Raw genomic sequence first — 70,474 nt, 5'->3', positions numbered from 1 at the left:
GACTTCTGGCCAATTTGGGGTCGGGAGGAGCAGACGCTGCTGAATGATGTTAGCTGGGACCTGGGTGATGAAGGGCTTGGGGCCCCAGAGGGCATCCCCCAGGAGCTGAAAACACTTTCCTCGCTTTCCCCTCAGGCTCCCCTCCCAGCAACTATGGCTTTAGTATTTCTATTTCTGCATCTTCTTTGAACATTTTTTCATTGATTTACTTTTGAATAGGTAATACCAGGCTGATACAAATCTTAGAAAACACCAGAAGATACAAATGGAAAAGGAAGCCACCCTCCAGGGCTCTAGCCCTGCTTGAGCTCGTGCCCAGACATAGCCACTGGACCATTTATTTAACTCTTTTTAGGTAGTCTATGAAAACTATGCCTTTCCTTTTACTTGTCAGGGCTTATGGCTGAACACATAGAAAAATCCAGAAAAGGAGAATAAAATTAAAACAGCTAAAAATATCACCACCCAGTAAACCACTGTCAACACATTTGGCATATTTTGTGCAAACCTTTTAGTGCTGTGATGTGTATTTCAAACATCTTTGTATCCTAACTATTTAGACCTTTTTGAATACTTTTACCAGTTAACATTAAAGAACACCTGCAATATGAAATTCCTTGTAAACCCGTGTAATGACTTTATGATACACCATTGCCCTAAACCACATTCCTGCTGTAGTTTCCTTTCTAGGTTTACTATTCTAAGGCTGCAGTGAACATTTTTGTGTCAATATGCTGCTTTTACTTTGCATTCTGATAGAGAGTCCTTGGAATAGATTCCTCAAAGTAAAACTGCTGGATTCAAAAGTATGTCATATACAGGAGTTCCTGTGGTGGCTCAGTGGTTAACGAATCTGACTAGGAACCATGAGGTTGTAGGTTCGATCCCTGTCCTTGCTCAGTGGGTTAACGATCCGGCGTTGCTGTGAGCTGTGGTGTAGGTCGCAGACATGGCTCGGATCGTGCGCTGCTGTGGCTCTGGAGTAGGCCAGCGGCTATAGCTGTGATTCGACCCCTAGCCTGGGAACCTCCATATGCTGCAGGAGCGGCCCAAGAAATGGCAAAAAGACCAAAAAAAAAAAAAAAAAAGTATGTCATATACATGTATAATGTCATATATGTATATTATATTACATTAATATATATATATTTTTTCTTTTTAGGGCCACACCCATGGCATATGGAGGTTCCCAGGCCAGGGGGTTTAATCAAAGCTGTAGCCACTGGCCTACACCACAGCCACAGCCATGGCAGATCCGAGCCGCCTCTGCAACCTACACCACAGCTCACTGCAGTGCCGAATCCTTAACCCACTGAACGAGGTCAGGGATCAAACCTACATCCTCATGGATCCTAGTCAGATTCATTTTCTGCTGAGCCAGGACAGGAACTCCAAAAGTATGTACTATTTTTTAAGGCTTTTGTTATACTTGGTCAAAATTCTTTCCAGAGAGGCAGCATCAATAATTTGCTCTCCCAATAACAGGTTTCGGGGGTATACATTTCATCACATCCTCCCCCAAATGTAGAATGGTAGTGTCTTAAATCTTTCTTAATTTGATGGGTAATTGGTTTGATTTGATTTTCTTTGGATTACAAGTGGGGTTGACAAGGCTGGTGTGACCTCCTGGTGGCTGCCTGCCCCAGAGGGGGTTGGGGGGGAGGTTAAAAGTCCCAGACCCCATGATCCAGGCCTAGCGGAAGGTGAGGGGCCCCTGGCCTGAGCAGAGGGCTGGATGGGGCAGTGGCTGGCCGGGCGGTGGCAGCCGGTGGCCAGGCAACAGAAAGGGAGTGCCAGCGGAGTAAGGAGGCAGCTGAAGAAGAAGCCTTGGTGGGGGGACCCAGGAATTATAAAAAGAAACCATCTGCTCTGGGCCGGTTACTAACCTGCTGCGGGTGTTGACGTGACAGTGCCGAGCAAGACTGTTCACAGGCAGATGGTGTATTTTTAGCTAGAATGAACTTTTTTATTTTTTTGTTTTATGAGATGTCTGGCTTGGAAGTAAACAGGACCAGGGTGTGTTGCCATGCGGGAGGCTGGCAGGACTGGTGCTCTGGGTGTGGAGGAAGGGTCCTCTCCCATTAGTTATTGAGAGGTGCCATCTAGTGGGCAAGCAGGTGTATCCTTTCTCCTCTTCTCTCTGCGCTGGGCCCACCTGCCTTCTCTGGGTCTCCAGCCAGGCCAGGATGTGGCTCCACAAGGATGCTGTTTTATGAGTTCCTCTTGGGAGGAGGTTGGGGACTTTCTGAGGTTTTAATAAGCCCTGAACAGAACAGCAGCCGTGTCTCCTGCAACCTTTTCGCATATAAGCCAGAATGCCTCTCATTCCTAAACGATCAACATATGGCAATTAAGAAATGCCAGGATTCATCTAAACCACACAGGGGGAGGGGACTGTCTGATGTGTTTTCAGTTTGTTGGGAGGAGATAAATGGCTTTATTAGCTGGAGGTGGCTTCACGGACCATTATGTTAACTGCAGGTCAGGAGGCAAAGCTTGGGCCTGGCCAGCTGCACTGCAGCCTTGAGGCAGCTACAGGTACCCCCAAAATGCTGGCATGAGGAGGGTGTTGAAATGTGTTTTTCTCCAGCTGGTGGTTATTTAATTTTTGTGGACTTTAAGGGGAGGACATTACGCTTTCTTATTTTCAGTTAAGCAAATGTGAAGATAATATCTAGGGGCTATCTGTTACATACTAATTCATTAGTATAAATAAGAACAAATGATCAAACTCAGAGCTGGCAGTCCTGTGGGAAAACAATGTATACACGTGCACACATGCAAATTCCCCAGTGGAGGCAATACGCAGTGATAAAGTCTTTGGGGGGAATGATTTGAAGAAAAAGAGCCAAAGAAACCATAACATTGTATATACTTTCCAGGCAACAAATTTCACTTCAGGGAAAATATTACAATAAAATAATTCAAATGGAAAAACAATAAAAATATTCAGAGCACGGCTGTTTGTGATAACAGGAAAAAAGGGAAACAATTCCAAATTGAAAAAGTGGCAAATAGTTAAACTGGATATGGACAATATAATGGAATACCAATAGCCAATTTTAATCAGTAGCAAATGGAGATGGATGAAAGCCGGTGACAGAGTTCCCGTCGTGGAGCAGTGGTTAACGAATCCCACTAGGAACCATGAGGTTGTGGGTCCGATCCCCGGCCTTGCTCAGTGGGTTAAGGATCCGGCATTGCCATGAGCGTGGTGTAGGTTGCAGACTCGGCTCGGATCCCGCGTGGCTGTGGCTGTGGAATAGGCTGGCGGCTACAGCTCCGATTGGACCCCTAGCCTGGGAACCTCCATATGCCATGGGAGCAGCCCTAGAAATGGCAAAAAGAACCTCCCCCCCCAAAAAAAAGAAAAGAAAAAGACAGACTGTATCCGGTGCTGACCACTCCATGGGCTTTTGATGCCCCAAGGGTATGGTTCAGGGGAAGTGGCATCTTATGCCCGAGGGGATTCTAGCGTTGTTGGTTTTTTAAAATTTTATTGTAGTTTTGTTGACTTACAATGTTATGTTAGTTTCAGGCATACAGTAAAGTGAATCAATCATATATAGATAAATATATCCATTCTTTTTTTCCCATATGGGATGATAGCATTTAAAAATGTGAATTACTGGAGTTCCTGTGGTGGCTCAGCAGGTTAAGAATCTAACTAATGTCCTTGAGGATGCAGGTTCGATTCCTGGCCTTGCTCAGTGAGTTAAGGATCCAGCATTGCCAAGAGCTAGACAGAGCTGTGTGGAAAAGACACTAGAGATAGAGTATAAGATACTTTAAAAAATTGTATTTGTCTGTCTCTCTTCACTACAGTGCGAACTCCAGGATGTGAGGGATTTTTATCAGATTTGTTTATAGCTGTGTTCCCAGTGCTGGTAGGTACTCAATCAATACTTGTTGAATGAATAAATAAAAATGTAAAAAAGACACGCAGATGGCCAAAAAACTCATAAATAGATGCTGGACATCACTAATAATCAGAGAAAGGCAAATCAAAACTATAAGGAGGTACCACCTTATACCAGCCAGAATGGCTATCATCAAAAAGTCTACAAATAATCCATGCTGGAGAAAATGTAGAGAAAAGGGAACCTTCTTACACTGTTGATGGGAATGTAAATTTGCACAACCACTATGGAAAACAGTATGGAGGTTCCTAAAAAATTAAAATAGAACTACTATGAGATCCAGCAATCCCACTCTCTATCCAGAGAAAACCATAATTTGAAAAGATACATGCACCCCAATATTCATTACAGCCCTATTTATAACAGCCAAGACATGGAAGCACCCTAAGTGTCCATCAACAAGGTAACGGATAAAGAAGATGTGGTACATATATACAATGGAATATTACTCAGCCATAAAAAAGGATGAAGTAATGTCATTGGCAGGAATATGGATGGACCTAGAACATGTCATGATAAGTAAAGTTAGACAGTGAAAGACAAACATCATGTGACAACACTGGTATGTGGAATCTTAAAAAAAAAAAAAGGATGTAAATGAACTTGTTTGCAGACTTACAGACTTTGAAAAACTTGTGATTACCAAAGGGGACAGGTAGGGGTGTGGAAGGGATGGACTAGGGTTTGGGACTGGCATATGCACACTGAGGTATATGGGACCTGCTGTATAGCACAGAGACCTCAAGCCAGTCAGTATTCTGTGATAATATATGCAGGAAAATAGTCAGGGAGAATGGATATGTGGATATGTACCACTGGGTCACTTGGTTGTACAGCAGACATTATCACAGCCTTGTAAATTAACTGAACTCTGGGTGTTCCCATCATGGCGCAGTGGTTAACAAATCCGACTAGGAACCATGAGATTGCAGGTTTGATCTCCAGCCTTGCTCAGTGGGTTAAGGATCCAGTGTTGCCATGAGCTGTGGTGTAGGTCGCAGACTCGGCTTGGATCCCGCATTGCTGTGGCTCTGACGTAGGCCAGCGGCTACAGCTCCAATTAGACCCCTAGCCTGGGAACCTCCATATGCCATGGGAGCGGCTCAAGAAAACACAAAAAGACAAAAAAAAAAAATTAACTACACTCCAATAAAACTTTTTTAAAAAGGTAAAAGCTAGCAGATAGGTCTTCTTCCATATGCATTCCGATTGCTTCTTGCAGTCCAGGCCTAGCGACCGTACAATCTCCATCTCACACACCCACTCCACCCAAGTGTGAAGGAAAAGGCTGCCCCCTGTGAGCCTGGTGAGGCCGGCTCCAATCTCTGAGGCCCATGTGCCAAGTAACCCTGCAGAATGACCACGGTGAGAAAAACAGACCCCACCAAGTACTGGTGAGAACATGGAGCCATGGAAGGAACCCGCATCTTCTGTTGCTGGGGTGCAAATTGGTTTGACTCCTGCCCAGAACGCCTAGGCACCTTATGCTAAAGCCAAGTACACATATGCTCCATGGCCCAGCAATTCCACTCCTAATTATGTGCCTATGAGAAATGAGGGCTTCTCTGCACCAACGGACATTGGTCATAGGATTGATGGGTCCTGAGTCTTTCTCATGACAACTCCAATTGGAATAATTCCAGGCAAAGGACTGGATAAACAATGGTAAAGGGTTCCCAGACTAGAACACTCTGCCACCATGAAAAACAGCCCCAAACCCTCACAATGACACAGAGGAATCTCACAGTCTCACTGCTGAGCAAAGGAATCTGAATGAAAAGACACATACAGTGTCATTCTACTTATATCGTCGACAAAAATGAATCAGTCGTTCTAAGAAAGAAATAGAAAAATTTGCTCCAACCAAAAGGAGGATGATAACCCAGGACCATTCACTCAGAAAGCTCTGAGAACCTTCCACTCATTACAGACCAAAGCATGGTTATACAAGTTTTTGAGATAGAGGGTTGCACATTAAATGACGTATTGTTGACAGTTTATACAATCCAGATCTATGAGTACAAAGCCAGTTGTGGGTCCTGGTGGCCCCTTGCAAGATTAAGAAGGAATCTTAAATCTCCTAAAGAGTTGTGACCCTTGATGAGATTAAGAAGGAATGTTATCTCCTAAGGAGGGCTGGTGAAGGCAGCTTCACAATACACACGAAAGGGAGGGGGCCCCAAAGGGCAAAGAAAAATTTTATGTTTAAATTTTTCTTGTCTTACTGTAAAATATATCTAGCTTCTTGTGGTGGAACATGATGGAGGATCATGGGAGAAAAAAATGTGCATATATATATATATATATATATATATATATATATATATAACTGGGCCACTTTGCCATACAGCAGAGATTGACAGAACATTGTAAATCAACTATAATAAAAAATGTTTACATATGAATTTTATTTCATCCATAGAAAGTTAAAAAAAAAAAAATAGGACAGAGAGTTCCCTGGTGGCCGAGCAGTTCATGATCTGACGGTTACTGCTGTGGCATGAATTCGATCCCTGGCCTGGGAACTTCCTCATGCCATGGGCATGGCAGAAAAAAAAAAAAAAAGGACAAAATTTATGGTGACGGAAAGCAGAACATAAGAGACCCTTGGAGGGAATGAGGATGTCTTCTGGGTGCTGGAGATGCTCTGTATCTTGATCTGGGTGGTGATTATACGTGTGCTTGAGAGAGTGTGCAAAGTGTCACCGAGCTGCATACTTGAGATCTGTGCTGGTTTCTGGGTGTAGGTTAGACCTTGATTAAAAAAAAGAAGAAAAGAAAACAAAAGTCCGAGGGGAGTAACCCAGGCAACCAACTGCTCCATCTCTGGATCTGACTTCGTGCTAATTTCCTCCTTGAAACGCTTGGAAGACTTGTTGATTTTCCTACCCACTGACTCCTTGACCTTTGGAGAAGAGGTCAGTGTGCAGAAATACCTTGAACCTAACCCTGCAGGACACGGGTGCTTTCATAACGTCCATCCTGGAAGAGCTTGGTCTCTGCATCAGCGCTCTCCTAACTCGAAGAGGGCTGGGCACGCTTTATTTCCCCAAATCAGATTGTCGTCTGAATTATGTTTCTTCCTCCACTCCCGTGATAATCAGCTTGCGAAACAGCAAGACTGCCTGAGTGAGATGCCGCGTGGTTTTTGACTCGAATAAAGGAAACCATCACTGCGAAAGGTCTGTTTTTACATCTCGGAGCGCTTCCTCGCTGGGCGGATCGCTCCCTCATTGAATTGAAATCTGCACAGTGTCTTTGCAACAGCCTCATTCTGTGTGCCAATCTGAGCCCCAAGACCCTCATCTGGTCCCTCTCCCTCGACTCCCTGGTCCTTTGGGCTGAGACCTCCTATCACGTGACTCAGGAGCACTCCTCTCTCTGCGCAGGTGGGGAAGTGGCTGTGGAGCCTCACAGCCCTCAGGAGCTCCCCTTACTTAGTCGCGTTGCTGTGTCTGTGCCCGTTTCTAGAGCCAGGATGTGGGGGAGTCAGCTGTACCAGAATATGTGGCTGAAGGTGAGGAAGTGGGCTTCCCCAGGGGTGTGAGAAACACACCCCATGATTCCATTTACTGTTATACCGGTAACATAATCACAGCAATCCTGACACCAGATGTACGGGGTTCCCCGCCCACCACCACCACTCCCGCCGCCACCAACACACACACCAAGCAATTCTCCCCAACATCGACGGCTAGATGTCCTGCCATTCAGTTCCCTTTTGGCACTGACCGGTGTTAGTGCAGACCCCACAGGTCAACAGCTCAGTCCCACAAGACTGCCACCAGTCCAGTCGCCAATCCCAAGCCTGAAGGAACAGCTCTAAATCAGGACTCCTGTGACTCCCTCCTTGGGTTTGACAGTTTGCTCGAACGGCTCACAGAATTCAGGGAAATGCTTATGTCATAAAAGTTATAATAAGGGATACAGATGAACAGCCAGATGAAGAGACGCTCAGGGCAAGGGGTGCTGGAAGGAGGTGCAGAACCTGGGCGCCCTCTGCAGGTGCAATACCCTCCCAGCACCTCCACGTGTTTGCCAGCCTGGAAGCCCTCCCAACCCTGTGCTTGTGGAATGTTTATGGAATTTTCATCATGGTTGATCATTAACTCAATCTCTCCTCTTTCTGGATGACAGCTTCTAATCATGGCTGAGTCTTTCTGCTGCCCACTAAGCATTGCCTCATTAGAAAACAAAACAAAACAAAACAAAAAAAACCACTGCTGTCACCCAGGAAATTCCAAAGGGTTTAGGAGTTCTGCATAAGAAATATTCCTAGTGCCCATATCACTTAGGAAATTGCAAAGGTTCTAGGAGCTCTGTGCCAGGGACCGGGAGCAGGGACAAATCTATATTTCTGGGGTTATTTCACAGTGGGGAATAGCAGCATGTGGGAGGAATATGCGCTCAGATGAGCCACAGGCCCACCACTAGCTCCAGCAGCAGGGGTAGGAAGCTGGGAGCAAAGTGGTGTTTCCAGCGGAGGACCCAGCATGAGTGCAGAATTGAAGGAGTGAGGGGGGCCGAGGCCTGTCCTGAAGGTGAAGTTCTGCACCCCTTCCCACCCCACGCTGGCCCCTCTGCGAGCCCTGCCTCCTGGGTCGCACCCTAGGTCCCCCTCCCTCTCCCTGAGCTTCTGAGCGCCCTGACTCCTGCTCCAGCTCAGATCTCGGGAAAAGAAATTGTCAGCAAGTGGCTGGCTTGGCCCGAGGCTGACAAGGTTCCTCTACTTCCTGGGTGGGTGTCGGGGTGGGGCACCCCTAGGAGGCTTGGTTGAGATGCAAAGGAAGGCATTTTAGAATGTTGAAAATTTGCAAACTGCATAGTGTGTGTGTGTTTCCAGGATCCTGGAACCCCATGTCCACAGCCTGGGACATTGCTGTGAGCAACCAGGGGACCCTCTGACTGAGAAAGAATGGGCAGAGTGGATGGCTGGCCCCAGACCCCGACCCCTGACCCCCATCCCTTCCTGCTTGGGAGTCACCATGGGGGCAGGAACTGGTCTCTGGAAAGCCCGTGCTTTGGGGTTAGAACGTCTGGCAGGAGCCCCAAACCAAAGCTCCAAGGATTGAAATTTCCCCTTGTTTTTGCCCAGAAACATCTGGCTCAGGCTGCCCCCCCCCCCCACGCTCTCCCCTCCCTGCCTGCCCGCCTGTCTTTCTAAGCTTCCACGCTGGAACATTCTGGTCAGAGCTGGGCTCTGTGGTGGGGAGGGCAGCCAGCAGGAGACAGGATCTGGAGGGGCTCAGGACAGTGCCCTGGCCACAGTTCTCATGTGGCACTGACCCTGATTCGTGGGTTCAAGGACTGGCATTCCCCCTGGGACCTATGACAAGAGTGGGAAGAGCCCTGAGGGCCTCCATGGGCCTCACTCTCCTTCCAGGTCTGACCTCCCTGTCCTCACCCCTGGTTCCTCCCTTCTAGAATCATCTAAAGCCAGGCTGAGCCTTTGAGATGGGGAGTGCCCAGTGGGGGGAGGGTAGGAGGCTGACCAAGCAGGGCTGGAATGGTGTGTGTGCACACGTGTGTGAGTGTGTGTGTGTGTGTGTACAGGGCTCACCTCCACTGGGAGAAGGACTCTGCCTTGCAAAGCCTGGCCCACACCCACCTTGGCAGCCTTGTTTGAGCTCCTCCATCCTTGGCCCTAAGGAAGCTCCCTCAGTGCCCCAGTGCACCACAGACTCTCTCAGTTCAGACCTGGGTGGCCTGAAGGGCATAGAGAGTGAGGGGCAGGCAGGAGAAGGGCCAGGAGACACCCCAGTATCTGGTCTGAAGGCCTTGGGTGCAGGTGTCAGATAAGCAGTTTAGGCAAAGCTGATGGGATCCATCCCTGTGAACCCAGCATCTGGCCAATCGCCCCTGGAAGAGTCACACGGCCACCTCCCCCTAGAAGAGAAGCACCTGTGGCATGGCCAGCGGCACAGGGCCTGGGCTGGGAGCTGTGGGGGCTGCAGATAAATGATGGCTGAGCTGCCCCAGGCCCTTGAGCATCTCAGACTTGAGGACCCATTGGGCACTTCCTGGAGGGCAGAGGTTGGGAGCTGGAGCAGGGGCTTCAGGGAATTTGGGAGCATGGAGGGGACAATCACGCTGACCTGGGGCATCCTGGGAAGGCAGCAGAGTGAAGGTGGCAGCTGCACTGGGTTCTTCAGGAGGGCCAAGTTCACGGCCAGAAGTGGAACAGGTGGGCAGAGTCAGCAAGTAGCCCAGACAAACCCAGAGCCCGGCTCTGTTGGGCTTAGTGAGGCAGAGCCTGCTTCCTAGCCTCCAGCCTCCAGCCCCCCGCCCCATGTTTTGCCCTCTGGGCACAGATCCCAAGGAGTCTGCTCAGGGCTGAGGCCAAGCACCCAACGATGGGGGCCTGGGCACAGAGGGAGGCGGGGGACAGCCGGTGAGCCCTGAGGAAGGAGGCTTCGTGCAGCCTAGAGCCTGCTGGCCAGGTGTGAAAAGCCCCAGACGGGGAGGCAGCCCCTTCCCTGCCCACAGCCCTCGGGAGGGCCACTTCCTGCACGCCAGGGGAAGAGGTGGGCCAGCGGAAGCGGCTGCCGTGCTCTGCGAGTGCAGCCTGAGAGACCCTGGGTCCTGCTGAGAACTGGGTCAGCCTCTCAGTCACTCCCACCTGCCCAGTGGCTGAGCCCAAGGGCTGCCCTGACCTCCTCTGCGGCCTCTTTCTGGCCGAGTCCCTGAGAAAAAGCTGGGGCTGGAGAAAGGTCAGGCTGGCAGAAATCCTCTGGTGCCAACTGGGATGCCATCCCCAAGGGAGCCACTGGACCCTTGCAAACAGGTCTGATGCCACCTGGAAAGCTCTGTCTGGGTGCGGGGGGGCACTTCCTGCCCTGCCTGAGAGAGCAACAACCAGTGTCTTGGGGTGGGGGAAGGGCTGGTCCCCAACCTTCTAGAAAGAGGCAAAATTCTCATCCAGCACTTTGCCTGGAGGCTCCAGGAGTAAGAGCCATTTCCTTGAGATGCCCTCTGTCCCAGTGCCCCTGTTTCCTTTTTTTTTAGGGCTGTACCCACAGCATATGGAGGTTTCCAGGCTAGGGGTTGAATCAGAGCTACAGCTGCTGGCTTACACCACAGCCACAGCAATGAGGGATCCAAGCCACATCTGTGACCTACACCACGGGTCACAGCAACGCCGGGTCCTTAACCCACTGAGCCAGGCCAGGGATCGAACCTGCATCCTTATGGATGCCATTTCTTACTTGCTTCATTTATTCAGTCAACAAATGTTTAATGCCAGGGACAGGAGGGGATGATTAACAAAAAGACCCAGATTCTCAGGCCTCATGGAGACGACTGCCCTTTCTGATTAAGTCCAGCCCTTCTCTGAGGCTCAACAAACACCATCTCCTCCAGGAAGCCCTCGCTGATCACAGCACTGTCCTGGGAGCTCTGTCTGCTGTGGCTTTGCCTATCCCCTTCAGCCTTAGGATGGCCTTGTGTGACCTGCTCTGCCTCCCTGGGACCAGGGTATAGATGGGTCTCAATCAGTGGCAGCCACAGGGCCCATGGGCACCAGTACCCCCACAGTCACGCTGACCTGGTCATCAAGAAGGGATAAGATTCCGGGAGTTCCCGTCGTGATGCAGTGGTTAACAATCCAACTAGGAACCATGTGGGTTTGGTCCCTGGCCTTGCTCAGTGGGTTAAGGATCTGGCATTGCCATGAGCTGTGGTGTAGGTTGCAGACTCGGCTTGGATCCCGCGTTGCTGTGGCTCTGGCGTAGGCTGGTGCCTACATCTCCGATTAGACTCCTAGCCTGGGAACCTCCATATGCCACTGGAGCGGCCCTAGAAAAGGCAAAAAGACACACACGCACACGCACACGCACACGCACGCACACACACACACACACAAAGAAAAGAAAAAGAAAGAAAAGAAAACTCAGCATCTAAAAACCCTAACAGGTAGGGGCCACTGGCTGACCCCCTGAGTAGGGCGCCCCTAATATCCCAGTCCTGCAGGATCCCTGCATCCCTGCCCAGGGGTGGACCCAGCTCTAAAGGGAGGCCTGCCTGTAAAATAGTCCCCAGATGCCTTGAGGTCACTGTTGGAGGGACTTTCTCCTGGGCTGATTCCAGAAAGCGTGCTTCAGGCCACCTAAGGGAGTGGTGGGCTCCAGGGCCCCTCCAGGGCCCAGGCCTGGTCCTCAGACCCTCCGCCACTGGAATCTCTAAGGAGGAGGGGCAGGGCAGGCCCCTCCCAGGGCCCAAAGCCTGTTAGCAGGCTCAGCCTCTGGCAGGGACACGCAGTCCAGGCCCGGCTGAGGGGAAAGACTCCTGGGTGATAAACAGGAGCACCTGGCTGGCAGGACAGCTGGTTCCTGTGCCCTTGCCAGGCCTCACAAGTGAAGTCCCAGGAGGGAGGGTGAGGGCCTGGGCACCGGCCCAGGAGGCCCAGCCCCGCTTCAGACCTTGAGCACCATTCTGGGGAAGAGGAGCACCCCCAAGAGCAAAGCATTCATGCAGCCTGAGAACTCCTGACCTCCCGGGTCTGGGGGCAGCGTGGTGGCCATGGGCCAGGGTCAGTTGTGTGGCCCAAACTGAGAGCAACTCCGGAGTCTTGGAAGACAGCACCTGCTGTGGGTGGGTGAGGCTGGGCAGCAGACCCTTCTGAGAACAGCCCAGAGGCGTGGGGGGTGTGAGGCGGACCTGGGCTGACCTTGATCCAAGCCAGGCCGATGACATTGCCTCCGAGGAGAAACAAACCCACAAGGAGTGAGACGGGATCTTCCAAGCAAGCAGCACCTTCTCTTCCTGGGCCCACATCCTCCCTTTAGGGAGGCCCTGACTTGTGCCCCTCTGTACTTCAGTGGCCAGGGGGGGCCTCATCACCCCTCTGCCTCATGAGCTGGCCCCAGGCAAACATTTACTTCCCTTCCCAGGGCACCATCTGCTGTCAATAGAGCGTCTCACAACACAGGGTGGGGCCAGCCTCCTGGAGAAGTTAAGGGCAGCCAAGGCTTGGAGTTCCCGTCGTGGCTCAGTGGTTAACAAATCCGACTAGGAACCATGGGGTTGCGGGTTCGATCCCTGGCCTCGCTCAGTGGGTTAAGGATCCGGCGTTGCCGTGAGCTGTGGTGTAGGTCGCAGATGCAGCTGGGATCCCGCGTTGCTGTGCCTCTGGCGTAGGCAGGTGGCTGCACCTCTGATTAGACCCCTAGCCTGGGAACCTCCATATGCCATGGGTGTGGCCCTAAAAAGATAAAAAAAAAAAAAAAAAAAAAGGGCAGCCAAGGCTTGCCTTCTGCCACCTGCTTCGGTAGGTAGATGCGGCCTTAGTCGAGGCAACAACACCCCTTTGGGACCCCAGGGGAAGCGGGAGGCTGCACAGCCACCCGCCTCAGCTACCTGTACACAGCTGCCAGGGCTAGCTCTTAAAAGGAAACAGGAGACCTGCCACCCTGCTGAAGGCTCTAGTGGCTCTAGGTGCAGCCGGGCTGGCCCTGCCACCTCTCTGGCCAAGATCCAGCCAAGCTGCTCCAGAACACATGGGCTCCTCCCCAGCTCGGGGCCTTTGCCCTTGCTGTCCCCCATCTGAAAGGCCTCCTCCCCAGCTGGCCTCACTCATTCTCACCATTTGGGGTGAGCTGACCTCTATAGAGAGCTGCCCTTCACCTGTGCCCTGATCCACACTCTGGTCATGGCCCACGCCAGGACCATGCCATCCACTCCTGTGCCTCTTGGTCTCCCCTGCTAGACTGTATGGTCCTGGAGAACTGAGGCCCTGTGCTTGTCACTAGGTGTCTCCCAGCCTGGGATGGCAGAGGGCGATGAGTGCGTCTGCAGGAATGAGAGCCTCCAAAGCTGCTGGCCACTAAAGCCCTGGGGGCCTTACAGGCCCTAATACCTCAGGGCTCAGGGAAGCCATGGCCCAGCCCTAAAGGGGCGGTGAGGGAAGCAGATCGGAGGGTGGAAGACTGAGGGCCGAGCCAGCACCTCCCCGGCCCTGGCAAAGAGGGCACAGCCCTCGTCAGCCTTTCTCACCCACTGGGGGTTCTGAACCCTGGGCCCCTATGGCAGCAGCTGTGGAGAAGGCTGGCAGTGCCTGGAATCAGCTGCGGGAAATCTCTCCTGTCCAAAGGAATGCTGCCCTGGGGCTTGAAGCTCCTGTTTACCAGGCAAGAGAGGTTCTAGAAAAGTGGGGCTGTCACCAAGGGGCCAATGACTAGAGCTGGGCACTCCCTGCCTGGGTGATGGGACAGGGTTGCCTGGCCTGGGCTTCCCAGGGTGCCTGATCTGGCTCCAGTAAGTTGCCCTGCACCCTGTAACCTGTAACCTGAGCTGCCCTGAGCCCTCTGCCCAGGCAGAACTGCATGAACCAGTTTGTGTAGCTCAGAGAGGCCAAGGGCTCATAAATTCTTGGAAGCACCTCTGACCCACCCCATCCAGTTCCGCCACCCTGCGGGTTAGGTCACAGACATGCCCTGGGCACCTCCCACCCTCCCTCACAGGGAGCAGGCTGCAGCCTTGCCACCCCCAGGGGGAGCTGGGCCCTGCCTGTTGAATCAGTTAGCACCAAGGAGAGCCTCAGGGCTCTGTCTCTAAGTGAACATTTGAATGGAATGGGGCAGAGGATACCTGTTCACCTAGAGACGGGCGGGGTGTGGGGCAGTGCTGTGTGGGCTGGGAGTGGGGAGCTTTCCAGGACCCAACATTACTCCTTGCAGTTGACAGTGACCTCCGTCTAGGCTACAGTGGGCTCTGGCCAAGGCCAGTCGAGCAAGGGCTGCACAGGCTGGTGCAGGAGACTGTCTTGAAGGACCTGCAACTCACTGGCCAGGTGCGGGCCAGGCCTCAGGAGGCTCCAGCCCCAACACACACTTGCTCTGAGCAAGGCGGGCTGCTGCACTGGGGACCTCCCCACTCGATGGCTCCATCCCCAGAGGCAGGCCTGGGCAGGAGGCCACGTGGAAGGCCCAGGCAAAGCTGGATGGGTGGCTCCCTGTTTCCTTTACTTGCTGTCCGTCCATTTAGAAAATTCACACCAAGTGAACAGGGCTGCAGGTGTCAGGCCATGGTCACAGTGCCCGGACAGACGGGGGCCCTGTCCTCTGGAACCAGCCATGATGTGGTGTGAACCCCTGACCCCACTGGAACTGCCAGCATTCCCAAGAATACCTCGCGTGATGGACAGTTGTTGACATCTGCCACCTAGCATGGTTTGAGTCCCCAGTCACAGAGCTGTGTCTGAAGCAAGAACACTCCTGGGCTTTTCAACCACATCCGTCAATAAGCTTTCTTTTTATTATTAAGTCAGTCTGGATAGGGTTTCTGTCACTTGCAATTAAGAGCCCTAATGGAAAACACTGCTTTTCTCAGCCCAGGGAGAGATAAAGACAGGACTGAAAGGCATCAGACACCTGGAGAGAGGTGACACGGGGCCAGAGGCCTCGGTAGGCCACCCTGGACCCTGGGGAGCTCAACTGCAGTCCCTGGGCCTGGCAGGTACCCACTGCATGGGGGTCTCGTGCCTCGCTCTGGGTGAGCCCACATGCCTGGCCTGACAAGGCCCAGCCAGCCCAGCAGGTGTGCATTGGCAAGGTAGGTGGGCATGCGCTGGTTTCCTCCAGGCCTCTCAGGACCCCGTCTTCCCCACAGGGTCCCGGGGCCAGGGGCTGTGGTTCCAGGCCTTAGAGAAGAGGGGACCTCACTCCAGTCCTTCCTTCTCTGTCCTTAAAGGTAGGGGGGCCGGGGGGGGGTAGGGGTCATCAGATTCAAGGGGTCATTTGGAGCTGAAGCTCATAGGGCTGAAAATGGCATCTGTTCAGAGAAAATGGTGGGGGGTGTTCAGAGAAAAGGAGCCACTTCCACTGTGCCCACCACCTGTAGAGTAAGGTCCTGCAAGGCGCTGGGCAGCTTGGGGAACTCTGCCCTCTTAGGGACCTGGGCAGTGGCACCTTCTTGCATGCTGGGGCGGGGGGTAAGCCTCGCTCCGGTCTGCAGACCTGGGGTCAGCTGTGGAAGGATGACCAGGAGACACCCCCGGCGTAGAACTCCACGCGGCTGGGCCAGTCGCCATCCCCGCCCTCCCTGTCCTCATCTGAGTCATCGTCGTCTCCACTGGATGCTCCGCAGACGGCCCCGGCCAGGTAGGCCGGCTGCCCGGGAACCCGGGGGCCCTGCTCCTCCTCCTCCTCTTCTTCCTCCTCCTCTTTCTGCTTCTGGGCGGCCAGCTCCCGGAAGCAGAGGCTGCAGACGCGCAGGGGCTTGGGCGAGAGGCGCGGCAGGAGGAAGCGCTCGCGGGAGCACTCGGCACAGACCACGAAGCCGCACTTGCGACAGTGGTGGCGCCGCGTGAGCGCCGAGAAGCGCGTCTGCGTGCAGCGCATGCAGATGTCCGTGGCCTTGTCCGGGATCCAGGGTGCCGCGTGCTCCGTGCTGGGCTGGAGCCCGGTGGCCAGCAGCTGCCGCCGCACGCACTCCTCGATGTGGCTGATCCACTCCTGGCGCTCCGTGGCCGAGGCGGCCGATACCACGAAGGACTTCTTGGCCGTCTTGATCATCCAGCGGTTCTTGGCCTGCAAGGTCTCGGGCAGCGGCTCCAGCGTCACCTCCTCCAGCGGAATGATGTGCTGGCTGCGGTACTTGCGCTTGTTGAGCACGATGCTGCCGTACACCAGGATGTCGTTGAAGAGGAAGAAGATGCGCGGTTTGGCCTTCTTTCGGCACTCCTTGGTCAGCACGCCCTCGCCCAGCAGCACCCGGCCCGGCAGGGCCAGCGGCTGCCCTGATGCCCCGAAGCAGCTCTCAACCGCTGCGATGCGCTGGCTGTTGATCTCGGTGTTTGCCAGGTAGTCAACCATCTTCGGGCACTCGGCTGTGGGAGGAGCAGCAGAGCAGGCATCAGCTTGCCCAGGCATAGCCAGAGGTCAAGGCCACCTGCCACCCCCCAGCTCATAACCCATCCACCAAACAGCCCACTTATTACCCCACTGTGACCCAGCAGGCCCAGGCGGCCACGCAACCAAGGAAACTCGCTGCCCAGAAGCTGACCCTTAGACAAGGGAGTTACTAGGAGGTAAAAAGGGATGTCCCCGTCCTGTTAGGAGCAGGTGGTGAAAGCCAGCCAGGGATGGGAAGGCAGGTGTAGATGTGTCACTGAGCTGGGGAGCATTGGAAGACAGAGTAGAACAAGCCTCAACAGCATCCACCCAAGGGGCAAGGATACTGAGCCTGGACTCTCATCAGGGGCTCCCAGGAGCACTAACTACTAGCACTTTGGGCCTGCCCCAGGGGGATGGCGAGCGCCAGGTGGCAGGGTGTCTGCCACCCCAACCTGTCATTGAGTCCCCTGTTAACCAAGACAAAGCGTTAGAGACCCTGCAACCACTCACTCAGCCCGTGGGCCCAAGGGTCACCACCACCATCACAGGTACCATTGCTGAGGGCTTCCTCCAAGCCAATGACTATCTCATTCATTCCCCAGTCCAGGAGTTCCCATCATGGCGCAGCGGAAACGAATCCGCTTAGGAACCATGAGGTTGCGGGTTCGATCTCTGGCCTTGCTCAGTGGGTTAAGGATCCAGTGTTGCTGTGAGCTGTGATGTAGATTGCAGACGAGGCTCAGATCTGGCATTGCTGTGGCTGTGGTGTAGGCCAGTAGCTACAGCGCCAATTCGACCCCTAGTCTGGGAACTTCCATATGCCGCAAGTGTGGCCCTAAAAAAAAAAAAAAAAAAAAAAAGACATTCCCCAATCCAACCCTAAGAGATAGAACCCCTTTCCCCTCCATGACAGGAGGGAAACTGAGGCTTTTTTAGTAAATGAGCAGCCCAGGGCTTGCACCCCTGGAGACCATGCTGCACAGTGCCTTCCCCCAAGGAGCATGAGGCCGCTTTCCTCCTCTGCCAAGTGCTCAGGGTGGCAGCCCCAGTTCTCACCTGGGCCTGCTGTGCTCTGTCCACACCCACTCCCTGTGACTCACCCGACTCATAGTTTTGAAGATCACCCAAACACTGCCAGCTCCCCAGGTCACGCCTGCAGTCCCAGCTTCTCCACTGAGCTGCCCCTGTGATTGCTCACCTGTTGATCCAGGAGGGTCCTCAAACTCCACATACCCCACACAAATGTGGATTTTCCCTCCAGCGCCTCTTCTTTTCCAGAAAGGAAGCCCCATGCACCTAGTTGTTGAAGCCCCAAATCTAGGACTCACCCTTGAACCTCTTCCCTGTACCCCCAACATTCAACCCTGGAGCAAGCGCCATCATTTGTACTGCTCACACGTAGCCCCAGTCTTCCCACTTCCAATCACACCGCTCCACCCATGAACTGACAGCAAGGCGCCACCACATTTTGCCTGTAACAGCATCTTCCATTCAGAATGGGTCTCTCTGGATCAACAAGGACCTGCTGTATATCACAGGGAACTCTACTCAATATTCTGTAATCACCTATATGAGAAAAGAACCTGAGAAGGAATGGCTATATATGTATAACCGAATCACTTTGCTGTACACCTGAAATTAACACAACACTGCCAATCGACCTAGTTCAATATAAAATAAAATTAAAAAAAAAAAAAAAAGAAAGAGGCTGTCTGCCAACCCCAGCTCAGGCAGCTTTCCCCCAACCCAGGACAGGGCTGCTGGCAAATCACGGCCTGAGGGTCAAATCTGGCTCACAGCCTGGTTTTATGAACAAAATTTTATTGGAATGTAGTCACAGCATTTAACAATGGTCTGTGCTCCTTTTCTGTTGCAGTGACAGAGCTGAGACTGTGATAGAGACCACATGGTCGTGGAGCCTAAAATACGCACTGTCTTTACCTAAGAAATTTTCTGACCTCATCTCCAAGATGCTACCTTTTTTTTGCTTTTCTTCATGGGACTTATCAAGCACCTGATATTTTCTTGTCTAGCCATCATTTGCTGGCGTGTTTTCTATTTCCCTCGCTCAGGTCTAAGCTCCATCAGAGCAGGAGCCTTTTCTTGTTCACTTGCTGTGTCCCCCCCAGTGCCTAGAACCGAGCACATAGTAGGTGCTGAGCACACAGGAGGGGCTTCAGGAGTGGCTAGTGAATGAATGAACCAGAGCTCTGGCCGGCCCACCGTGGGAGGAAGGGGCCACCCCCTCCTGTCTCTGAAGAGGAAGCAGATGAGCCAACACCAACTGCCACCGCCACCACGTGCACACAAGTGTACAGGCGCGCACAGCACACCTCCGGCCCCACTGATCAGACACGTGGTGTTTCTGGGTCACCACACGGCAGTTCTGTAAGTCAGGCCACCTGTGGGAAGCCAAGGCGGGGCCGGCGTGGGGGCCGGATGCCTCACACAACAGGGGTGCTTGGCCCCAGGTCACGTACCAGTTGGCTCCTTTCAGACCACAAGGCCTCCAGAGAAGTGCTGTCCACATCATCTTATGTAAGAACTGCTATTTTTAGGCTGCTGATCTTGGCAGCGTGTTGCAAACCTGGCTGATTATCAGTGACAGCCCCGGGCTATAGGTTACTCGGTCCCTGCCGGGGACAGTCTGGCAACATTCCAGAGGCCACCCCAGGACCCCTGGGCTGAGTGCTGGGCCCTGGGATGGGCTGGATGAGGGCTCTGTTGGAGGAGCTCCGAGTGCAGCAGGGGAGGGAGATGCACCAAGGGAGGGGACCTCAGGACCTGTGGCAGTGACAACACAGGTGCCTGGCAGAGGGGAAAGGGCAGAACCACCAGGTGCACTCACACAACAGGCTACTGTCGGCGGTTCCAACCACTGCGCCCAGTCCACGTGGGTCAACAGGGAGCCACAAGAGACACCAGTGGCCGAGCAGAAAAGGCAGCCTGCCGAGCAGTCTGTGTGACACCACACATGCAGAAAAGACACAGCATTTTGAAAGTGTTCAAGAACCAGTGTTCCTGTCGTGGCTCAGTGGTTAACGAATCCAACTAGGAACCATGAGGTTGCGGGTTCAATCCCTGGCCTCGCTCAGTGGGTTGGGGATCCAGTGTTGCTGTGAGCTGTGGTGTAGGTTGCAGACTCAGCTGGGATCTGGCATTGCTGTGGCTGTGGGGTAGGCTGGCGGCTACAGCTCCGATTGGACCCCTAGCCTGGGAACCTCCACATGCTGCAGGTGCAGCCCTAGAAAAAGACAAAAAGGGCAAAACAAACAAACAAACAAACAAAAGTGTTCAAGAACCATATCCATGAATAAAAATGTATAGGATGGAATCTTGTGCCCATGAGGATGGCTGCTATCACAAAAACCAAGAAATAAGTGTTTGCAAGGATGTGGTGAGGTTAGAACCCTCATGCACTGTTTTGTTTTGTTGTCTTTTTAGGGCCGAAGCATATGGAGGTTCCCAGGCTAGGGGTGGAATCGGAGCTGCAGCCACTGGCTGGGATCCGAGCCGCGTCTGTGACCTACACCACAGCTCACGGAAACCAGCTGAGCAAGTCCAAGGATTAAACCCACGTCCTCATGGATGCTAGTTGGGTTCGTTAACCACTGAGCCATGACGGGAACTCCAAATGTGACTTATGTGTACTTTTTTTCTTCCTTTTTAGGGCTGCACCTGAGACATATGGAGGTTCCCAGGCTAGGGGTCCAGTTGGAGCTCTAGCCACTGGCCTACTCCACAACCACAGCAACATGGGATCTGAGCCCCATCTATGACCTACACTACAGCTCATGGCAATGCCAGATCCTTAAGCCACTGAGCAAGGCCAGGGATCAAACCTTCGTCCTCATGGATGCTGGTCAGATTCATTTCTGCTGAGTCACAACAGGAACTGCCCTCATGTACTGTTAGTAGGAATGTACATTGGTGCAGCCACCATGGAAAACAGTATGGCAGTCCCTCTGAAAATTAAAAATAGAAGCACCATATGATCCAGCAAATCCACTTCTGGGTATCTATCCAAAGGAATTGAAAGCAGGATCTCCAAGTGGTAGTTGAACACCCATGTTCACAGCAGCGTTATTCACAACTGCCCAGAGGTGGAAGTAACCCCAGTGTCCATTGCGGGATGAGTGGATAAACAAAATGTGGTACCGAATTACGATGGAATATTATGCAGCCTTAAAAAGGAAGAAAAGCCTGTCACATGCTGCAACACGGATGGACCCTGGAGACATTAGGCCAACTGAAATAAGCCAGTCACAAAATGCCAAATACTGCCTGAGTCTGCGAATAGGATGTATCTGTGGTAGTCAAATTCACAGAAACAGAAAGTAGCAAGGTGGTTACCAGGGCGGGGTGGGGGTGGGGGTGGGGGAGGGGAAGGGTGGAGAAGGAGTTGTTATTTAATGGGTACAGAGTTTCAGGTTTTCTTTGTGTTTGCGTTTGTTTTAGTTTGTTTGTTTTTTGTCTTTTTGCCTTTTCTAGGGCCGCTTTCCGCGCGGCATATGGAGATTCCCAGGCTAGGGGTCGAATCGGAGCTGTAGCCGCTGGCCTATGCCAGAGCCACAGCAGTGCGGGATCCGAGCTGCCTCTGCCACCTACACCACAGCTCATGGCAACGCCAGATCCTTAACCCACTGAGCGAGGCCAGGGATTGAACCCGCAACCTCATGGCTCCTAGTCAGGTTTGTTAACTGCTGAGCTGCAAGGGGAACTCCAAAGGCTTTACTTTTATCTACAATATTTTATTTCTTTCATTTAAAAAAAAAAAGCAGCAAATGTGATCAAAATCCCAATACCAGTCAATTCTGGCAAGTTGTGGGTCACCTGGCTGGGCACAGCATAGCAGCAGATGCCAGGATGAATGCCTGAGGTGTGAACGCCACTTGTTCCCTCCAGCACACGTGTGGGTCGGCCACCCGACAGAACCAGATGAAAACCCAATCTTGCAGCCACAGACTGAGGCCGAACATTCGGTGCTGAGACAGATGGACTTTGTGTGGAGAGAAGAGCAGGTGTCCCCCACCCCGACCCCCACCCTGTGGGACTGGGTGAGCTCTGGAGGCGGGCTTGCCCAGGTCCACCTCTGACTAGATGCTACCCAGGTGGGTGGCATGAGGGAAGGGAAGGGGAGAGCCCAGGTGAGCAGGGAGCTTTGGGCAGGGGAGGGCCTACAACCTGCCTCCCTTTCCCTTGTAGGGGGTCCCCCGATGCCCCGCAGGGCTCTGTCTCTAGTCAGTGTGGTTTATAGGGCCCCCACCAGGCTCTTATAGATCCTGCTCAGCCGCTCATGGCAAAACAGGGCCCGGGAAGGGTGCGGGATACCTGGTGACAATGAAAGCGGTCTGGGCTCTGAGCTGACCCCACCCGCTGACCAGGGCAGGTTCTCGCGCCCCCTCCTCTGTGGGCCTGCAGCGGGTACCAGGTTGGGTGAGCGGCCCGGCAGACAGCATCCTCCTGGGGGCTCCCCCACATCTGCCACAACCAGAACTTCACACCTGGTTTAACGTGGCTGGAGATTTTCTTGGTAAACAGGGCAGCAGCCCCCGGCTCCCCATCTCCCACCCCTTGCAGCAGATGGGGGATCCTCTTTATTGTTCTCAGCAGATGACTGTAACAATTGCTCTCCTCCCCTTAGGACAGGGGAGGAGAAGGCTGAGCCCATGCCCACTCCTCTTGGGGCCACCTGCCTCAGGACAGCCTGTGCCCCGCCTCCCCAGATGGTACCCCGGTGCTAACAGAAAGTGGACACTCCCGAAGGGCCAGCATCTAGGAGCAGGGAAGCAAACAGACCTGCTCTTTCTTGCAGGGCTCTGATGGGGGGCAGGCTCCTGGGCTGGCTTTCCTGAACGCGAGTGACCCCACCGCCTGAGTTGGGCCGAAGGTGCTCTGGGTGAGTGAGCTGTGTCCTGAGTGCCACTGGGTGGCCAGGGTTTTGTGCCTGACACTCGAGGTGTCACACGTGATCTACACCAGGGCTGGCCAATCTATACCAAGTCTGAACCACTGCCAGCTTTTCTAACTATAATTTATTGGAACACAGCCACCCGCGACAGAGACTGGCTTGCAAAACCTAAAATATTTACTATTTGGATCTTTACAGAAAAAGTCTGTAGGCCCCTGATCTATACCACCACATGCTGTCAAATGCATAAGGTACCTACTCTAAGTATGCTCCTGGCACAGAGCTGTATCCCAGTGGAACTCGTCTCCTCCACTTGGACACAGCCTTTGGGATTTATTCTTTTTTTTTTTTTTTTTTTGGTCTTTTTGCTATTTCTTGGGCCGCTCCCACAGCATAAGGAGGTTCCCAGGCTAGGGGTCCAATCGCAGCTGTAGCCACTGGCCTACGCCACAGCCACAGCAATGCGGGGATCCGAGCCACATCTGCAACCTACACCACAGCTCATGGCAACGCCGGATCCCTAACCCACTGAGCAAGGCCAGGGATCGAACTCGCAACCTCATGGTTCCTAGTCAGAGCCACGACAGGAACTCCACCTTTGGGATTTAAGGGGGATGTCTGGGGCCCAGCCTGGGAACCCCGTACAGCAGAAGCTGGGAGGGGCACCCAGGTCCATCTTTCATTAGAATCATGGCTGGGGACACTGCTTATCAGAGAGGGAGGTCACAGAGAGAGTCGAGGAGATGGCCCTTTGGACTCTCTTTGGCTTCTCCTGTAGGGGGCAGGGCTGGTTTATCATCGGCCCTTCCTTCCCTCCAGCCCCACCCAGGCCCACCCTGCTTCCACACCTGCCTGATTTCACCTTCCAAATAGTCACGAAAGTCCTACCACGTGCCAGGCGCAGTCCTACTATGCTAGGCACTGAGTTACAGCAGGAAGCTAGGGACCAGACCCTGCAGGTGCAAGAGCCAGACTAGAAAGTAAACCAACAAGGTGGTTTCCGATCAAAAGCATCTTGAAGAAAAGGGCTGCTGCGCTGGGCAGGGCTGGGGTGAGGGGGTGCTCAGGAAAGGCCTGGCGAGGAAGGGACCCTGGACCACAGCCTGAATGTGAAGGTGCCAGCCATGCAAAGGCTTGAGGGAAGCGTGTCCTGAGCCAAGGAAACAGCTCAAGGACCTGACTGTGAAAGGGTGAGCAGTGAGAGGTTATGATCAGAGGTGCCGCAGGAACCCGTCTGACAGGCCCACAGGCCAAGATCAGGATCTGGGTTTTCCCCCAGGTGCACTGAGGGAAGGGCCACAGTCCAAGTGTCCCTCCTTCCAAAGGGGCCATTGAGCAGCCTTGTCCAGCCTTGTGCTTCGTGGAAGCCCCTCCTCCACACAAGGAAAAGTAATAAGGAAAATAAGCTGAGAGCTTACAGTGCACCAGGCACATCAGCATGACAAGTATTAGCTCACCGATTCTTCATAAAAGCCCCATTGGGGAAGGTGCCACCTCCATCATCAAAGTCCCTGCCCAAGGTCCCAGCTCCAAGATAACCATGAGCTGCTGAAGGTTGCTCTTACCCAAAGACAGAATAAGAAATCCTCAATTCAGAGGGCAGGGCCCCCTCTTCAAAAGCCTGATCTCCAACCACACCCCACCCCCAGACCTCCCAACCCAGGTCAAGGGCCCCTTGGGGTGGCCTGGACAGGTCATTAGCCTGGCTGGGCTGCCCAGCCCCCTTCCTACCTTGGGGTGGTCTGGGTTGGGCAGGTCCCTTAGCTCAGTTGGGCTGCCTCAACTCCCCCTCTGGGTAGCCCTGAGGGCTGTTGTCTGTGGAGACATGGGCTGAAGTCACAGTTAACCCTCGCCTTGCACAGATCCCAGTGGAAATTTCAAGCCCAGGAACTTGCCAGCACTAAGTGGAAATTATGTGCCAAGAATTACCCCAGCAATCATCCTTGCCTCCCCCCTGGCTTCTGACCCTCTCTGATGTTGAGATACAGGGCTGTTCAAATTCCAAAGGAATATATCCCTGATCAAGTTTCAGAGTGACTAAGAATGGCCATTTTTCCACCTGTAAAAGGGGCTGATGACCACTTGTCCCTGCACAGCTCTTCAGGAGTTCAGGGAGAAAGGGAAGGAGATTCCAGGTGATTCCAGCTGGGAAGGAACTGCCACCTCTCTCGGTCTGCCTCAGTCACAGCCTCTGCGAAATGGGAGATTATGCCCTGCCTCATTTCCTTGGACAATTCCCACCCAAAGTCACAAAGTCAAAGGCTTCAGGGGACAGGAAGCTCCTAAGTGCAAAAGGCCAGGGAGGACCTGGGCCACCAGGAAGGCGCTGCCGCTCTTCCTCTCCTCCCTGCTCCTCTGGGGCAGTTGTCCCAGCCCACTTCTCACTCCGCAGACTGGGACCAGGGGGTGAGGCCCCGACGACGGCGTGAGTCAGGAATCCTCGAACTGTCTCCGGACCGTGAGAGCGGAGATCCCTGCAGCCCCAGGGCTCAAGGCCCACGGGCCCCTCTAGACGTTTTCCGCACTGATGTTGCGCATCCTGAGATGACCCTGCCTCGACTCCCGAGGCCCGTTACCCGTATTCACCCCGCTCTCCCTGGAGCCCCAGCAGTTCCCACCTCGCCTCCAGCCCCACCAGCTAGGCGCCTCTACTTCAGGGCGAGAGTCCGACCGAGATGGCCCTGACTGCGCGTCCGCCCCGCCCGGGCCCAGGGGCCGCCCCGACGAGGCGGCCGGGGGAGCTTGAAATCCGCCGGAGGGCAGCCCTCCAGCTCCGCGCGACACAGCGCAGCCGGAGACCCTTACCTCCTCGGCCGGGGCCCCGTGCGCCCCGCGCCCCGCCTGCAGCCGGCCGGCCAGACCACACTCAGCCACCGCGTTCCGCTGGTCGGCGGGGGCCAAACTCCGCCGCCCAAGCCGCCGCGTTCCAACTCTCCCCGACACGCCCCTCGATACGGCTCCGCCAATCCGAGCCCTGGCTCGCAGCGGGGGCGGGGCCTGGGCGCCCACTCTTGGAACTCAAGTTCCCGAGAAATGTACGCGGGCGGAACGGCAGGAGTTTGAGTGGGTTTGCGGTGCGCGCTTGCCCCGGGCCTGCGCTGGGAGTTCTCCTCGTTCGCTCCGGGAGCTGAGTCCCTACTTTCAGGCCCCCGCCCCCCCAGTTTCCCTTTCCGCCGCCACACTCCGCTGGCTGGCTGTTCTCGCCCCGAGGGAGACTGCGTCCTCGCCCGACCGGGGCCTGCCTGCGGGCCAGGAGAATGGGGCGGGAGGCGGTGTGTTATTACTGTGCCTTCTGCTGCCCCTGGCGAACCTCCCTGCTGCTAGCTGACACAGTCCTCTCTCGGCAGCTGAGAGACTGATAATCATAATATTAAAAATGAGCAGCCTTCTCTGTTCTATAGCTTAAAAAATTGTATAGTGGATACTTTCAAACATATCCTGAAGATGCGAATTCAATGGACTCACCTACCCATTCCCGAACGGCAACATTCCGGTCACCAGCGGGTAATATCCCCCCCCCCATCCCCCTCAACACTTCATTTCACACTAGCTTCTTCCTGTTCTTCAAACCCCCAAGGTTGTTCTCACCTTTGTGCCTTTGCACTTCCTTTTCGTCTCCAGATCTTCCCCAGGCTGCATTGTTGGCATTTAAGGTCAACTCAAACTGTCACCTCCTCTGAGGCTTCCCTGACCCACCCCGTCACCCTCTCCTACCTCACCCCGTTTTATTATTTTGGAAAGCTCTTCTCTAAACCTGAGATCATCTGATGAAGTCACTTGTTTACATGTCCGTGGCTATCCCCCCCACCTCGGCTGTGAGCCCGCGCGGGCTGGACTGCTTCTCTCGTTCGTTCCTTTCTCTCCAGTGCCGAGAACTGAGTTCTGCTCTTAGTCAATGGTCTGTCACCCAGATGGGTTTGTCTTACCAAATAGGGCAGACCTGGGCATTGTCTGCCCAGAGGGGCTGGCTCAGGCCAGGGCAGTGCCTGCTGGGCGAGGACCAAAGTGAGAGACAGCAGCTGGAGGAAGAGCTGACCCGGTTCTGCGTGCCTGGCTCACTGGACCTCCTGCTCTGCCCAGGGCCAGGGGGCGGTGCTGGGGGTCTGAGCTGAGCAATGGGGGCTGGCTCTCCTGGGTGGTGTGGACAGGGACTGTGAGGTGGGGTCCTGCGCTGGGATCTGCCTTTCCCAGCCCAGTGGAATGGGCACGTTCCCACAAGGGAAGGGGATGAGGCAAGAGAGGAAAGAACCAGGAGAGGCCTAGAGGAGGAGGAGGGGTGGAAGCGATAGGCAGCCAGCTGTGGCCTCAGAGAGTCCACCTCCACTGCCTTCCCAGCCGTGGTTACCCTCACCCAGCAGAAGCCACGGCCCCACAAAAGTATTTAAACATTTATACTGTGCATTGCCAAGACTTCGTCTTTAAGGATTATACACAAATATCAGGATTTTCAGCTTCTCTTAAACCAGAGGATTTGAAGGTTCCAGTCCCCCATCTCTGCATGGAGCTGTCCCCTTTAGATAGGGCCTGTGTTCCCCCACTCACCACAGTCCCCACCACTCTCATCCCCACTTTACCCACTTACGTACCTGCAGTTGAATACACATTTTTTTGAGAAAGTTATATTTTTAATTTAATGTTTTTAATGTTCAACAAAATTAATGTCAATTCTTTGTTGTTGTTTTTTTGTTTATTTTTTTAGGGTCACACCCTTGACATATGGAACTTCCCAGGCTAGGGGTCGAATCGGAGCTGCAGTCACCGGCCTGCACCACAGCCACAGCAACGTAGGATCCTTAACCCACTGAGCAAGGCCAGGGATCGAACCCACATCCTCATGGATCCTGGTCAGGTTCCTTAACCACTGAGCCGTAAAGGGGACTCCTGTAAATTCTATTTATATAAATTCAGAAAGAGACAGTGTCAGCTTAGGTGATAAAATTATATACAAAGAAGAACAGGAATTTATTATCATAAACACTAGGATAGTAGTTGCCTTATGAAAAGGAGAAAGAAGGGTTCTTCGAAGCAAGCAGGAGAGGGATTGAGGATGCTATAATGTTTGTTTTCTTGACTTAGGTAATAGCTACATGACCACTGGGTTTGCAGTAAGATATTTAGCTGAACACAGAACAACAATTATATATTGTATGTATATGTTTCTGTACATCTATTTGTTATCAGATAGGTTAAATCATATACAGTAAATAAAATACATTGTAAATGACAAATAATTTGGTAATGAATCAACACTTAATTAAAACTCTCATTCTCCTAATTAAATTGATTATAGTCAAACTATACTTCTGATAACCAGAGAATGGAAGGAAAAGATAAACCTCTGAAGACAATGTTATAAATTAAGAGAATGCTAGTTTTAAAGTACTCTGATAAAATGACATGTCTTTTAATCATTGCTTTTATTATGAAAATTAATTCAAATGTAATGCCCTTAGTGTTTCTATTTTTCTTTTTTCTTTTTTTTCTTTTTTGGTTTTAGTAGCTCTGTAATAAGTCAATTGACTACAAAGATTTTCTCCCATGGAATAAACATTTGAGTTTAAGAGTTCTGCTGGCATAGCCAGGCCTCCCTCTCCACCAGACAGAAGAGAGAGAGAGACCAGGCCCCAAGATCCCAGAGGCTGCGTTATAACCAGGGAGATGCGTAGAGAGAGACACAGGGAAATGCCATCCCAAGTACACACATGCTTGTCGCTGGGGGTGGGGGGATAGGGATGGAGGGAGCTTGGAGCTTTGCCTTTAAGGCCATGTTCCATGACGGCCTCAGGGCCAGATCCCTCACTTCCCCAGCAAGAGAGGGCGTCCTCCAGGAAGGCAGGCCCTGCCTGGGCTGAGGTGGCTCTGGGAAGCCCTGTGATTAGGCCCTCGGGCACAGAGCAGGTGTCCAGGAAAGGGAGGCATGTTTGTGATTCCGGAAAACCAGAGAGAAGATCACCCCTGTTGGTCCTGGGGTTAGGAGGTCCCAGCTATCCTTACCACGCTGCTGGTCCAGGGCCCACTGGGACCTCGGTCCCCTGATCGGTCCTTACTTCCAGGGCTGACATTCTGTGGAGCTGGGTGCGGCTCTGGGAAACCCCTTGGAGGCAGCACAAGCTCCGATCTTCTAATGGTCCACCCCTTCCCACCAGGGACCAGCCGTGGGCTGAGAAGTCCTGGGTGGAGGGCCCAGCTCCTCCAAATAGGAGGAAAAACTCGTGACTCAGGGAAAGGCAGAAGTTGAGTCAGCCAAGCCACAAGCTGTGGAAAAAATGAGGTCTCCCTGAGGCTTTTTCTGCTCTTCGGCTAAGAAGCCCTTGCTGAGGGAAAGCTGGCATCCAGACTTGGGGAACTGGGCTTTCCGGAAGGCGCCAGGCTCAGGGTTTTCAGGTTAGGGGTTCTGGCAGTCCCCCCTGTGGAAAATGCCAGGAATATCTGTGGGATCGGCTCTTAAGTTCTAAGTGCCAAGCAGTGTGTGCTAAGCTCTTGACACCATCTTACCTCTCCCCAGGCTGGACCTGCCATGCCTAGCTTTGGGCTTGAGAAAGGGAGACAGATGCTAAAGCATCGAAGGGGGAAGTGTTGAGACGCACACAAAAGCGAGAGAAAACAGAGGGACAAAAGAGTAACAATTGATGACCTTAGGTAGGGGGTCAGCAAACTTTCTCTGTGAAGGGTCAGATAGTAAAGATTTGGGGCTCTGGGAACCAGGAGTCCCGGGGCACCTTCTCAACGCTGCCCTTGTAGAGTGACCAACGGGGCACGGGCGGTCTGCCAGTGCTTAGCAAATGCACTGACTGTCCTATCATTTTCATGTGCCATGAAAGCTGCTTCTTCTGAGGGTTTTTTTTTTTTTTTTCTTATAAGCACTTAAAAAAATGCAACAGCAGCAAAAATTAACGCAACATTGTAAATCAATTATGCTTCAATTTTTTTTAGAAAAATGTAAAATCCCTTCTTGGCTCACGTGTTGTACAAAAACAGGCCACAGGCTGGGGTTTGCCAACCCCCAACTTTGAGCTGCTCGTCGTAGTTGCAACTCTTCTGTCAGTTTGCAAGGATTCAAAGCAGAAAGTGGAGAAAACAAGAAGAAAAAGGGAACAAGGGCCGACCTACCTATATCAGGGTGATTCAAGTCTCCCTGATTTTCCATGATGCTTCCTTCCTTTTTTTTTTTTTTTTTTTTTGGTGTTCCCAGACCAGGGATGGAATCCTAGCTGCTTCGATGTACACCACAGCTGCGGCAATGCTGGATCCCTAACCCCCCATGCCACAGCAGGAACTCTTCCATGCTGCTCTCTATATCAGTTACACACCTGAAGCTGGAGTTCCCATGTAGCTCAGCAGGTTAAGGATCCAGTGCTTTCACTGCGGTGGCTCTGGTTACAGCTGTGGCACAGGTTTGATCCCTGGCTGGGGAATTTCCACATGCCATGGGCATGACCAAAAAACAAAAAGAACAAAAACCAACAGCAAAAAATATTATACACCTGAGGCTGAGTCTCAAAGCCTCGGCAATGTGGGACACTGGGGAAAGATTTCTATTCACCTGGTTACAAAGATTCTTTTTTTTTTTTTTTTTGTCTTTTTGCCTTTTCTCTAGGGCCACTCCTGCGGCACATGGAGGTTCCCAGGTTAGGGGTCGAACCGGAGCTGTAGCCGCCGGCCCAGGCCAGAGCCACAGCAATGCGGGATCTGAGCCGCATCTGCAACCTACACCACAGCTCCTGGCAACGCCAGATCCTTAACCCACTGAGCAAGGCCAGGGATCGAACCTGCAACCTCATGGTTGCTCGTCAGATTCGTTAACCACTGTGCCACGACGGGAATGCGAAGATTCGTTTTTAAAGGAGCACACCTGAGATGTTTGGAAACTGATTTCAAAAGCAAATCTCTCAAGTTTTTGGATGTTGGATTTGCTGAAGTACTGGATTGGAAACTGAGGCTGTGTCTACACTCTGCTGAACCAGGGAACTGCAGTGCCTTCCCCTCCCCGCTCCCCTTCCCCCTCTCTCTGCAGTGTCAATATTTATTCTGTTCTGCGTGTGTTTGCTCCATGTTTGTCATTCCAAGTCTGCACATCCTTTTCATGTTCGGGGACATTACTGGTCTGTTTCCCATCACGGGTGTCTCTATGAGGCTCTAACTAGGCCAAAGGGGAAAATAAGAAAGACACTGACTAGGCCAGAGGGAAAAACAAGAGAGACAAAAAGAAACACTGCCTTTTGAAAAATGCCTCAGGTAGAGGAAACAAATGCTTTCATCTAAATATAATCTTCACGGTGTTTTAGACACACCGAACTTCTCAAACAGAGCAAAGCCAAGAGGCTTTTGGCAGCACTGGTTTGACAAGGGTCCGCCGGGGTCATTCATTCATTCAACAGTCAGCAGACACTTTTTTTTTTTGCCACCACGGAGCAGCAGATGCAGAGATGAATGAGGCATCGTCTCTGTCCTTGGGGGCTCACAGTTGAGCGGGGGCAGACCTTATTCCTAAGAAGCCAAAACTGCTCACCCGGAGCAGAGGGCAGAGAGCAGAGGGCAGAGGGCAGAGGGCATCTCTGGTGAGAATGGTGTTATTGGCTGACACATCTTGGATCACCCTTTTGGCATTAAAATTCAGCTTTTGGGACCTGACTGTCACAGAAATCTTCCCCTGCTGCATGAAGGCAAGAACAGGAATTTTAGGGGCCAGGAACAATCACGCTAGAGAGAGAAAAAGATCTGGCTCGTGGGCCTGGGGAGGCTCTCTGGCTGGGGAGTGCGGCCAGGGAGGTTTCAAATGGCAGGGATGGGTGACATTCCATTTTTAATTACTTGCTGAGCTGCCTGACATGCCCCACATTTTTGGCCATTACCCCTCAAAGCTTCTGCAAATCCACACTCTTGCTGGTGGGAAAGTCAATTGCTCTATCCAACCTCCACGTCAGGCAACGCAGCCACATCTACCACATTGAAATATGTCCGGATCTGCTGTTCAGCTAGTCCACTGTGAGACATCTATTCTAGCGCAAAATTATATGTGTTCACGGGGTTCCTGTTGTGGCTCAGCAGAAACAAACCCGACTAGTATCCATGAGGATGCCGGTTCGATCCCTGGCCTCGCTCAGTGGGTTAAGGATCTGGGGTTGCCGTGAACTGTGGTGTAGGTCACAGACACAGCTTGGATCTGGCAGTGCTGTGGCTGTGGCATAGGCCAGCAGCTACAGCTCCAATTCGACGACCCCTAGCCTGAAAACTTCCATATGCTACAGGTGTGGCCCTAAAAATCCAAAAAAAAAAAAAAAATGCATAGATGCTCACATTTATCCTTTGCAGCTTTGCTCACAGTAAGGAACTAAGAAGGACAATACAGATAACCATCGAGAAGGGGCTGGTTAAATAAACTATACATGCAGTGGAGTGGTTTATCACACTTAAAGGGAAGAAGGCATAGCCCAAATGTGGAAGGATTTCCAAGATACATTGAGTGAAAAAAGTAAGGTGCAAGCGTGAGTAAGTGTGACTTCCCATTTGAGTGTGTATGCAGAATATTACTGGCGGAATATACAAAAACTGGTCACAATGGTTGCAGTGGAAGAGAAAATCAGAGGGAGACTAGGGTGGTCCCACCCTTATCTAGTTCCCTCCCCCATTGAGGAGAATGACGCTCTGTAGCCAATAGAATATCATGGAAATGATGGGGTGTGACTTTCCAAAATATGTCATCAAAGATATTGTGGCCATGCTTTCTTGGATCGCTGGCTCTGGGGGAAGGCAGCTGCTTAGTGATGAAGGTGGTCCCTGCAGAGTGGCTCGTGTGGTGAGAAACTGAGGCCACCCGCCAACAGCCAGCACCAGCTTGCCATCCTGTGAGGGAGCCAGCCTGGAAGGAGATCATCCAGCCCCAGAGATGCCCTGAGAGGACTGCAGCCCAGGCTGAGAGACCCCGAGGCAGGACCATCCAGCTAAGCTGCTCAATTCCCAACGCACAGAAATCATGTGTATAATACATGCTTATTGTTTCAAGCCAATGAATTCTGAGATAGTTTGTTATGTAGTAACAGACAACTCATATGTCTTCTGAACTTTGTACCTTTTGCATTTGTGCATGTCTGAAGAATGGTGGTGATGAGTTAATAATCACAGTAATAACCTAATATGCACCATAGACTCTGTGTGCAATAATTCAGGGATATTAACCTGGGTAGGTGTGGCGTGGAGAGGTGGGAACCACTGCTTGGGCAGTGAGCCCTGCACTAAGAAGGATCTCCACCTGGGTACACAGAGAAGGGGAGGAAGAGCCTGGCTTCCAGGTGTGTGTGTGTGTGTGTGTGTGTGTGTGTGAGGGGTGGGGGCACCTGTGCAGGCAATGGTGTAGATGTCTCATACTAGATGCATGTAAGTCCATAGACCCTTTTTGTTTGGCCAGCACATTGGATTTTTTTTTTTTTTTTTTTTTTTTGGTCTCTTTAGGGCTGCACCTACAGCTTATGGGAGTTCCCAGGCTAGGAGGCAAATTAGAGCTGCAGGTGCCAGCCTACACCACAGCCACAGTAACATAGGATCCAAGCTACATCTATGACCTACACCACAGCTCATGGCAGCGCCAGATCCTTAACCCACTGGGTGAGGCCAGGGATCGAACCTGTGTCCTCATGGATACTAGCCGGGTTCGTCACCACTGAACCACGATGGGAAATCCAGCACATTGGATTTTAAAATCTGAACTTGACACCCACCAGAATTACTAAAATTTTAAATATTGACAATATGAATTGGTGGTGACAATAGAGAGCAACCGTAAGTTGCTGGAGGGAATGTGGATGGCACAACGACTTTGGAAAGTCATTTGTTAACATCCATTAAAGCTCAACATATGCCATCCTACAGCCCAGCAATTCCACCCCTAAGTACATACCCAGGAGGAATGAGGGATGAATACAACCCAAATGTCCAGCAACAGTAAATGACAGCAGTGTCTTCATACGACTGAATATTCCTCAGCAATAAAAAGAATACTGCTACACAACAGAACATGTATTTCATAGGCCTGACTCTCAGAGACCCAACATTGAGTGAAGGAAATCAGACGCAGAGGGTAGAAATTGTGCTTTTGAAGTTCACAAAAGGCAAAACTAATCCACAGTGACAGAAATCACTAGCGGTGACGGCGGAAGGGACGGGTATCGATTGGGAGAGGGTAGGAAGGAGCCCCCTCGGGAGCTGAACGAGTTCGATAGAATTTTACTGATCTTGATCTTGGCGATGATGTTTACTTAAGATTATGCACCGGGACTTTCCGTCTCGGCGCAGCGGAAACAAATTCGACTAGGAACCATGAGGTTGTGGGTTCGATTCCTGGCCTCGCTCCATGGGTTGAGGACCCAGTGTTGCCGTGAGCTGTGGTGTGGGTTGCAGACGTGGCTCAGATCCCACGTTGCTGTGGCTGTGGCATAGGTGGGCGGCTACAACTCCGATTCAACCCCTAGCCTGGGAACCTCCGTATGCTGGGGGAAGTGGCCCTAGAAGAGGTGAAAGAAGGAAAGGAAGGAAGGAAGAAAATAGACTCACAGACATAGAGACTTGTGGTTGCCAAGGGAGAATGGAGAAGGAGTGGGATGGACAGGGAGTTCGGGGTTAGCAGATGCAAACTATTACTCTTAAAATGGATAAGCAATGAGGTCCTACTGTCCAGCACAGGGACAACCCCAAATGCACATATCCAGTCTCTTGGGATAGACCATGATGGAAGATAGTATGAGAAAAACAAAGCATATATATATATATATATATATGTATATATATATATGGATGACTGGGTCACTAGGCAGCATAGCAGAAATTGGCACAACATTATAAATCAACTCTACTAAAACTAATAAAAATAAAATGCATGTGATATTATGATTTATAAAAAGTGTGTATTTATGTGGTCCCCTGTTTCTAGTACAGAGCTCCTGTAACCCTAGGAATTTCCTAAGTGTCAGGAGTGATAGAGAAGTCTCTTGTTATGTAAATGAGGTGACCTTTGGACACTCTTAAGGGTGGGGGCTGGCTTCCAAGAGAACCCACCACTGGAAGACAGGGTGGGAACCTTCCATCCCCTTACCACCCCACCCCAAACCCTGCATCAAAAGAGGAGAGGGGCTGGAGGTTGAATCCGTTGCCAGCAGCCAGTGATTCAATCAACCATGCCTGTGTAATGAAACCTCCTGAAAAACTCAAAAGGACTGGGTTGGGAGGGCGTCCAGGCTGGATAGGCAGAGAGCTGGGGAGAGTGGTGCCCATGGAGAGGCCCTTTTCTCATACCTTCCCCTGCTCATCTCTTCCATCTCACTGTTCCTGAGATGTTAAAAAAAGAAAAAAAAAAAAAAAAAAAAAAAAAAAAAAAACCTGGAAATTCTAGTAATTAAAATACTTCTCCGCGTTCTGTGAGCTGCTCTAGCAAATGGACTGAAGGGGTGTTGGGAAGCTCCGATCTACAGCCAGTCAGTTGGAAGCCCAGGGGACAACCCGGACTGGCGCCTGAAGTGGGGCAGGTGAGTGGGTGGCAGTCTTGTGGGACTTGGCCCTTAACCTGTGCAGGCTGAGGCTATCTCCAGGTAGATCAGGACTGGATGCCGAATAGGAGAGCATGGCTCAGCCTCCTGCTGTGGGGGACAGAGCCTCAGAAGCTGCTTTTCTGGTTTCACTCCTTTCATGCCAAGGCCCTACATCCTCTAGACTGTTCTCAGCTGCTGTCTGCGCATGCATTCATTCCTATGAGCTGGGCAATGTCTTAATCAGCTTAGGTGGCTGTCACAAACTATCAGAGACTGAGGAACATTTACTTTATTTAACATTTGCATTTATCTCTGACAGTTCTGGAGGCTGGAAGCCTGAGATCAGGGTAGCAGCCAGAGTGGGGTCTGGTGGGGACCCTCTTCTGGGTTGCAGCAGCTGGTTTTTCTTTGTATCTTCACATGGAGAAAAGAGAGAGCCAGCCAGCTCTCCAGCCTCTTCTTATAATCCTTAGGTACCCCCTAAAGGACCAAATATCATCACATAAGGAATTGAATTTCCATGCTTGAGTTTTACAGGGCACAGACTCACACCACAACAGGCTACCCTGGATCAAGGAGTCGCCGTTGGCAGGGGATGTGTTCTTGGAACTGTACTGCAGTTGAGACTTGATCCAGCCCTACCTTCTCCCTTTATAACCAGGTGGCAGACTGGCATGGTCTTCTGCAGGCTCTCCCCACCTTTTCTGGCCACCTCCTCGTCCTTCACAGGTCCTCCATCCAGTCCATCTCCTGCATGACTGTTCTCGTCCTGGTGTCTGCTTATCAGAAGACCCAGATAAGACACAGATGTACCAGGAGTTCCCTAGTGGCTCAATGGGCTAAGGATTTGGGGTTGTCACTGCTGTGACTCAGGTTGCTGCTATGGCACGGGTTCCATCCCTAGCCCAGGCACTTGCACATGCCATGGGTGTGGCGAAAAAAAAGAGACGCAGATACAGATGTACATTGGTGCTCTTCTCCCATGACTCAGACCCAGTGTCCAGACACCTTCAAAGTCTAGACATCCTGCCTCTGCTCTTCCCTCCCTTTACTTCCAGTCACTTAGACCCTCATTTCTCTCCTCCTCTCCACCTGAGATGATGGCAGAGATTTAATGCATCCCCTCTTTACACCTTAGAGAAGTTTTCCCTTTCTTTTGTTGATTAAAAAAAACCTTTAGTTCCTGTTGTAGCTCAGCAGTAACAAACCTGACTAGTACCTGTGAGGATGAGGGTTCAATCCCTGGCCTCACTCAGTAGGTTATGGATCTGGCATTGCCCTGAGCTGTGGTGTAGGTCGCAGATGCGGCTCAGATTTGCTCAGATCCTGTGTTGCTGTGGCTGTGGTGTAGGCTGGCAGCTGTAGCTCTGATTTTACCCCTAGCCTGGGAACTTCGATGTGCTGCATGTGCAGCCCTAAAATAAATAAATAAATATATTTTTTTCTTCATTTTTTTTTATTACTCAAATGAATTTATCACATCTGTAGTTGTAGAATGATCATAACAATCTGATTTCACAGGATTTCCATCCCACAGCCCAGGCACATCCCCCCACCCCCAAACTGTCTCCTTCGGAGACCATAAGTTTTTCAATGTCTGTGAGTCAGTATCTGTTCTGCAAAGAAGTTCCGTCTGTCCTTTTTTCAGATTCCACATGTCAGTGAAAGCATTTGATGTTGGTGTCTCATTGTATGGCTGACTTCACTTAGCATGATAGTTTCTAGGTCCATCCATGTTGCAAAAAATGCTGGTATTTCGTTCTTTTTGATGGCTGAGTAATATTCCATTGTGTATACGTATCACATCTTCTGGATCCACTCCTCTGTCGATGGACATTTAGGTTGTTTCCATGTCTTGGCTATTGTAAATAGTGCTGCAATGAACATTGGAGTACATGTGTCTTTACGAGTTGTGGTTTTCTCTGGATAGAAGCCCAGGAGTGGGATTGCTGGATCAAATGGTAGTTCTATGTTTAGTTTTCTGAGGAATCTCCATACTGCTTTCCACAGTGGTTGCACCCATTTACAATCCCACCAACAGTGTACTAGGGTTCCTTTTTCTCCACACCCTCTCCAGCACTTATTGTTTGTAGACTTTTGGATGATGGCCATTCTGGCTGGTGTAAGGTGGTACCACATTGTGGTTTTGATTTGCATTTCTCTAATAATGAGTGATGCTGAACATCTTTTCATGTGTTTCTCAGCCATCTGAATGTCTTTTTTGGAGAACTGTCTGTTTAGATCTTCTGCCCATTTTTGGATGGGGTGGTTTGTTTTTTTGGTATGGAGCTGCAGAAGGTGTTTATAAATTTTGGAGATTAATCCCTTGTCAGTCGGTTCATTTGCAAAGATTTTCTCCCATTCTGTGGGTTGTCTTTTTGTGTTGTCTAGGGTTTCCTTTGCTGTGCAGAAACTTTTAAGTTTGATTAGGTCCCATTTGTTTATTTTTGTTTTTGTCATCAATACTCTGATAGGTGGATCTGAGAAGATGTTGCTGTCGTTTATGTCAGAGAGAGTTTGGCCTATGTTTTCCTCTAAGAGTTTTATAGTGTCTGGTCTTATATCTAGATCTTTAATCCATTTGGAGTTTATTTTTGTGTATGGTGTTAGGGAGTGTTCTAATTTCATTCTTTTCCATGTGGCAGTCCAGTTTTCCCAGCACCACTTATTGAACAAGCTGTCCTTTCTCCATTGTATAGTCTTGCTTCCTTTGTCATAGTGCATGGGTTTAATTCTGGGCTTTCTATCCTGTTCCACTGATCTATATGTCTGTCTTTGTGCCAGTACCATGCAGTTTTCACGACTGATGCTTTGTAGTATAGTCTGAAGTCCGGGAGCCTGATTCCTCCAGCTCCATTTTTCTTTCTCAGGATGTCTTTGGCTATCCTGGGTCTTTTGTACTTCCAAACAAACTTTAAAATATTTTGTTCAAGTTCTGTGAAAAATGTCCTTGGTAATTTGATAGGGATTGCATTGAATCTGTAGATTGCCCTGATAAGTAAATAAATATTAAACAAACAAACAAACAAACATTTGGGAGTTCGTATGGTGGTGCAGTGGTAACAAACCCGACTAGTATCCATGAGGATTCAGGTTCGATCCCTGGCCTTGCTTAGTGGGTTAAGGATCAATCATTGCTGTGAGTTGTGGTGTAGGTTGCAGACACGGTTCAGATTTGCTCAGATCTGGCATTGCTGTGGCTGTGTTGTAGGCTGGCACCTGCAGCTCTGACTTTGACCCCTAGCCTGGGAACTTCCATATGCTGTAGATGCAGCTTAAAAAAGAAAAAAAAAAAAAAAGGTCAAAATACTCCAGTAGGTGTTTTACCAAAGAATGTATATGGATTGCAAATGTCATATAGAAAATACTCACCATCATTAGACGTTAGGGAAATGTAAATTAAAACCAGAGCGAGATACCACTTCGTAACTTTCTGAATGGCTAAAAAAACCAAACCAGGACAAAAAATGATGTTACCGGGTGCTGAGGCAGAGGTACATCAGGTGGAAATTTCATACACTCTTACTAGGGAGGCAAAATACTACAACCACCGGAGAAAGAGTTTGACAATGTCTTCAGAAGTTAAACATACGCTCACCTGTGACCCAGCAATCTTAGTCATAGATATTTATTCAAGACAAATAGAGACTTTTATTCACATAAAATCTGTGAGCAAATGCTTGTAACAGATTTATTCGTAAAGACCTAGAATTAGAAAGGGCCTAAATGTGAATGGATGAACAAAGAATGGTATATCTGTAAAATGATGTGAAAAGGAACGCAGGAGTTCCCATCATGGCTCAGTGGTTGATGAATCCGACGAGGAACCATGAGGTTGCGGGTTCGATCCCTGCCCTTGCTCAGTGGGTTGACGATCCGGCATTGCCATAAGCTGTGGTGTAGGTCGCAGACGCGGCTTGGATCCCGTGTTGCTGTGGCTGTGGTGTAGGCTACAGCTCCGATTCGACCCCTAGCCTGGGAACCTCCATATGCCACGGGAGCGGCCCAAGAAATGGCAAAAAGACAAGAAAAAAAAAAAAAAAAAAACAGTGCTTCCCAAACTGCAATGTGTTGAATTTTCAAAAGACATGGCAAAGTCTTGAACTGGGCTTTGGTGGCTATCCAGGCATTAAGGAAACTCATGCTGGCAAACTTCCAAGTCACCTATTGTTAGGAGAGGGGAAAAAAAAAAGCAAGCACAATTTTTCATGGTCCAAAACTCTCTCCCAATATCCTTTAGGTAAAGATCCTTCTTCCATATTCTCCTAGGAATTCTTCAGCTATTTCCTGACTAGGAGGCCAGGGGCCAGAACTTCCCTTCCCTTTTCCAAAGTCACGGGAGGGAATTTCCCAGGTACAAAGTCAGAATTTCCCTCCCCTGAACCTTAACAAGCAGAAAACTGAACACATATAAATAAACCGGTGAAATCAAAGATGTAGAACAATAAAATGCAAACTCCTCCCAAACCAAAAGGCATAAAACACAACTGGACAAAACAAACAAAAAAACAATCTAGGAGTTCCCATCATGGCACAACAGAAACGAATCCAACGGGAACCATGAGGTTGCGGGTTCTATCCCTGGCCTCGCTCAATGGGTTAAGGATCCAACGTGGCCAGGAGCTGTGGTGTAGGTTGCAGATGTGGCTCGGATCTAGCATGGCTGTGGTTGTGGCCTAGGCCAGCAGCTGTAGCTCCAATTAGACCCCTAGCCTGGGAACCTCCATATGCCGCAGGTGTGGCCCTAAAAAGACAAAAGACAAAAGACAAAAAAAAAAAACAAACACCACCACAACAAAAAAACAAAAACAAAACAATCTAGGCATAGAAACGGTCTTACAGAGGTCAGGGCAAAATAGCCTGCCAAAAAGCTTTGGAAAGGCACAACTAGAATTGAGAAACAGGATTTCAGAAACAATCCTCGCCCTTAACCCCTCACCTCCAAACCTCAAAGCCAAGAGGGAGAGGGAAGAGGACAGAATCCCTGGAGACAAGTGAGTAATACCCTCCCATCGGAGAAAACCAGCCTGGGGTTATCAGTGGCTTTGGGAACAGATGCAGAAATCATGACTCTTCCACACCCCCACCACCCCTGGGGCTCCCTGGAGGCAGGATAAACCCCCTGGCCGCTTTCCTCGCTTGGGGGTTTTTTTCCTGGCCGAGCAGCACCGTTAGAGATGGAAACCAGAGCAAGCATGCCACCCTTGTTTTAATTTTCTCCAGCCACACATTCTCACAGAGAATAGATGACGTTTATCGGGTCTGAAAAAATATAGGCTCTCCCAACCTAGAGCTGCACTGTCCTTTGATTTCCTTTGATTGCAATGAAGCAAACTTCTGGATCCCAGGGCGAAAACTGCTCCTGTTTCCTGCTTGTCTGTGCCGTGCTGTGTGCAAGACCCCTGTGCCCTTCCCCTGCCCACCTGTTGGTGGCTGGCCTCTCATCCCAACGCTTTGCCATTCAGAGTGGGAATTGCCTATTTGGTGACCAGGGGACAGACCTGGTGGCTTTGCCTGGAGCCTACAACCTAGCCCCTGTAGGATCTATGGGGCAATAGGTCTGTCTAACTCCTTAATGGAGAGGCGCAGACCTGATCTCTCCTTTCATTCTCCCTCCCAGGCTGGAGCAGCTCCCAGGCTGTCCTGAAAGTCTGGCACGAAGAGAAGAAATTGCATGGAGAACTTGACATGGCTAATGTCAGGACCGGCCTTTGCATTAAGTAAGGGCCCTTTAAAGTGTGTGTGTGTGTGTGTGTGTGTGTGTGTGTGTGTGAGAGAGAGAGAGTGCGAGATGCACACATTGCTGAAACTGAAAACACTTACTGTAAAGCAAACAATCAACAAAACAAAACAATACAAAACAAAACAAATACAAAAAAATAAAACCCAACCCATCAGCAACACGAAATCCAAATATAGTACCAAATTAAATAGCAAGGTTAAAAAAAGCAAGCAAAGGTTTATTTTGATGTCTGTCCCTGGAGTCTGCTACTCCCCCCCAGAGTCTGCCCCTTTGATCTCTTTTAGCTGCTTTGTCTCAGCCATCTGGCTTTTTAAAAGCCCTCAGACAGGACTGAGGTTTTCCCAGCCCCTCAAGGCAGGCGACTGAGTATGAAGGTAAGGAGGGCATTTTCTGCTTCTTCAAGGTAGAGGTCAGTCAAGCTCTGAGTGAATAAACACACTGGAAGTGTCTACAGCAGGGCAAGCACACAACAGACCGTGGGGAAGGATGAGCTATTTTTATGACTGCTCTCTGCATTGTGACCAGGGAGTGATTTCGGAATATCTGTTTCCTGTTTAAGAAAGTGGATGCCTTCTGCTTTTCATTCTCTGGTATTAAGACTGCCCTGAACCTCCTGTTCCCGTCTTCTCTGCCAACATAAGCATCAGTGTCACATGGGGCCTCTGGCTACAGTCAAGGTCAAGATAGGGTTTCACTCGTCCAAAGGCTGTTTGAGTATTTGGAGTCCAAACTTCCATATTCAATGTACGTTTTTCCTGAATTCATCACTTGAAGCATAAAACAGTATTTCCAATGGCCAGTGTGGCCTCTAACAAAAATCCAGAATGTATTTATTTCCATTTTTCTTTGGTTTTGAACATTTCCCAGTTCCGAGTCCAGAGGGGAGCTTTGTTTTCATGGTCATGGTGTGCAGTTGGGCAGGTTGTTCACTGCACAAAGATGCTCTGCAGAGATAAGAGGGGGCTGAAATCCAACCTTCACTCCATTTGCCAAGCTGTAATCTGTGGGCTGCACCGGTCCAGAGGGGGCACCTTTACTTAATTTTTTTAGTCTAAAAGGGGAGTTTGAAGGTTATAGAGACTTTAAAAAAAATCTACTGCCCACAACACAATCCCCTTTGAGTTATGCAGACCGTCTCATTGAGCAAGCCAACCCTTGAGGCTTGTATGAGCGGGTCAGGCACTTTGGGTCTCTTGAACAGCCCAGAGATGCTCCTCATACGATTCATGTTTAAAACCAATGGTTTTCAACTGCGGGTGATTTTCCTCCCCAGGGGACATCAGACAGTGTCTGCAAACATTTTCAATTGTCAAATGCTGAGGGGGTGGCATTCCTGGCTTCTAGAAAGTAGAGGTCAGGGATGCTACTAACACCCTATGGTGCAAAGGGTAGCCCCTCAACAAAGAATTATCCAGCCCCAGACGTCTGCAGTGCTGTTGCAGACAACTCTACCCAGGAGTTCCCGTTGTGGCTCAGTGGGTTAAGAACCTGACATAGTGTCCATGAGGATGCAGGTTCAATCCCTAGCCTCACTCAGTGGGTTAAGGATATGGCATTGCTGCGAGATGTGGCTCAGATCTGGTGTTTCTGTGGCTGTGGCGTAGGCCAGCAGCTGCAACTCCGATTTGCCCCCTGGCCTGGGGACTTCCGATTGCCACAGATGCAGCCCTGAAAATAATAATAATAATAATAATAATAATAATAATAGGAACTCTATCCAAAGTGAACAAAGCTATCAATAAAGTAGGTAGGACTTTCCCGTTGTAGTTCTGAGCGCCCAACTCATCACCGGCTCCAGATGGATTGTACCAGATGTCACGATGTCTGAATCTGTTCTTGTTCCTGTTTCGTTCCTGCCCAGCCTTTAGGAAGGTCTCGTGGCAACATGAGCTGCCCTGACCTGTGTCTGCTCTCAGGTCAGGGTGCAGCGGGTGACCAGGGTCCTTCCCAACTCTGGCCCTTTGGGCAGAGGGCCAGCAGGAAGCAGTGCGGACCCTCGAGGGAGCTTCCACCATGCTGGCCTTCTGGCTGGGGAGCCACCCTGGATATCCATGTCTGGACAGGCAGGGAAAGCTGTGATTCTCGCGATACCTTCAGCCCCTGAGGCTGCCCCTCCTTCAGCCCTCAGAGGCTTGGACCCCCCAAAGGTCTGACACTGGGCTGGGGGAGGTTCTTCACCATTAAAGTCAACCCCCAAGGCACCCTTCTTCCCCATCTGCAGGCTCTCAGGGTCCCGGCTAGATGTGCCCGCCTTCCTCTCACATCCTGACTCTGCTGCTTCCTCTTCCGAAACACCCTTCCCTCTGAATTTCTCCTGGGAAATTGTCCGATGGACCATCTGACGTCAGATGGACCATCTCTCCCCTTGCAGAAGCTCCCCTGACTCCTGCTCTCTGCCTCTCCCAGCTCCCTGCTGATCCCTCTCACAACGCCCCGTGGCTCAGTGCCATGGTTTTGTGTGATGCTGCCTCCCTGGAGACGGAGACCTGGAAGAGGAGGCTCGGTCCCCATGGGCACACCCATGGTTGTCGCTCAATTCTGTACCTGTTGGTTGATTTGAGTCTCCCCTGGGAGCCCAGGCTAGACTTAGGGAAGGTACTAGAAATGATCTGAGGCTAACCTGTTGATCTCTGCCTAAAATTTTAGCCACACTCATGACATTCATAAGCTGTTTTCTTTAAAGAGGGATTCCTTTTTTTTTTTTTTTTTTTTTTTTTTTGCTTTTTAGGGCCACACCTGCAGCATATGCAAGTTCCCAGGCTAGGGGTCAAATCAGAGCAGCAGCTGCCAGCTTACACCACAGCCAAAACAACAGGGGATCTGAGCCGTGTCTACGACCTACACTACAGCTCACAGCAATGCCAGATCCTTAACCCACTGAGCGAGGCCAGGAATCAAACCTGCATCCTCATGGATACTGGTCGGATTCATTTCCACTGATCCATGATGGGAACTCCCAAAGAGGGATTCCTGCTTGACTGTTGGCATCACAGTTGCACTTGAAAGTGCTTGCGTGTGTCTACCATTTATGAGCCCTCTTTCCCTTAGAAATTTTCTGGCAGAGAATGAAATTTAACCTCGGAATCCATCTGTACCTCTGTTTGTTACACAGGCAGAGGGTCCCCATTATCTGAGGACAATCACTCTCAGAGAAAAGCCCCTGGAAATGAGCCAGTGCACAATGGGGACAAAATAGAAAGTTTAAAAAGAAAGAAGTTCCTTGATATTCAAAATGAACTGAAATTGTGACAATGTTTATCTTCCATTGAACAAAACAAGTCATGCCTGCAATGACCCAAACATTCTTAGAATGAACAAAGCTTGAGTCATGTTAGTTTGGAGGAGGCTTACATCTTCAAAATGTGCTCACTGGATTAAACTCTTCCTCTACTTTTTTTTTTCCTTTCTTTTTACAGCTGTACCTACGGCATACAGAAGTTCCTGGGCTAGGGGTCAAATCAAAGCTGCGGCTGAGGCCTATGCCACAACCAAGGCTACACTGGATCCAAACCGCATCTGCAACCCATGTCACAGCTTGCAGCAACGCCGGATCCTTAACCCACTGAGGGAGGCCAGGGATCGAACCGGAATCCTCACAGACACTGTGTTGAGTTCTTAACCTGCTGAGCCACAGTGGGAGCTCCCCTCCTCTTTACTTCTGACTCTTGCTTCTTGGTTGTAAGAGTCACTTTTGCAAAAGCGTTTAATTATTTTATTAATTTTCTTAACCCATTGAAATTCAAATCATTCTTTTCAAAAGCACCTATCATGTCATTAGCCAATAATTTTCTCCAACAGTTAATGGGTTATATGTATGTGTTATATATATAATTGTTTGTTTTGTCAAAATGAAACATCTTTTTAAAAGCATTTACTCCGGGAGGTGGGTGGGAGGGATGGGCTGGGGATTTTGGACGGAAGTGCTATAAAATTGGGTTGTGATCACCGTACAGCTATAAATGTAATAAACTTCATTGGGTTAAAAAAAAAAAAAGCATTTACTCTGAATTCTATTTTTCAATGTTAATATCATTATACCCCACCCCTCATAGTGTTAGTATTTTCTAAATCATCTTTAAACACCCAAATATTGCCTAGGCAATCTTTTTCCATTGTTTTGCTTTGAAATTTTTTTCTTTTCTTTTCTTTTTTTTTTGTCTTTTTGCTTTTTCTAGGGCCGCTCCCGCGGCACATGGAGGTTCCCAGGCTAGGGGTCCAATTGGAGCTGTAGCCAACAGCCTATGCCACAGCCACAGCAATGCGGGATCCGAGCCGCGTCTGCGACCTACACCACAGCTCACAGCAACGCCAGATCCTTAACCCACTGAGCAAGACCAGGGATCGAACCTGCAGCCTCATGGTTCCTAGTGGGATTCGTTAACCACTGTGCTCGACGGGAACTCCAGAAATTTTTTTCTAACATGAAAAAATACAGTGACTTTTTCATCCAACACCCCATCTTCGCCCCCATTCTTCACTCTGCTACCACAGAGGGTAGTACCATGGAGAAGACTACCTAAATCCATCCTGGAGAACAGGGGAGTCCAGAACAGGTCTGTGGCCTCTGAGGTCACAGAGGTATGAGCCTCTGACCTGCAGATCAGAGTTCTGGGCCCTTTGAAAATGCTATTTGAGCAGGATCATCTTAAGGCATCTGCAGCAGAATTGAAATTAACAGTAGTAATACCAGCAACTACTCATCAGGTATATATACTATGTGCTGAGCAGCATGCTAAGTGCTTCTGCAGTTAGTTCACTTGAACCTTAAAACATCCCAATCGAGTTAGGTCCCATGATTTAATCTCATTTTGCACATAAGAAAAATAACAGTTATTGGGGGCTCAGAGAGTTTAAAGGATTTTCCTGAGCCCACACATCTAGTAAGTGGTAGAGCTGGTACCTGTCTCCAGGGCTTTTCAATCCCAAACCACTTGTTCTGGGCTATTCATGTGTGCAAATCTGCCTTTACCGGCCCTGAGTCTATCTCTGCTTCTCCCCAGCTACTTCCTGTATTGCGTTTCATGTCTGTCTTTGTTTGGAAGCCAATCCAAATCCTTGTTCTAGGGATTCCTATGCCTGGCCCTCCTCTATGTCCTAGGTCATCCCAATTCTGCCTTCATCTTGGTTAGTGTAACCCACATATAACTGGGGGCCCAAGTAGCTCAATCTGTGTGTATGTTGCAGTTTAAAAGATAGAATCAAGGCCACAGAGCAATTTAAAGAACTTCTAAATCTATACTCAGGCTCCTAAGGAAATGCCACAGGAGAAAATCCATTCTTCGGGTTCAGCAAATGTCTAAAATTGCTTTCTCCCTCTCCGTCACTGCCCATGCCATCCTCCTGGTCACAGCGACCGCTCTCGAAGACTTCCTTTCTTCCCCACGCTTATCTCCTGGTCCTCCAAATCCTCTCTGGCGCTCAATCGGGGCACCTTAGCTATTTTTTTCTTCCTCATCTCGTCCCATTTCAGCTTTTCCTTATGTTGACCAATTTTGCCTCCCTATTGTCTTTCGTTTTCTTTTCCCTTTGTCTATCATCCAGACCCAGCACAACAAGGGATAGGTTAGCACCCAACCCAGAAACAAGAGTTCATTCCCCTGGGAAGCTGGAGAGAGAGAGGGTTGAGAATTCACAGGCATTAACAGTTTCAGTCTGTCTAGTATTAGGGAGATGCACGGAGCTGCTCTGGGCATGAGGACGACCCATTCCTCCTGGCAGGAGAGGAGAAAGCATTTCAAAGTGAGAGTTCCCTGTATCCCCTCCTTGCTTCCCTGTTTTCACATCCTATTCCTTGTGAACAGGGACCCATTTATCTTGACAGCTGTTAGCATCCTCCAGCTTGGTGGGTTCCATGTTGGAGCAGGTGTGGTGAAGGAGAGGAAGCAGGGACAGGTCGCTTAGGCCCTGATGTCGCCCTGACAGCCAGAAGTGGCCTTTTCATCTTCTCCAAGCAGCAAAGCCCTCCTCTCCCCTCCTGCCTGCAGACTTTTTATAACGGCAATAAGACAACTCTGGGGAAGATCCTCTTGTATTAACTCCGGGGAGTAATCATCTAATCACATTCCGGGCTGATTTGAGGCACTCATCTGGACCAAATGCCTCCCCACACCCCGGGAGCAGCTTTATGAGGCGGCAGCCAGGCCCCATCGAGCCTTATTGCTTAATTAAAAACAAATTCCCGAGTAATTTATTTTTTTGTTGTTTTTTATTATTTTTTTATTTTTTGTCTTCCCCTAAAAGCTCCAGCCGCACCAAGGGTGAGGCAGAGCCCCAGAGTTGGGCGAGGAGGCGAAGATTTACAGCCCTGGCTGCTGTGCTGATCACTGGCACTCAGGGTTGATGCCCAAGGGGGGAACATCCCGGCGGGGGGCGGCGGCGGGGAGGGGGTGCTGCGGGCTGTAGAGGGTGATGGGGACACAGGGAGGCACGAGGGCAGGACACGTGGGACTCCTAAACACTAGCAACCCTCAACCCCTGACCCGGGCATTAGTAGGACAGCCTTGGACTGTGACAGACCCTCTAAAATGCCACTGCCCTATCGGGGGCCTTAACCTACCTGCTCAGGACCACTGGGGGAGCCAGGCTCCTGCTTCTGCTGCAAAGGTACATTCAGGGCCCAGGGGAACCCAGCAGGTGAGGCCTGCATCTCCCAGGATGCTTCTGGGCCACTTGCTTTTTCTCTCTGGACCTCAGTTTCCCCAGTAGAACAGGAGGACGGGCCCCACCTGCCTTACCAGGTGGTGAGGGGATCAGAGTGAAAGGTTCTGCTGGAGAAGCTGGTGCTTCCTTCTCATGGGCAGCGGGTGAGAAAGATGGGGTGAGTGCGGGCTTGGGGCAGGGGCACTGGTGGCACATGTGCATGTGTGTGGTGTGTCTGCCGAGACCCGTGCCTCTGCCTGTGACTGGAGAATAGCATTAAACCGCACATACTTTGGGGCCGAGCTGCCAGGATTCAAAGCCCAGCTCTACTCTGAGCAAGTGACTTAACCTTGCTGAACCTCAATTTTTCTTACCTGTAAAATGGGAATAATGATAGCTTTGACCTCACTGGGCTGTTGTGAGACTTAAATTAGTTAATATACGCAAAGTGCTCAAAACACTTCATAAGTGTTTCTACCTCTATGAGCATGTGCATGTGACTCCTAAAAACGATGTGTGAGGAGTTCCTGTCGTGGCGCAGCAGAAACGAATCCAACGAGGAACCATGAGGTTATGGGTTCGATCCCTGGCTTTGCTCGGTGGGTTAAGAATCCGGCGTTGCCGTGAGCTGGGGTGTAGGGTCACAGATGCGGCTCAGATCTGGCGTGGGTGTGGCTGTGGTGTAGGCCGGCGGCTCCAGCTCCAATTAGACCCCTATGCTGCGGGTGTGGCCCTCAAAAGACAAAAGACAAAAAATAAAATAAAAATTAAATTAAAATGATGTGTAACATAAATTTCTTCAACTCAAGTCATATTTTCACATAGACTTTAAAACATTAGGGATGAACCTTCTATAAATAATTGTGTTCCTGTGATAAAATAAAATCATCAAGAAAAAGTGGCAATGCTTAACATGACACGTCATGATTTATACAGGAATGAGCGTGGCTGGTGTGGGAGTGCCCGCCAGGGAGAACGTGCACAAAGCCGAAAAGAAAATGGAGTTCTTGGGAGTTCCCGTCGTGGCGCAGTGGTTAACAAATCCCACTAGGAACCATGAGGTTGCGGGTTCGATCCCTGGCCTTGCTCAGTGGGTTAACAATCCGGTGTTGCCGTGAGCTGTGGTGTAGGTTGCAGATGCGGCTCGGATCCCGAGTTGCTGTGGCTGTGGTGTAGGCCAGCGGCTACAGCTCCGATTCGACCCCTAGCCTGGGAACCTCCATGTGCCACGGGAGTGGCCCAAGAAATGGCAAAAAGACCAAAAAAGAAAAAAAAAAAAAGAAAGAAAGAAAGAAAATGGAGTTCTTTTCTCTACCTTTCCATTGCAACTCCCTAAAAAATTGCCTCCTGAGACTGCATTTCCTGTAGGAAAGTTGAGCCCCCACATGCTCGCCTCTTCACTTTCCTTCCCTCCCAGCCCCATCATCATTTCAGAAATAAGATCCAAGTGGCCAAAATCAGCTCTAGGAAGATTGCAATCAAGGGCGGAGATCTCGAGCCACTTCAAAAAGAGGCAGCCTTTCCTGGGAAATTGAAGGGTCATTCATTAGCATCTGCAGAAAAACATTCCTGAAAAGAGGCTGTGGGGAGAGCGGCTGGCACAGAAGGGGAGGCCTTGACTGCTGGTCACAGTGGATGTGCAAGGGGCCCAGAACAGGGCCCAGAGAGTGACTCCTGGGAAAGGCAGGCCCTCAAGGATCTCTGAAGTGGTTGCTCAGTTTTCCTCCTCTGAGAAGTCGGCAGAGCCTGGCGGTGGCCTGGAAGAATCCTGCTGAATGTGTGGGGTCTGCAAGGGAAGCAGCGACTTCCGAGCTAGATGTCCAGGATTCAAACCTGCGCCCTTCCATCTCCCCAGCTTAGGGCCACTTCCTGAGGCTTTTCGGTGGATTTTTTTTTTTTTTCTTTCTCTCTCTTTTTTTAGGCCTGCATCTGTGGCACATGGAAACTCCCAGGCTAGGGGTTGAATCGGAGCTATAGCTGCCAGCCTACACCACAGCCACAGCCACGCCTGATCCAAGCTTCGGCTGCAACCTACACCACAGCTCATGGCAATGCTGGATGCTTCACCCACTGAGCAGGGCCAGGGATCGACCCTGCATCCTCATGGATACTATTCGGGTTCTTAACCTGCTAAGCCCCAACAGGAACTCCCGAGTGGGTGTGGAGGCTGAAAGTTACCTCACGGGGCTGTTGGTAGGATCTGAGGTGGTTACTTGTAGAGGACAGAGTAGTGGCGGAATCTATGCTAGTTTCACGGCAGACACTTGGTACTCTGCCCACATCCAGTACATCGAAGTTCTATTTACCCATGAACTTCCTCCAAAGCTCCAGAACGCACCTGTGTCCACCTGCAAGTTGGGGCAGATGTCCCAGGCGTCAACCTTCTGTGACAGCCCTCCCCTCCCAGCCCTGGTGGATAAAACATCAACACCCTCACCCTTCAGGTGGGATAACCCAGGTGGGTGTCCTGCAGTTGCCCACAGCTCCAGCTTTGCCTGAAAACCACCCTTTGCTGGCTGCCTGCCTTTTCCTGTCTCACTTCCCTTTCCCTTCCATTGTGTATTGTTACCTCCAAAGAAATTACTTGAATTAAAAGCCTCATCTCTGGGAGTCCCCCTTGTGGCTCAGCAGAAAGGAATCCAACTAGTATCCATGAAGATCTGGGTTCGATCCCCGGCCTCGCTCAGTAGGTCGAAGATCTGGAGTTGTGGTGAGTTCTGGTATAGGTTGCAGACGTGGCTCAGATCCTGAGTGGCTGTGGTCATGGCTTAGGGCGGCAGCTAAAGTTCCAATTCAACCCCTAGCCTGGGAAATTCCATATGTCATGGGTGTGGCCCTAAAAAAGAAAAAAAAAAAGCCTTGTCTCTGGATTTTTCTGGGGCAAACAGCAACTAAGGCAGTACTTTCCCACTGGTCTTATCCCTCCCCTACCTGCTGCTGAACTGGCAAAGATTTGACCTAACAGCCCTATGCTCCCTGCTCCGGCCCAGCCTTCTCATTGAAACCAAGTGCACCAGGCCTATGTAGACATCTTTCTCCACTCTTTCCTCCCACGTGGCATCCTTTCTCCCTGTTGTTTTCTTTGGGAAGCTGAGCCTTCCTCTCCCTCCATTCCTTTGACTCAGAGATGACTGGTCCCGCCTTGGCCCTGGAGGCGGGTGTGCGATGTGAGTCTGTGGGACTGGGGCACCGTGTTCTCCAGCTGCACTTGGTTCAGAGATGCGCACGTGATCCCACAGGCCAGTGGGGACCCGACTCCAGCCCTTCGCTGTGCTCCTGGGACAGGTGTCCCTACAGCGGGAAGTTTGGGCTGATCAGATGTGAATCCACACTCTCCAGGCTCAGCTGACCTGAGTGAAAATAAAGCTGACATGGAAGAAAATATGGTTAAGAGATGGAGAAAGGTAGGTTCCTGCCAGCATCTTTGAGCCCAGAATCCAGCCATGTCCGAAGGTACAAGTGCCCCATCCTTTTCAGTTACACAAATCAATTTATTTTGCCCCCACCCTTTTCTTACAGAGGCCAATTCTGAGTTTGGTTTCTGCACTTCCAACTGACCAGTACAGAGTTTAATCCTGCTTAACTTTCTTCCTTCTTCCTTCCTTCCTTCCTTCCTTTTCTTTTCTTTCTTTCAGGGCTGAACCCGTGGCATATGGAATTTCCCAGGCTAGGGGTCAAATCGGAGCTGTATCTGCCAGCCTATACCACAGCAATGCAGGATCCACGCTGCATCTGCAACCTACACCACAGCTCACAGCAACACAGATCTTTAACCCACTGAGCAAGGCCAGGGACCAAACCCACATCCTCACGGATGCTAGTCAGACTCATTACCTCTGAGCCATAACAGGAACTCTCCTGCTTAGCTTCCTGAAAAATGCATGCAGCCTTAATTGAGACTTCTCACCTTTTTGGGTGTAGGTTCTTGACAGATGAAGTTGGCTTAACACAACTCCCTCCAGGAGTTCCCTGGTGGCTCAGTGGGTTAAGGATCCAGCATTGTCACTGCTGTGGCTTTGGTTACAGCTGTGGTGTGGGTTCAGTCCCTGGCCTGGGAACTTCCACATGCTGTGGGAGCAGGTGGAAAAAAAAACCTTACTCTCTCCAAAGGTTGCCCAAGGAAGACGTGTGCTATCATTTGTCAGTGGGGTGTTTTCAGCAGCAAGTAGCAGAAACTCCAACTCAAGTTGGTTTAAACAAGAAGGAATTTTATTTACTCTCCCAACAGGAAGTTGAGATGGAAGAGAGCCTGTGCGGTTGGTTGACTCAGTGGTTTGGCGTCCTTAAGGATCCCATTTCTCTTGGTTCCTCTGCTCTGTAGCCTTCACAGTGGTGGTTTCCTGAGACTGACTTCTGGTGTCAGGATAGAGGCTGAGTTCCAGGCTTCTCATCCCTACACAGCACCATCTAGAGGAACAAAAGGGAATTACTGGCTTGCTTTCCATATGCACCGCATTCTTAGAAAAGAGACTGTCCCCTTCCCCCCCCCCCCCCCCGTTAGAATTTTGTAACAGGATAAAATGGGTTACACAGTAGTAACAAAAAAAATCTCAATGTCTCAGTGACTTAAAACAACAAAAGTGCATCTTTCACTTAGGCTCTGTGCCACAGCAGGTCTGTAAACGGCTGTCTTGCTGATGTCACTCAGGCAGCGGGCTGAGGGAGTGGCCACCGTCTTGAAGGTTGGTGGTGGCTGTGCCAACGGGAAAGAGAGCGACGGGAGGGCTCCCATCAGCAATTAAATGTCCTGCCTCAGAAATGACACACATGGCTTCCTCTCAGGACCTGTTGGCTAAGGTTAGTTTGTTGGCCCCGCTTGACCACAAGTAGACTAGGAAATAAATATTCCCCCGCTAGAAGTTGGGAGGGCTGGAAATATGAGCAAACAGCACTAACATTTGCCACAGTTGCTCTCATTGGCCAGAATAGGGCCATTTATAAACCAGTCTCTGGCAAGGAGAGCAGGTTGACTATGAGTGGCTCAGCAGAGTTGTTTGGATGGGGCATGGATCCTGGCCAGTCAACTGCAAAGACCTCTACAGCCTGTGACCACATCTGTAGATAGTGAGGGTATTTTCATTGGTGTGACCCAGGGGAGGGAGGTGGCAGTGGCTGTGGGAAGAGGTTCTTTGCCCAGATTGATTCTATGTCCTGATGGGGGTGACTCTAGTTTAGGTTTTCTAGCAGGGCGAAAGCGTCTGCCAGAATGGACTTGGGTGCCTGGCTGAAGTGGACCTACTGATGGTGCCTGGGGTGACCCAGGAGTTCTCATAAGCAGGAGAAGGCTGCTCCTGGCATCGGTGCCCATCAGGATGATTTCAGAGCCAGCAGCTCAGGAACTGTCTGTCAGGGTTGCGTCAGAGGATCAGAACCTCCAGGAGATTATATATCATAAAAGATATTATAGGGACTTGACCTCATCTCACTGTGGGAGTTGGTTAAATAGACTACATGAAGCCATTGCTTCTTTGTCTGATCCTGGAACCTGGAGCCCATAGGGCACAGGACTGGGAAGGGAAGATGCAAATAATGTGGAGGACGCAGGACAAAATGTACCTGGGAGGCTGGCACTGCGTCAGACTCTCAATGTCTCCCCCTCCAACTGTACCCCTGAGGGTGTCCTGCAGGAGGAGCTGGGTCCTTCTTCATGGCCCAGAACCAGAGAAGCTAAAGGAGGACCCGGCAGGAGCTGGTGGCCCTGTGTGCCTGGCTGCAGTCTTCACCAGCCCTGTGAGCCAGCAGATCTGCCCAATATGAGCGGTAGTGATGCCTCATGCCCGGCATTGACAGATCTCCAAGGAGATGCTGCCGCTGTGCTTCCAGCACCCAGCTCTCAGGAAGAAGATCCCTTGCGGCCTCCATGCTGGGAACTGTGCACCAAAGGGAATGCCGGGAAATGTAGTTCCAGCTTAGCTGAATTGCCAGCTACCCATTCATCCCAGGGCCCCTCTCTGTGTTGCACCTGTTTCCTCCTTCAAGAGATCGGTAGAGGAATTTATTATTGTTATTATTACATTTTTAGGGCTGCACCCACTGCATATGGAAATTCCCAGGCAAAGGAATGAGTTGGAGCTATAGCCACAGGCCTGAGCCACAACAGAAACACCAGATGACACACATTCATGGCTTATGGCAATGCCAGATCGTTAACCCACAGAGCTAGGCCAGGGATCAAACCTGCACCCTCACGGCTACTAGTCAGATTCTTAACCCACAGAGCACTATGGGGACTCCAATTATTATTATTATTGCCACTAGCATCTACCCTCCTTTCTTTTAAAATATCTCCTTGATGCTTTTGGAGGAACAGCCCCTTTGCCATAATCAATCCAGGTGTTTCCAGAGCAGAAGCATATGACTCAGGCCTGGGCCAATCGGCACCTTGGATGCCCCAGCCACAGAGCAGGGATGGAGACCTGATCCAAATGGTCAAATCAGGGTGAATCCTGGGAATGGAGGAAGGGCTACCAGAAAGAAACATGCCTTTTCTTTGCAGTTAGAGATTAGCTAGACTGAGGGCATGTGAGGCTTCCTGTTATGAAAGAGAGAACCTGTCTGAGGCAACACAAAGCAAAGGTATGGCCAGAAAGAAAGGATCCTGAAGACACTGTTTCACCTGGATCAAACCATTCCTGAAGGCAGTCCTACTCTGACCAATTATGGGGTACAATAAATTCCCTGCAACCAAAATAGCCTTAACTGATGTACTCAATGGCCACAGGCCTTTCCTGGAATTGCAACTCTGAGACCTGTCTGCATAGGACCACAATGGAGGAAACTTTCCCACCTCAGGGCTCCTAAGCCAGAGGAGACTGTGGCTTCTGCAGAAGCATGATGAATTAGGAACATGTGATGGAGTGAGAAACTTGGGCTGGAGTCCAGCTCCGATCATGACAATTTGTGACACCCTGGGCTTGCCCCCTCACGCCTCTGAGCACCGTTTCCTTGTCTATACACCCTCACTGTCCTTCATACCTGGTGTTGGTGCAAAGCTACCAAACCCAGACCCTGCTCAGTGCGCCTTGTGTCTGGAGAGCTCCATCTCATACAGTACTGAACAAAATGTGAGGAAATAGAGTGTTCTAACTTCATTATTATTATTATTTTATCTTTTTGCCTTTTCTTGAGCCGCTCCCTCAGCATATGGAGGTTCCCAGGCTAGGGGTCGAATCGGAGCTGTAGCCACTGGCCTACGCCACAGCCACAGCAACGTGGGATCCGAGCCACATCTGCAACCTACACCACAGCTCACGGCAATGCCGGATCCTTAACCCACTGAGCAAGGGCAGGGATCGAACCCGCAACCTCATGGTTCCTAGTCGGATTCGTTAACCACTGAGCCACGACGGGAACTCCTGACTTCATTATTATAAAACCTCTGCTTTACTTTGGGATTTAATTCCATAGCTGCTTCTATTTTTTTTTTTCAAAAAAGAAACAAAATAATGATGGTCACCACCTGCTGTACTGACTGCAAGACTCATTAAAATTTTATGGAATTCCCGTCGTGGCTCAGTGGTTAACGAATCCGACAAGGAACCATGAGGTTGCGAGTTCAATCCCTGGCCTTACTCAGTGGGTTAAGGATCCAGCATTGCCGTGAGCTGTGGTGTAGGTCGCAGACGTGGCTCAGATCCCGAGTTGCTGTGGCTCTGGCGTAAGCCGGCAGCTACAGCTCCGACTAGACCCCTAGCCTGGGAACCTCCATATGCCACGGGAAGCAGCCCTAGAAAAGGCAAAAAGACAAAAAGACAAAAAAAAAAAAAAAAAAAAAAAAAAGACTCATTAAAATTTTTGGAATTGGCTTTTTGAAAACAGTCCAAAGCGCCTTCTGCAAGGCATGCTGGGACATGTGCTGGCCTGCAGGTGGGGCACTGGGTGGGGTGCTCAAGAGAAGCCTCTCAGAAGGATGGTCCTGCCACAGAGATGGCTCTGGAATGACCCACGAGTGCCTGGCCACACCACCTGCAGGTGTATTTGCTGACTCCTGCGCTCATCAACTCCCCGGGTGTCTGCATGGAGCCTACTTTGTGCTAAGCCCTGGGATGCAGTGTAGCTTTCTCAGAGCTCAGAGTTGAGGAGGCTGTTGCATGTTAATAACACAGTGTGGAGGGGCTATGACAGACCCAGGCCCCTGGTATCTGGGCCAAGGGGCATCTGGCCTAGGCAGCTGGCTTGTGTATAGCAAGACTGCAGCCACGTGTCCAGGGTGGTGAGGCACAGCTCTCCCCAGAGCTCCAGATTTTTTTTTTTTTTTTTTTTTTTTTTTTTTTGCTACACCTGTGGCATGCCAAATTTCCTGGGTCAAGGATCAAACCTGTATCACAGCAACAACGTGAGCCATGGCAGTGACATCACCAAGTCCTTAACCTACTGAGCCACCAGGGAACTCCTCGGACTGTTTGTTTGTTTGTTTGTTTTTTAAGGGGCCACACCCAGGGCATATGGAAGTTCCCAGGCTAGGGGTCCAATCGGAGCTGCAGCTGCCAGCCTACACCACAGCCACAGCAATGCTGTTGGATTTGAGCCACGTCTGGGATCTATACCGCAGCTTACGGCAATGCCGGATCTTTTAACCCAGTGATTGAACCCACATCCTCATCGATACTAGTTCAGTTTGTTACCGCTGACGCACAATGGGAATTTCTCAGACTGGTTCTTGATGCTCATGAATGATCCATTCAGCCACTGAAAGAGCCAACACAGAGCAAATCTTTTTTTTTGGCTTTTTTTTTTTTTTTTTTTTTTTTTTTGCCATTTCTAGGGCCGCTTCCCATGGCATATGGAGGTTCCCAGGCTAGGGGTCCAATCGGAGCTGCAGCTGCCAGCCTATGCCCGAGCCATAGCAACGCGGGATCTGAGCTGAGTCTGCAACCTACATCACAGTTCACGGCAACGCCCGATCCTTAACCCACTAAGCAAGGCCTGGGATCGAACCCACAACCTCGTGATTCCTAGTCAGATTCGTTAACCACTGCACCATGACGGGAACTCTGACAGAGCAAATCTTAATGAGACTGACAATGCCTGACCCTCTCCACTTTCTACAACATGGGGGAAGACGTTCCTCTGATCTAAGAGGGAGCCCTGACTCCCAAAGGCCAAGTGACTTGCCCAAGGCCATGCAGCTTCAGAGTACTCGAGTTGGCACCTGAACCCATATTTTTCTACCACCAATTAAAAACATGCAGAAGCCAGGGCTCCACCCCCAGGGATTCTGGCTTAATTTGGAGGGTATGTGTGTTGGGGGAATGAGGTCTTGCCTTTGGAACTGTCCAGAAAACTCCCTAGATGGTTGAAGTGTACAGCCAGGATCGAGCAGCACCTATCTGGACACAGGTTCTTCCTCGGAAAGTCCAGCCCTACCCAGTCCTGTGTGCCACCCACAACCGGGGCAGGGAAGCGTGGGCAGCCACTGCAAGGCTCAGGCCTTTCTGCAGGGCGTGGACAGACAGCTTTGTTCCCCAGCACTGGGGGGAGCAGGGTTGACTAGGACAGGGTGGTCCAGGAAGGTGCTTCCTGAGAAGGTGGCATTTAGTGTCCCCTTGGCCCCAGGAGCTCAAAGGAGCCCAACGGTGAACAGGAAAGGCCATCCTGGTGCGGCCAGAGTGGAGTGACCCACCGCTCTGGCTTGCCTGGGACTGCACAGTGGTCACGGGCACATCTGAGCAAAGGGATTCCCCCCGCCGCCTGGAGCTAGAGGATGGCAGCAGAGGGGTAGCTGGGGGTGAGGTGAGGCTGGGGGAGGCAGAGATTTTAGGATTTTATTCTCCTTGCAGGGGTTGGGAGAAATGCTCCCTGGTCTCCGTGCAGGACATTCTAGGTCATGCTGCTACTTGGGTTTCAGGGAGCAGCTGAGCCTCTGGGTCTGAGAAGAAAGAACCTTCGAGGGAGCATCTCTCTTATCTGATTCAGGGGCTGGAGGCTGAGCTTCATGACTTCTTGGGGCCCATTAGCCCTCTGTCTCCATTATTTAAGGCCACAACTTACCTGTTCCCCGACAAAGCCAGAATGGGGCTGCCACCATAAACACCCCCGGAATGGGGCCCGGGCGGCTGGCAGGGCCTCCTCCGAGAAACATCAGCCTCGGTGAGCGGACGGTAACTATCATTTACATTAATTAGGCAGCCGGATAATAGGATGTTCAATAGTTATTGCAGTCTGTAAATCCTGCAGCAAACGCCGCCAGGCGCCAGGAGCTGGCAGGGGTTCCTGCTTTGCAAAAATCAGCCCTGTCCTCATCCTGGCAGGCAATGGGGCTTTAAATTCAGGGGGAAAGGGAGTCTTTATGAAATTCCAGAAGATTAGCTGATGTAGGAGAGAAGCCTAACCACGTGATCCACCCACTGCTGTGTAGTCCTGGATGGATTAATCCCAGGGTCCTCGGCCAGCAAACTGGATGATCAGTGCTGAGGCTCCACCAAGAGTGTGGCCACGGAGGGGACAGCTTTGACAAGTGACCGGTCCTGTGTATTTGAAAGGTGAGACCATGTGCTGCAGAGACTCTGAGTTTTCAGCTGATAAAGCTCATTCGTTGTGCTTTGTTTGTGACACATATTACAGATGGGGACACTGAGGCACTGCAAGAAGTGGGCTTGCCTAAGCGACAGAGCCGAGCCAGGGAAGGACATCTCAGAGGTGTGCCCACACCACTGCCCATCTCGGCCTAGCTGTCCCCTCTTCCTCTTCATTTCTTGCTGCCCAAGGGCTCCTTCTTCCTCCCCCACCTGCCCAGCCGCCCATCTCTCCCTCTCTCTCTCTTTTTTTTCTTTTTAAGCTTTTTAGGGCCACACCCGTGGCACATGGAGGGTCCCAGGCTGGGGGTTGAATCGGAGCTGTAGCTGCCTGTCTACACCACAGCCACAGCAACGCAGGATCCAAGCCGCATCTGCGACCTACACCACAGCTCACGGCAACGCTGGATCCTTAACCCACTGAGAGAGGCCAGGGATTGAACCCACATCCTCACGGATGGTAGTCAGGCTCATTAACCACTGAGCCAGGACAGGAACTCCCCCATCCCTCTCTTCTCCCACCTCCTTGGCCCTGGTGGCCATGCTCCAGCCCCTCCGCTTACTGCCTGGCTGGCCGAGGCCACACTCTGCTCATCCCGCTGGCCACACGGCTGTGAGTTGGAGGCTCACGTAGGCACTTGAGGTTGGGGGGGTGGGAGAGGCCTGTTAACCTAAGGCCTTGTCTGTGGGGAGTTCTTTGCACCCCTTAAACCTAGTTTTGTGTATCCCTGATGCCAACACCCTGGTCCAGGCCAGGGAAGTCCCTCCCAGGCACAGCCTTCTCACTGGTCTCCCAGTCCTGGCCATGGCCAGTGCCAGCTCACCTCTTGTCTCCCTCCCTCCCTCCCAATCCTTGGCTTCTCCTGACCCACCCAGTGCTGCAGCCACCACTCTCCCCTCGAGACCCCCTTGCCCACCTCCAGTTCCTCTGCACAATTTCTCTTTGCCTGCCTAGTTCCAGCTCAGCCCTCTGGCCTCATCTTTTTTTTTTTCCTTTTTGTCTTTTTAGTGCCACACTGACAGCATATGGAAGTTTTCAGGCTAGGGGTCAAATCGGAGCTGTAGCTGCCAGCCTACACCACAGCCACAGCAATGCCAGATCCGAGCTGCATCTGCAAACTACACCACAGCTTGTGGCAACACTGGATCCTTAACCCACTGAGCAAGGCCAAGGATTGAACCCTCGTCCTCACAGACACTAGTCAGGTTCATTACCACTGAGCCACAACAGGAACTCTGCCTCTGGCCTCATCTCAAGTTCAGGTCACAGAGGAAGCTTGCTCCACCTCCAGACACGGCAGGTGCCCCTGTCCCAGGCCCTGTTTCCCTTCCCACCCCCTATGCAAACCCCCGTGACCCCATTCCCTCCACTCACTGTCTGTCACACCCACTAGATAGAGAATATCTCTTGGGTGGGGGTGAGGTCTGTGGCAGTCACACCCTAGTGACAGCATTGCTGACCTCTTGGTCCCTGGAGGTTCAGAGCAGAAAGTGAGAACCAATATTTTGAGGGGGAGGTGTTAAAATTGTGAATTTGATAACACACAAAGTTTCTTAAGACTTGGGGTTTCCTTGTTTTAAATCCATGATCTTTGAGCAAGAGCCATTACGGTAAGCCAGCACTGCTATTAAGAAACAAGTTTGCAGAGTTCCCACTGTGGTGCAGTGGAAACAAATCCATCTCGTATCCATGAGAATGCGGGTTCAATCCCTGGCCTCCCTCAGTGGGTTGGGGATCTGGCATTGCCTTGAGCTGTGGTGTAGGTCACAGATGTGGCTTGGAACCCCCGTTGCTGTGGCTGTGGTAGCCCACAGCTATAGTTCCAATTCGACCCCTAGTCTGGGAACTTCCCTATGCCTTGCGTGCAGCCCTTAAAAAAAAAAAAAAGGGAAGAAACAAGATTTCAGGAAGATGCTTACCTTTCAGAAATGTACGAGGCACCCACATACCAGACCCCCACACAGAAAGGACACACATCCTAAATTCACAATCCTATGAGCAATTATTGGCCAGCAAATGCACTCATGTGTCCGGTCCCCAGACCACAGTGTCACATCTTCTGTGACAGGTGCCAAACAACGGCTCAGGCTCAAGTGTGTCGTCAAATCTCTTGCAGGGAGTCCTGGCAGAGACAGACCCTCCCCCTTTTTTTTGTCTTTTTGCCATTTCTTGGGCCACTCCTGCGGTATATGAAGGTTCCCAGGCTAGGGGTCTAATCAGAGCTGTAGCTACCGGCCTACACCAGAGCCACAGCAATGCGGGATCCGAGCTGCATCTGCAACCTACACCACAGCTCACGGCAACACCGGATCCTTAACCCACTGAGCAAGGGCAGGGATCGAACCCGCAACCTCATGGTTCCTAGTCGAATTCGTTAACCACGGAGCCACGACGGGAACTCCCCGACAGACCCCACTTCTTGAGAGATTTGATGACATGCTTTGAGCCTGAGCCGTTGTTTGGCCCCGTGTTCTGGGCAGCTCCCTGGTAAATGGAAAACAAGCCCCAAGTGGTAGCGTGGGGTAGACATCCCCACCATGGCTGGTCCCTGGTTGCTGATGCAAGTGATGCTTCAGGAAGAGAGGTGCATGTCAGCTCTCCTGGGCAGGGGAGCCTCTCCTGCACACCCCTGTTTAGGGTCAGTTATTATGAACAGTGTTACAGTCACACGTTTTGGGGGATACAGAGGGTAACAAACGAAGGATGCTTTCCATCCCACACCAAGGCAAGTTTCCACTGAAGGGAAGGGCCAGGCCAGAGGTGGCTCCCTCTGCAAAACTGTTTCTCTCCCTCCCATTCTTCTGCGGGGGGCTGGGAGTACAGTTTAATTGCTTTCGATTAAAAGAAATTACCATACTGGAGTTCCCATCCTGGAGCTGCAGAAATGAAACCGACTAGGAACCATGAGGTTGTGGGTTCCATCCCCGGCCTCACTAGTGGGTTAAGGATCCGTCGATGCTGTGAGCTGTGGTGTGGGTCACAGACATGGCTGGATCTGGCGTTGCTGTGGCTGTGGTGTAGGCCGGTGACTGTAGCTCCAATTAGACCCCTGGCCTGGGAACATTCATATGCTGCGGGTACAGCCCTAAAAAGCAAAAAAAAAAAAAAAAAAAAAAAGAAAAAAGAAAAGAAAAGAAATTACCATAAACACACTCTTTTTTTTTTTTTTTTTCCCCGCTTCTATGAGCTACTGATGCCGGCCTACGTGACAGCCACAGCAACACAGGATCTGAGCCACATCTGCCACCCACACCACAGCTCACTGATCGAAGGCAGGACATCAAAGCCATGTCCTCATAGTTACTAGTCAGGTTCATTTCTGATGAGCCACAATGGGAGCTCCCACAAACACACTCTTTATTCACATCCTTTGTTTTTGAGCCTGAAGGTCATGAGTAGGTCGAGCTTGGGTCTCCTGACTGGATGCCAGGTTCCTTTAACTCAGCCCCTCCAGGCTGGGTAGCCCACACCAGCCACACCTGTACCCACCCCACACCCTGGGGTCCAGTGGGCGAAGCTGGAAAGGGCAGAGGAGTGCCGGCCACACACACTGCATGTCACAGCTGCTCCTGGAGTGTAAGTGCATCTGGCTAAGTACCCAGCAAGGGCAGGGCTCCATGACACAGGGGGCTGCTGCTGCCTGGGGTGGCTGCCAGTGTGGAAGGGTGGGGAGCCTGTGGGTCCCAGGACACAGGGCTGCTCTCCTGTGGACAAGCTGCTGCAGTGGCAGGGTCGTTTGGGCTGGATGGGATCACTGGCCAGTGTCACAGCTGCCGTGGGCTAACGCTTATCCATCAGTAGGATAAAAAAACTCTTGGCTCCTTGGGTTTTTGTTTGTTTGTTTGTTTTTGGGGGGGTGTCAGACAACTATTTAGCTGAACACTTGTTATATGCAAGACGGTGTTCCAGATTGCACTGAGGTCATGATGGTTGCAATGACAAGACAAGTGAAGTCCTGGTGTTCGTGGACCTTTCTAGTGGAAGAAAATGACAATGAACAATGGATAAGCTTATGCTTAGTACTAAGAAATGCTACAGAAGATGTAAGATGGGGTCGTAATGAGCGAGGAACTGATATGGGGGGCTGCTGAATGAGGACGGGGAGGCCCCTAGGAGAGAGGGGCTGGCTGTGGAGAGCTGAATGCAGAGGATGGGCTGCCTTGCGGTGGAAGGTCCAGGGGAAATGTCCCAAGCAGAGGGTGTGGCAGGTGCCCGTGCTCTGAGTAGACCAGAGGTATGTGGAGAGGAGGGATGGGATGCTGGAGAGGTGGCCCAGGGCAGGGTGGAAGATGCTGGCTTTGATTTGAAGTGCACTGGGAAGGCCCATGTGGCTTCTGAGCAGAAGGGCAATACAGTCTGAGTCACGCTTCGGGAAGGCCACCTCAGCTGTGGGGGTGGGCAGGGAGGCCAGTGAGGGGTGTGGCTGTGGCTGAGAAGACAGTGGGAGGGAGCAGGAAGACAGAGGGGAAGGAGAGCCACCTAGACTTAATGAGAGATTGGATGGGGAGCGTGGCTTCCTAGCTTGAGTGACGGGACAGGCCATTGGCTGAGGTGAGAGTGGAGGAAAGTCCCCAGTTCTGGGTGCAGCCGCATCAGACTGGGGTGCCACAGGATGTGCAGGTGGAGCTGTCAGTGGGCACCTGTTAGGGGTCAGAGAGTGCGTCTAGATCACTGGGGAGACAGCAGAGATCCATTCAGTTGTCGTCCTTCAGGAGTTCATGTCGGAACTGGGGGGTGTGGGGAGGCAGACAATAGTTACAGATTTGGGTCTGGGGTCGGAGAAGTTAGGTTGCCAATATGACTTTGAGTCTTAAGTGCCTTTGAAGTTGTGGATGAGACAAATGTGGAAGCATCCGACGGTGGAATTCCGGGCTTGTCCAACATTTAGAAGTTTGGAATAGGAGAAGGGTCCTTTCATGGGAGGTGTGAGAGGTGTGGTCCGGGAGGCAGGAGGAAAGGCAGGGCATATGGGACTCTAGAAATGTTTCAAGAGGCAGGGAAGTTAGTCATGTTCAATGCTGCTAAAAGACCAAATAAGGCTGAGAACGGACTACTGACTTTGGAATGATGTAGAGTTCATTTAAGTGAGAGCTGTTCAGGGCAGCGGTGGGGCTGAAAGCAAGAAAAGGTTTTCCCTTGCATCCCATTTCACTGCATTCCAGCCAATCCTGCCCTGTCCTGGTCTGTGCCATCTCCCCTGGTCTGTGCCATCTCTCCTGATCCACGCATCTATGGTATTTAGCCAGAACCCCTGGATGATTCCTCCTCTTCCTCCATCTTCCTCCGGCATCCAGAAGCTAGGTCTCAAGGACCAGGCCTGCAAACATTTTCTGTGAAAGGTATACAAAGGGGCAGATCTGGGTGCCTGAGAACTGCCTTCTAGGTAGCACCCTCTTTGACCAAAGCTGACCACTTGGGGCCTGTCCATTCTGGACCCTGCTGGGGACGCCAGCTCTGACACTGCTCTGGGCAGTCCATCTCTGCGTCTGTCTACTTAGCAAGGCTTGTCCTTCACAGCTCAGGAAAAATTACCAAGGATGTTATTGACTCTAATTTTAATTTGTCTAGCACTCTTGTTAATGATGTCTATTTAAGACATCCATTAAAGGCCCATGAGGTTAATTAAATGGACAATTCCAATACAGTTCTATTAGAACCTCCTCTATTAAATTAATATTATAGACATTTAACAGATGTCTTAATTAGACATTATAGCTAAGAAATGCGAACTAAATTAGAACTAAAGCCATTGTCCAGAAAGAAAGCTTTTTACCATAATTTATGGCTTTTGGGGGGGAATATTCATGTTTACTCTTCAGAACCTAAGAGATCAGTCATTAGACAATCTTTTTCAGCATCCAGAAAGCACCATCCCGAGAGGCCCAGATCTTAAATCACAGTCCAGATGCCAGAGCTGGAAGAGATTTTAGACACCATCTGGAGTCCAAGATCCTCAAACATCAATGACTGGAGGAACCAGCTGGGGTCTTAGAGGAATACAGACTAGTTGGGTTCCACCCCCGGAGACTGACTGCAGCCCAGAATCTGGCTGCTTTTAACACACATCCTGCTGATTCTCATACAGACAGCTTCAGAATCCCACTTCAGGAAACCCCAACCTGGTTTTAAAACTGATAGCACTAGTGGCCTGAACCCAGCCAGAACACAGCTTGGGACTTGAACCCACGTGCCAGGACTCGAACCCAGACTAAACCCAGGTTGGGACTTAAACTCACAGTTTTAAATTAGAATCACTCACCCGGTGTCTGGACTCACTGAGGTTCCGGTTCTTTGCGCCTCCACACAGAAGGAATTCAGCAAGAAACAAAGTGATAGGTAAGAAATAGATTTATTAGGATAGGATGCTTGTGAGAGATGCAAGCCAGGCAGGCAAGGAGGCTCTGCCCCCCAGGATCAGGTGGGCTACAGTTTTACCATCCAAGGGCAGTGGGGGTCAGAAGAGACCACCTCTTTCTTTCTGGGAAGAGTAGCTCCTCCTTGGTTTCTGGTGAGGTGTGTATTCAAGTCAGTAGAAGGGTGGTCCTCAAACTCCTGCCCTTGGTCTGAATCTGAATGCAGGCATTCTCGCCTCTCCACCAGGCAAGCAAGCCTGCCTTGTGCTGATGGCTTTTTTGAGCAATTTATTAACTCACAGTGATCTCCCATCATCCCCGGGGTTTCCCTTTCTATGATCCTTTATTAGGACGCCCACAACTACCTGTGCCTACGCCATCCCTATCAGTCTCATGGCCACATTTGACAAATGGTGACACTGAGGCCTCAAGACTTCAGAACTGGGTGACTGCATCAGCAGAATTCCATATCCTGCCCTGTGGATCAGAACTTTCCTAGCAGCTCCTGCCATCTCTCCCCCGCACTGATAAGCTGGGGTGTCTCAAGGTTTCAGCCACAGCTCCACAGCCCTTCTTGCTTCTCTTCCTGCGGGCCCAGTGGACAGGTGATCTCCTGGGCCCTCCACATTGGCTCTGCAAACCCCTGCCCTGAGCCTCTGCGTGACCACACTCTTCACATCCCAGAGCCACCTGAATCCAGAGCCACCACCTCTGGGGAGTCTCCCTTGCCCACTTGCGTGTGCCCCCCTCCCCAAGAGGGTGAGAGAAGAGTTCAGCTGCTTGCAGAAATGTAAGGGAATCTGGTACCTCAGGGCTCCCGATACTGGAGGGAGCAGTGAACTGAAGTTCCAAGAGCAAGTCCTGGAATCCAAGGGTGATGGGAGCTCAGGGTTCAGCAGCCAGGCTGGTTGACCCAGCTAATGGTCCAGGCACCCCATATGGAGGTGTGGGTGATGAGGGCCAGGCTGGGGGGGGGGCAGGGGGAGGGCACAGCCAGTCTGTCCCAGTTGGGACAATTCTATAGCTATTACAGACTGAATTATGCCCCCCTCCCAATTCCTGTGTTGAAGGCCTGGGCCTTTAAGGAGGTAGTTAAAATTAAATGAGGCTGTAAAGGTGAGGCTTTAATCCCACAGGACTGGTGTCCTTATAATAAGAAGAGACACTAGAGATCTTGCTCTCTTCCTGAGTGTGCGCAGAAGGCTGTGTGAGCACAGAGGAAGTGGCTGAGGAGAAAGCTCTCACCAGACAGCAGCCCTGACGGCACTTTATTTTTTTGTCTTTTGTCTTTTTAGGGCTGCCCCTGTGGCATATAGAGGTTCCCAGGCTACAGGTCTAATTGGAGTTGCAGCTGCTGGCCTACCCCATAGCCACAGCAACGGGGGATCTGAGCCACGACTGCAACCTACACCACAGCTCACGGCAACGCCTGATCCTTAACCCAATGAGCGAGGCCAGGGATCGAACCTGCAACTTCATGGCCCCTAGTCGGATTCGCTTCCGCTGCGCCACGAAGGGACCTCCCTGCTGGCGCTTTAAACCTGGACTTTTATTAGCCTCCAGCAGTGAGAAAAGAATGATTCTGATGTCCGTCTGCAGTATTTTGTTACAGTCAAAGGCAGTATTTTTTTACAGGCTAATACAATGGCCGTGGCCCTGCTGCCCCTTACCCTCCAGGTGCTTCACCCCTTTCCTGCCCTGGAGACTCAGGCCTGTCCTCTACAGGCCCTGCACCGTGGCTGTGTCCTCCACAGAGCTAGTCCCGGTGCCCACTCGCTCTTTGGGGAATAGTGGGTCACTGAACCAAAGTCTCCTGGCCCCGCAGCCACCCCTGTCCTGTCTTGAGGTGTCACCCCCTCTGCTGCTCCACAGGCCTCTCTGGGGCACGCTCTCCCGTGTGTGAAGTGCACACACGAGGCAGATTTCACTGTCTCACAGGTGTCTTGCAGGGCCAAGGCCCCACTGCCCTCTGTGACAAGCCCAGTGCTGCTGGCCAGCCCCGTGCATTTCCCTTTGCGGCGGTTACCATGGCCTCGCTGGGAAGGCTCACGCTGAGCCAGTGCCCAGCCTGGTTCTGCCTGGAAAGACGGCAGGGTCCTCAGGCCATAGGACCTAGTGGCCTCTATAAGCAGGCTGTGGGGACAAAAAGGCATCCCAGAAACAGGCGTGCACAGCAGCAGCTCGGTGGCAGGTGAGCCTTCTCTCCAAGTCTCCCTGGGGAGAGGGAGCGAGGTCTGCAAATTAAACAGCTGCTCACATGGAAACTTGAGTTTGTGCCAAACGAAAAACAGATTCCACATGGCAAGTGGTTCCAACAACTTTTCTGGAAAGCAACTCTGTATTTACACAACATTAGCCGCCTTTTACATGGCAGAGGAGGCGGAGAGAGCGGGGTTAGGAAGTCACAGCACAACACTGTTACCAGTGTGGCACTCTGAGAGAGCCAGGGGAGCAGAGCCGTTTCACACAGAAGACAGAGGCTCCCTCGGGGAAGCCCAGGGAACAAAGGGACCACATTGTGCACTCTGGATGTATCTTGCCATCCTTGGGGCCACCCCCCGCACCATCAAAAGTGTGGCTCTGAAGCTAGACTATGGGGTTCAAATCCCAGCTCTCCCGCTCAGGCAGTAAGGCGCTGGGCAAGGGAGGATTCTGAGTCTGCATCTCCTTGTGGCCACATTGAGGGCTGTCGCTGGGTCAGGGTGTCCTGCGTGAGATGGTGCCCCTGGGACTTGTGCTCTGAACCACAGGGAGCAACGGTCAGACTGGGGAAGCACCCTCCAGGAAAGTGAGGGACACCACATGCAGACAGAGCAGGGTCTGTGGGAGACCAGTGTCTGTGCCCACCCTTCAGGGGGCGCAGAGGCACAGCTAGGCCTCCTCAGCCCCCTGCTATAACGCGGTCAGGGTTGGCACGTCCCCCTCCACCACGGCAGTTCTCGTCCAGTGTGGAGTCTGAGTGTGGAGTGCTGAGAGCGAGGCCTCTGGCATCGCTGTCCTCTTGGTGCGGAAGGAAAAGCACATGAATTTGCCGCCAGGACCGCTTCTGCCCTCACTGTGTGGGCCAGCAGCACACGCTCCTCAGAGCAAAGAGGGGACAGGATCTTCTGAGCCACGTGGTTTCCTGATACCAGACCCTGGAAGGCTGGTCCCCACACTATTCTCACTCAGCAGGCTTGTGCACAGGCCCTGCATGGAAGGGACCCACCTCCTGGCCCAGGGCACGCTGCCCACAGGGCTAGGGTCAGAGGGAGCCAGGGCCCTCCCCCCCAGCAGCAAAAATGGACCTAAGATGGCAACAAAGGTGCCACCGCTGGGGACTCAGGCATCTCAGTAGGTTAGACCTTGGGAAGAGCTGCAGTCTTATTTCCCCTTCAGCCTACCTTCCTCTGGAGCCTAAGAGACTCAGGAATGAGGACGCTCTGCAGGCTGAAGCGCCCTCTAGGGGAACAAGCATTAACAAGCACACCTCGGCCCGACCCTCTGCCCAGCCCAGTTCCGACCCCCGAACGACTGGCTCCTGAGTCATTCAGCAACTTCACCACTCATTCCTCTTCAGTTTTCTTGAATTAGCAAAGTAAATCTCAGATCCAAGACCTTGATAGTGGGCATGGTTTAAAGTGATGTGCCAAAGATGCCAGGGCACCAGTGAACTTGGGAGAGGCGATGCTTGAGGGCGGCTTCCACAGAGCAAAAAGTAAAGGCGCAATCCAGGGGCAGCCTCGGGCCTCCCCTTCCCTCCTGGCTGTGCTGCAGGAGGCGCTCCTGTCCATGGCTACGTGCATGTTTGTTATCAGGTAAACAAGCGATTCATCACAGAACATACCGAAAACACAGAAAAGTAGGAAAAAGCAATGAAAACCAAACAGTCCCACTATTCAAGTCAACCTGTTATCAATCCTGGTGTGTTCTGCCAATCTCCTCTCCCCACGGGCGTAATACAAAAACAAGAGCACCTAGAAAGACCTACAAAGCACCCCAAAAGACCACACCGCTTGTCCCTGCCTTCGGCGCTCAGGACACTATACTTCTGGCCAGATGATGAAATGTCCTTAGCTCTGACTGAAACCGGCTGAGGTGGTCTAGAACCAGAACTGGCCTGACCACCTCTTCCCAGAAAGGAGGGTATTTAGGGTTTCCAGTTTTCAGCTGCCATAAACAATCCCCTTAGGCAGCAAGAGCTCACAGGTCAATTGTTCCCTTGGCTTTGAACTTCTTCGCAGACCGCTCGCTCGACCGCAGCTGGAATTTGCTCCCATAAATGTAGGAAATAAAGCCGTCGATCTCCACAGTGAACACACAGTTCAGCTTGGGGATGACTGAAACAAACAACAAACAACAAACCAGGGGAACAAGGATGAGGAAAAAAAAAAATCCTGGCAGTAAATTCACTTTCACGGAGAATGTGATTTCTAAGATGTTTGTATGAGAAAGTGCAAAAAGCTAATGGGAAATGGAAGAAAGTAGCACCAAGATTACAGAAGGCCAATTTATCTACATTTTAAATATACCTCAGCACCTAATTTGCAGGGTAAAAGGCTATGGACCAAACTTCCAGAAGCAGAAACTCCCAGGAAAACTGCCAGAAACAGGTCCTGCCCTATAACTTTCAGATGGACTCATGGCTTTAGGTTTATTGGGGAAATGCGTATACCACTTCCTGAGGCTTAAAAAGAGAACAGAAGAATATATAGGGAAATGGAGGAAGCAGCAAGAAACCCAAGCTCAAAAATTTCAGGAACAAAAACCTCCCGCTGTGGCCTTGAAATCTCTGATCAGAGGTGAGGGGGAGGCAGTGAGCTGGAGCCCATGGGGCGGGTGAGCTTGCACTTGCTCCCTGGAACCCCCAGGGGCACGGGCAAGGGCGCAGCCTGGGAATCCCAGGGGTGGGCGGGTGCCACCCCAGCTTCCTCCCTGTTGTCAGTCTGGCTCTGGACCTCTGGGAGGAGCAGTCTTTGGGCAGGTGGGGCGGGGGGGGGGGGTCCCAGTCCAGGAAACAGAGCCAGGTGTCTGGAGGCACAGCCACGCAGCCCTTCCTTCCCCTGATCACATCTGGTCAGGGCTGCTGGCTGGGCTCACCAGCGCCTCAGGGAAAGCCCTGGGTGCCGGGATGGTCTCTGCAGGCTTGGAACGTAAGGTGGCAGGCAACGCACAATCTGTGCGGACTTGAAAGGCCCACCGGACCCTTACAGCCAAGAGGAAAGGGCTGATGAATCGGCTGGGGAGGCCACAGCCCACAGCGCCCTCAGATCCAGTAACATACCTTTCAGGCGGTCTTCTTTGGTGATAATTTTGAAAACGTGCTTTGTTTCCTGTAGAAGGATGCCTGTAACCCCCACATAGGAGGGGCATTTGGATTTTGTAACTGCAAAGGAAAAGGGTGGTTCAGGGCTCAGGCCTCTGTGGTGTTGAGGGAGCCACAGCGGCCAGGCCTGCAGAGGCTGAGGGCTCTGGTCCCAGCCTTGAGCCGGCAGAGTGAGAAAGAGCCCCCAGAGAGGCACCATGAAGTGGAGGCTCCTCAGCTGGGCAGAGACAAGCGGGATAAGAACCCAAGCTTCCCAGTCCCTTGCTGATGGCTCTGTAGCCTCTGGACTGCTCTGCTAAGGTGTCCTTTGGAGGGCCTGCTGCCATAGGGTCCTGGGCAGGTTCTAGAGCCAAGAGGTCACACATGTATCCAGCCCCACCAAGGCCCAAGTCGGATTGCTCTGGCAGGGCCAAGTCTCACTTTACGAACACCTGTCCATCATGGCCTTTCCACATCCTCCTGAACTCAGGCCAGAAGGGGATCCCACTAAGGGCCACCCAGCAGTGAGCTGCCCCCACAGGCAGCAGGCCCCTCACTTCCCCAACCCAGGTCCCTGTGAAGTCACACATTCACTGTACACCTGCTATGTGCCTGGCACTGTCCTAGGTAGGTACTGGGCACGGCAGTGAACCAGACTCTCCTGGAGCTGCTGTTCTAAAAGGGGGAGGGGTGGTGTGTATCAAACCAGACAACTGCATTTTCTTTTTTTTTGTCTTTTGTCTTTTTAGGGCCATACTTGT

General features: G+C 51.2%; 2 protein-coding genes across 3 annotated transcripts in view; both read right to left on the bottom strand.

Moving 5' to 3' along the window:
• Nucleotides 15,149–26,526, bottom strand: PLEKHF1 (pleckstrin homology and FYVE domain containing 1). Of its 2 annotated transcripts, none has more exons than XM_005653260.3 (2): nucleotides 26,250–26,526; nucleotides 15,149–16,743 (listed from the first exon to the last, which is right to left on the bottom strand). In XM_005653260.3, exon 2 carries the CDS (start codon nucleotides 16,727–16,729, stop codon nucleotides 15,878–15,880), a length of 852 nt encoding a protein of 283 aa, XP_005653317.1. In that variant the 5' UTR covers nucleotides 16,730–16,743; nucleotides 26,250–26,526; the 3' UTR covers nucleotides 15,149–15,877. The 2 variants fall into 2 exon arrangements, with proteins under 2 accessions (XP_005653317.1, XP_003127051.1); XM_003127003.6 differs by lacking the exon at nucleotides 26,250–26,526 and adding an exon at nucleotides 25,467–26,147.
• The window catches only part of POP4 (POP4 homolog, ribonuclease P/MRP subunit), an 11,450-nt gene continuing 7,730 nt past the window's right edge, over nucleotides 66,755–70,474 (bottom strand). Inside the window, exons 6-7 of the mRNA XM_003127004.4 lie at nucleotides 69,693–69,794; nucleotides 66,755–68,748 (exon numbers count right to left, since the gene is read on the bottom strand). Of these exons, the coding sequence (XP_003127052.1) occupies nucleotides 68,612–68,748; nucleotides 69,693–69,794 (239 nt within the window). The 3' untranslated portion in view covers nucleotides 66,755–68,611. The remainder of the gene's footprint in view (nucleotides 68,749–69,692; nucleotides 69,795–70,474) is intronic.

The sequence above is a fragment of the Sus scrofa genome, chromosome 6 (genome assembly GCF_000003025.6).
Source record: "Sus scrofa isolate TJ Tabasco breed Duroc chromosome 6, Sscrofa11.1, whole genome shotgun sequence".
Lineage (NCBI taxonomy): Eukaryota > Metazoa > Chordata > Mammalia > Artiodactyla > Suidae > Sus > Sus scrofa.
This window is presented reverse-complemented; position numbering and strand designations above follow the sequence as displayed.

What these genes read in the sequence shown, in the direction of transcription:
- PLEKHF1 (XM_005653260.3), bottom strand. Translation starts at nt 16,729, where the DNA reads ATGGTTGACTACCTGGCAAACACCGAGATCAACAGCCAGCGCATCGCA.